General features: G+C 41.5%; 1 protein-coding gene and 1 long non-coding RNA gene across 2 annotated transcripts; both read right to left on the reverse strand.

The window, feature by feature from the left end:
• Positions 1-13522: 13522 nt before the first annotated feature.
• Positions 13523-40527, reverse strand: DPT (dermatopontin). The gene is made up of 4 exons (XM_041464087.1): positions 40211-40527; positions 30682-30807; positions 20402-20509; positions 13523-14915 (listed from the first exon to the last, which is right to left on the reverse strand). Exons 1-4 carry the CDS (start codon positions 40507-40509, stop codon positions 14849-14851), a joined length of 600 nt encoding a protein of 199 aa, XP_041320021.1. The 5' UTR covers positions 40510-40527; the 3' UTR covers positions 13523-14848.
• Positions 40528-50524: 9997 nt separating this feature from the next.
• Positions 50525-62984, reverse strand: LOC121351622. The gene is made up of 3 exons (XR_005954805.1): positions 62873-62984; positions 56527-56631; positions 50525-51305 (listed from the first exon to the last, which is right to left on the reverse strand). It is a non-coding gene; the product is annotated as an uncharacterized LOC121351622 (long non-coding RNA).
• Positions 62985-72089: the final 9105 nt, after the last annotated feature.

Below are 72089 nucleotides of genomic sequence, written 5' to 3' on the forward strand. Positions count from 1 at the left end.
CTTGGGCGAAATATGTATGCATGGCAATAGACATTGCTTGAGTCCAGATGAGTGTGTTTTAGCAAAGTTTCATAAGCTGTTTATTTTTTTTTAATGTGTGTTTTCTCTGACACAGTTAAAGAGAAGCACACAGTTAAAGGCGGTGTTTTGCATATTTCATGTTACCTAATAAATATTTTATCAGCCTTATTAACCAGGTTGGAGGGAAAGAATAGAAAATTAATCATTTATGTTAAGATGATGTTAGAAGGCATATAACTCTTACAGCTAATATATTTGCTACATTTCTCAGTTGGCAACCAAATAGTTTTGTATCTGCAGCACTTCACCACTGCGCTGGGCCATTTCCCTCTTTGCACATAATATTTATCATTATTGTGTTCATTAAATCAGCATCCTTTGACAGATTTTCTTCTTGCTTGGGTTCTCCCTGTGTAATGAGTGTCTCATTTATTGTCTACCTGGGTGTTATCTATTAGAGGAGGACAGACAAAGTGAAAGAAGCAATGGTGCTCTGATGCTGAAGTCACAGTGAACAGGAGGTCTTGCTCTCTATGAGTGTCTGCAAGTGCATCATCCCACTGCCTCTCCAAGTCAAGCAGGAACTCATCTTATGCTCCATGCATGTGTCACAATCATGGCAACTCCCTTAAATTATCAGCTTCATATTCTGTCCCCATGTGGACACAGATCTAAAGCCTGCTGGATTCCTTGAGAGTTGGTTTGTCAAGCTGGAATAGCCTTTATTATCCAGGAAAGAGTCAGGAGAAGAGCATGTCAGAAGCATGTAGATATGCAGGAGGAGTGTCTCCCTGCTAGCCACAAGCAGGGAGTACACACCAGGATCAAGGCAGAGAGAGAGAAAAGTATTTTTGACATCCTTAAGAGATCCAGGGGCAGATGTTTTTTATGCAGCAATGACTGAAAATATCCACAGAAGTAGAGAAATTTCAAGAGGCACACTCCACTGAGAATCACTGGCAAACAAAGAATTGTGAAGGTTTTCTCTTGTTTGGTCTTATTTGAAACAGCCCATATACAGGCCTTCAGCACTTAAGCAATCAAAACATCTAAGCTGTTTGCAGAAGCTATCCTTATGTTTTACTGCCAGGCAACTGAGATTGTGGTTTTTTGCTTCCTTTAGTCTGTGCCTAACCCACCTTTACTGGAAACACAGTGGTGAGAGAGTGGAAACAATTTAACAGGATTCACAAAGAAAGGAATGGTGCTATACTAAACCTGACTCATGGTAAACCCACTAAGCCCTGTGGAAAGCCTTAGTTATGGTTTTAGGACCTTAGATTTGGTATTGAAAAATATGCCAAGAATAGCTCAAAAATGAGGCAATTTCTGCCTTACTGAGGATTTTCCATTGATAATTCCTGTGCAAGGTCTGCCAGTATCTGATATTCTTAGCCTACTGTATGAATGCTATCTGGAGCACTACCTTCTGTCCTGTGCTTTTCATTCGCTCACTTCTGGACACAGTCCAGTGTCCCTGATGCCCCTCCATTGATTTAAACTTGAACTGGATTAAGCCCAGCAGTTGCCTAAGCATATTAATTTCATGGTTGTTTGTGGTTATGTTTTGGACATTATAAGGGTACTGACTGTTATAAATATCTTTATAGTTTAGCCTTATAAAAATGCAGTGCCTTTATCATGTTCTCATATTTTTATTACTATCATTACTGAGTTACCCTTCTAACTTTTAAACCACTCTGTGGTTTAAAAGTAGAAAAACCTCCTTAGTAAAACATAGCAGCCTCCTCCATAGTAGAGTATGATTTAATGAGAAATCTTTAGCTATGGAGCACTATGACTTGGCTTGTGAGCATTTAGCCAAATCCACTAGCCAGTGCCAGTCCTAGCACGTGGGTCCTAGGTCACAGTACTCCCCACTCAGAAGTTTCTCTAAGCTCTGTGAGAAGCTGTGCTAACAGGGAGCTAAAAAAGGTTAATATTTTCTTGGCTACCATATCAAGCAGCTTTACATCAACATCTTCAAGTTACATCTAGCCTTGACCTTCAGCATCTGAATTGGGACTTTCCAGACTGATGTTCTTTAAATGAACAGTATCAAGAGTTTAGAGCCAAGAGTCTGGTCTCTTTTGTTTGGGCTACTATAGAAAATGCACATAGAATTGCACTGTGTGTTAAAAGAACCACACAGTCCAAGTGCCCAGTTAAGTGTCTTGGCACATCCCTTCAACCTCCACCAAGCAGCTGTTTCAGTCAGACATATCTGATTTCTGTATGTGTAGGAACTTTCCATGAAAATCCAGACTAATTTTTGCTTGCTGGACATAAACTCACATGTTCAGTTGCTGTTGGCTCCAACCTTAAAATTCAACAAGGTTCTCAGGCCTTGGTTTTACAGGTATTCCCAGGGCTAGTGGTCTGGTTCAGGCTGTGCACCAGACAGCAGTGGTTAGGATTAAGAACCAGTTTCCAGCCTTCCACAGCCTGATTTAATAAGAATTTGCCTTCCCCTTTTCCACTTCCAGTCTGCATTGCTCATTTTGTTGAAGCCCATCTCCTCCACATGAAAAACTTGATCTTTGTCAAAGCAAATTACTTTTTACTGCTGAAAATATGAATTGTCAAGCTGCTTTCTCTGTCTTTGGGGTCTTAGTGCTGTTGTTAATCTGGTCATGGGTGATATGTCTGGCAGCTCCCTAGATCAGTGTCTATAAAGCATTTTAATCCAAGTCACACTTTGATCCTTCAAGAACATTTTCCCTCCTTGCAGTAGTGGAGGGATGCAGTGGTAGCTGGGGAAGGTGTCCTTTGTACTGTGTGTGTTCCTTGCAGTACTTTAGCTGTTGCTATTCCGTGGATGCAAAGTGCAGCCCTAGTAACTTAGGGACAGCAGAGTAGCTCCACCCCTCTGTCCTGAAAGATCCTAGCCACTCTAGAAAATTTGTACCTGGAATGACTGAAAAAGATGATGCTTGCCTAGACCACCAGTGCAGCTTATCTCTTCAGCACGTGTCCAGAAGACTGTAGAAAACCAAGTCCTTTTTCCAGCTGGCTCATTGACACCATCTGCATCTGGTACCTGACCTGGCAACAAAAGTCATGGTGGGTGTGCTGGCCACATGAGATGTAATGTGCTTTGACTCCCAGAAGACAAATCCATCTTTGATAGGTAAGAAATGGTCACCTGAACAGGGAACTTAGTGCTGTTTGGTGCTTTGTGGTGTCTGTGCTAATTGTGAAAACGCCATGCTGCTGAGTTGGCTCTGGAGGGACTCAGTGCAGAGCCCTGAGGAGCCAGGCAGGATGCTCTTGGTATCACTACTTTGGGCAAACACAAAATGCCAGAATGTGGAGCCAGCACACTCACACTGAGATTCATCTGATCTGATTCATATTTATAGAGGTCTCCCAGCCTTCTCCTTGTCCTAGTATCTTAGAGCCTCGCTGTTGTCATTACATTTATTTGTGCATGATGCCACTGATGATTTCTATCCCTGACTAATGGAAAGAGAGATGAGATTCAGAGAGACACAGTGCATGTTTCACATGTCCAAAATACACGTGAAACAAAGCACAGTCTTAGTGTTGACTGAGCTATCCTGAAATCAGGCAAGCTGTGTTAGCTGAAGTATGTGCTTGGATTAATTAGCAGCCTGGGCACAATGAAAGTATTGCTTTGAAAATAATGTTAGCATCTCTGTGTGTGGCTTTTAAGCACATCATCCTGCTTAAAGTTCCTAGAATTGACCTTCAGTCCTATTCTGCAATGTGTCACGAGAGCATAAGTGACATAAGTGACCCTCCTATCCCCACATAAAAGGTGGATGGATGATCAGGAACTGCTCAATTCCTGGGTAGCACTTGAACCACCGGGCATTCTGTCCATAAAGACTATTCATAGGGGTACTGTTCATGGTGACTTATAAAAGGGTTTTTTGTGGGGCTAATTACATGTCAGTCCTGCTGTGGATGCTTATTTCCCCAGATTCCTTTATTTTGTGAAGGTTTCTTTCTTACACCCACTCTTTCCCCTCTTTCTTTTTGCTGTGAAACATTATGTGGCATGACTCAGACTTTTTTTCTTTTGCCTTGCATAGCATCCAAGATGCAAATTGCAGCTTGAACAGCTTGTTGGAGCATAATGCTCTAAACAGAATAATGGATTTGTTCCCTCAGTTGAAGGAGTAAGCAAGAATCAGTTAAAAGCTTCTGCCGAGGTGAAGCCTAGTAGATGACATGGATGTTTCTGCACTGTACTTTCAGCCCAACAGCTCCCTAAGGAAAAGGTCATTGGATTATTTTCTGGAATTATCTTCAGGTTTTTTATCCTGTACCCACACATGCACTCTAGTTTTTAAGATTTCAAACAATTAATTGTTTCTCTAGCAAAGCCTCATGATGAATATTCCCTCTTGATTTGTTTCTAATTGGAGTGTTCCTACATCATCAGTATGCTCATACATAATTTAAAGAAAACATCAGCTCTCTTCCTACTGTCAGTTGGCTGCACATGGGTTTAGAGCACATACCTCACCTGTCCTTCTTCCTGTGAGGGTTTATTCTATTTCAGACTGGCTCTGGCTTTCAAATATAAGGACCATGGGACCACGGCCATTGCACTAAGCTGATGCTTATAATGAGGCAAATGTCACCTTCTAATCCTCTCCCATCCTCTATCAATCTCAATTTCTAACAGGTTTTTTCACTGTCTATGCAGAAATCAAGAAAGTACAGTATCACATGAGGGGTGAGGATTGAAGAACAGTGGAGGTTTTTCTGCATTTTATCATGCATGGTGCACCATAGAGCAGCACCTTTCAACACGCAAGTAAATGCTGAGCAAGCTAGCTGGGATACAGAAATGTACCTGATCATGGTAGAACGGGCTTATTCCTTCTCCTCTAAAAGAGTGTCAAACAGCATTAGGCTTTCTATCAGGAAGATCTAGGTCTCAGCAGCAAGGGAGACCCATTAGTAGAAAATAGTCTGTTTTCTGGTTACAGCTTTTTCTGAAGCACTAGGTGGTTTTTAATTAAGTTAACAGGAGAATTGTAATCAAATCCTTGGTATTATGCTCTGGCCAACTGGAACTAGACTACTCTCAAGTTCATTTTGAGATATTCTAGTGTGTCAGCACCGCACTGCAGTCTACTCTCTGTTATGGCTAAGACCCTTGCTGACAAAAGGAGACAAAGGAAAATTCCAGCATGGGAATTCAGGTGTGTCTTGCATAGCTCGTCTTTTTTACCCAGGATGTTTGGCTCTATGGATGCATTTATATTTTGAAATTTAATTCTGTTCATCCCACACTGCTTTATTACTCTCTTTGTTTATTTGGTAAGTTCTTCCAAGAAACAGATCGAAGACTGAATCAATTTTTTAATACAACAAGCAGGAGAATAATACATATCAGTTTCTTGCTCTTTCTTTCTGCTTGATCAAAAGGCTTAATTCATTAATACATCCATGCTGTAAACTTTCAGCTCACAAACATGTAACAACAGCTCATTATCTTTTCAGGTATTCATACAGCACATTATGGAAATATGTTATTAACTTTATTGAATATGTAGATAGAATTTGAGTGTTGTGGTACAAGTGACTATATCTGACTTTGCATAGTTGTTTAAATCTAACTCAAATAATGAGATCAATAGGCACAACAAATGGAGAACAAGTGCACACATATACTGTTTAAGTAGGCTGATATCCTCCTATGAAAAGTCACCTGCATGGTAGGTGAAGGGAAGGTGGTAGGTGTATTTTTCTCCACTTTAATAAGGCTTTTGGCTCTGCCCTCCACAACTTCCTTTTGGGCAAGTTGCCCATCTGTGAGATGAATGGATTCATGGTGTGCTGGGTGGTGAACTGGCTGAAAAGAAAAGCTCAGGTGGTTGTAGTGAATGGGGTTACATCTGGCTGGAGACCAGGCACCAGCAGTGTTCCTCAGGGTTCAGTCCTAGGGTCAGTGCTGTTCAATATATTTATCAATGGTCTGGATACAGGAGTTAAATGTACAATTAGCATGTTCTCCAACAATACCAAACTGGGAGGTGCTGTTCACTCTCTTCAGGGACAAGAGACTTGCAGAGCGATCTAAATAGACTGGAGCATTGGACTGTGATTAATTGGATGAAATTTAAGAAGCTGAAATGCTGGATTCTGCATGCTGGGATGGAGGGATAAATTAGGAGATTTCACTGTTGATGCTAATGCTTTTACATTAGTAATGTTTCATCTTTTTAGTTGTTACCGTGGTGTGAGGGGAAAGCGGATAAAATGACATCTTGGGGGGCTTGACAGGAGCCTGGTAAAACTCATTCCCTTGGGTTTAGGCAGAGCACAGAGGCTGGATGGAACAGTGGCAGTGACATACCTAGGTCCTGAGCAAGCAGTGTGGCCAGTGGGGAGGTGCCCTCCTGTTGCTGAGGAACTCTGTCCATTTGTACCAGACAGGGCACCAGGGGCTGGTTGTGTTTAACAGAGAAAAGTAATGACCTGAACCCATGATATGCATTTCTTGCTGGTGATCCTGAGACTGTGCTGTATGTGTATGAAGTGGGTGCAAAGCACCAAAGCACTCTCAGTCACCATTTAAAATTAATGTCATGGAGATCTACATATTTACTGTGCCTGCCAAACAGCACTTAATTACTCAGAGCCCTTTTCCTCTTGTCTGCTTTGTTAAATAATGCAGAAGGTAACTGCAAATGATGGCTCAGGTTATTGGGCTGTGGAGTGCAATGTTTGCTGTGCTGCAGTGTTAAGTGCAGAGTCTGTGACGTGTGCGCTGTAGTTCCCATCTGCATCAAAGGCAGATGTCAGAGGCACCTGGAAAGAAGGTAATGTTAAACCAGCCAAAGAGCAAACTGCAAGTTTTGATGCTATAAAGGTTCAGATTTAACATTTCCAAGCAGTACGGAAGGACGTTTACATCAGTCTTGTCTCATGTAATTCTCTTTCTGAATTGTAATTAAATATGTTGGAGTAGGTGACTTTTCCCAAACCAGTGTGGCACAATTAGCAAATAATATCCTTGGGGAAAAAATTATTCCTGATGATGCTACACTTCAGTGTAAGAACTACAAGTCTGTTACAATTCAGTGACTATTTCATTGCTGATTTTAAATTAGTTTTATGGTCATAAGTCAGTTTTTAGAAGAGAAGTGGCAGCAGCTAGAGTTACTTATGCCCTTTATTGCTTGCCTCAGCAATACAGCTGTTGTTGAATAAGCCACAGACACTCAGCAGTTCTCCTAGACACCAAGGAGGTCCCCTAGGACCTAGGGGAAGCCAGACATATGAGACAGAAAAGTGCTTTCTTATACAGATAATAGTTTCTTCAAGGCCACTGCAAATTCTCCATCAGTGTCAAATTCACTCTGAATAAGTAAATAAAGATAAATAAAGAAGGAATTATTATTACATCTAACTTTCCAGGTAAGATCATGGTCTGAATTTATTTATTTATTCTAGCAGGATCTTCTTTTGGTGATGAATATATCTGTTTCCAAGGCAAAGCTTGTTCACTTTAACAGGGGTCTGAACCCAAGCCAGAGTCTGAAGTAACTTCAATCTTTCAAGTAATTTGAGCAATATGTTTATATTAACTGACGCAAAACCTTGTATGCAGCCTCACACAACCATGGAAAAATAGAATTTCAGTTTAGAGGCCATAGGTTGTGCCAAAGGCCCATTTTCATTAGTTTGTTGAGATTTTATTTGCTTTTGTTCTTTTCTTGCCACTTTCTTAATCTGTGATCACATCTCCTCCTTCCACTTATGCTTCATTGTTAACTTATTTCTTCAGTTCTCATTTCTCTGTTTTCTTTGGTCAAGGGTTAAGAGCTCTAAACACAGATTAAAATATTTATATCAACATTATCAGTTGGTTCTGCTTCAATTGCCAACTCCTCTGCTTTTCAAGGATGATATTTGATGTACTGTGCTGGCTTTTTTCTTTTCAAAGTTATTTGGGGAGCTTTCTCCAAACTCTTTGCTGGTATTAAATTATCTTAGTCATCTCATCTCTTATCATAGAGGAGCATGCACTTATTTTAAGAAATTACATAATGGCATATTCTTCAGGTGGCTTTATATCTCTTTCACTGTTTTCACACTGGTTCTTGTCATTTCCCTCATTTTTCTCTGAGATAGAACCATCTCTTGTGCACTTTCATGTATTCTTCATGATTTGGGATGATCTCTTTGGGATCAGGTTATTCAGTGTGATGACTTGTTCAGGCAAGACTTGGAAAATTTGACCCTGCAGATAGACTAAAACTCTCACTCTACAAAAATGTAGTGTGACCTTTTTTGGTATACTGAGATTTATCTATGACAAGGCTTTAATGCTAAGCTTAGCAAAACTTTTTTTACTTTTCTTAAATGATTGAAAGATAACCTAAGGCAAAGTGAGTCATGGTCTTCATGAGGTTAAGTCAGATTTTTCAAGCAGGATAGAAGGGAATATACTGTTTCAATTGGAAGTGACCTACAATGACCATCCAGTGCAATGACCTGACCAATTCCCGGCTTTTATGTCTTAAGAATGTATGTACAGAATATGTGCTGCCTTGGTCATTCATGTGTCTGTTGGCACACTCTTTTGATTGATTCCCTCTAACTTGAGTTCCATTTTATCCAGTATTCCTTGCAGAGATATATCAGAAATCCTGAGATCCTGAAAAGTATTTACATGCATGACTCTTAAGGCTGAATTCAGTTGAATTTGGCCAAGCTTCACAAGCTGGTGAGACTGAAATGGTTGTTGTTCAGGTATGGAGCTCAGAAAGACAAAGACAAGCCTGTTGTCTCTGATCTGCAGGCACTTTTTTTAGACTTTTATTTTCAGCATGTGGGCAGTCCGTGCCTTTTCTAAACTTCTCAATCATAGGTCCAGCTTACTATTCAGGACATTAGCTGAACACATACCAGAACCCTGAAATCTGAGAAAAAAAGTAGCTGTTCCCCATGTAACTACTCTGTCTTGAAAAGCAAATCTAAGCACAAGCACTGTTTTATGTTTGATAATGTGTTATTAGCAGAACTCCTCCTGCCTACAGTTCACGCCAACAACTCTGGCACAAAGTGCCACTACTAGTGATGTTCATACTCTCTGATTGCAAACACTACTGTAGCCTTAAAGATGCAGGCCAGCACAGTAACCTGTTGCTAATGCCATAAATATGTACTTGAAATCAAGTTTTAAAATAGAAAAAAATCAGTGTCCGTGCATTAAGGGTCAAACCTAAGTAAGTTTTCCAAAGAGCTGTCTAGTCTTCTGCCATATCTTCGGTTCACCCACAGACTGGTTTCCCTTCGGCTTTGTTGACATTTCTCTGCTTAGGTAATGCCATGACTCTCTGCCAGGTTATCTCATATGACAAAATCCTTATTACTGGACTGGAAGAGGCTAAAAGGTCTCTCTTGATCTTACACGAAAGAAGCCTTATTTCAACATGGCTACAGGTTTGTTATTTCTGTTTTCATCAGTGCTATGTTGCCAAGGTGTATTTATCATGAGTTTCATAGTATTTGATGTCCTGAAAAACAGGACCTAAAATATAAAAACAAAGTGCTGATGTCCCAGCTCTCATTTTCAGGTGGTTATACAAGAATCTCAGCCTTCACTTAAGAAACAAGGCTCAGCATTGTTGAGAAGTAATTGGAAACACTGTTTGAACACTTGAAAATTACTGAAAGTGAAAAATACTGGAAGGGCTTATATACTCTTCAAATTGAGAAATCAGAATATCTTTAAAAACAGAGCTCATTCTTTTTATTTTTTAACAGAAGTCCCATGGCTTTTAAGTTACTCTTGAGATTTAGGAACAAGAGCAGTCAAGTCCTTCTCTTTGTCTGTTTTCCCTAATCACTTACGCTGTTCCGTTATTCAAACCTGTCCTCAAGCTGAGTGGATTGAATGGAGGATGTGGGTTTGTCTTAGCACCTGCCTTTGCTGAGTTTCAAGTTAAAGGAGACGCACAAAGGGAGTCTGGTGCCTGTTGGTGTTTCTCTTCCACAGCCAAGCCACCTTACTTCACCTTTTATATTTCCATTTAGAAAAGCTCAAAAGGTTCTATCTGTTTCTTGAAGTTTGCTGTGTTTCCCTGTGTGAATGAAAAGATTTTCCTGCCCTAGTTTATTAAAAAAAAATTGCTGACAAGTGTGCCATCTGCAGCCCTTGTAGCATGGCTAGGGCAATGCTCAGTATTTACAAGGGAATGTTTTTCTCTCAGATATTTGAATTCAATCCATACTGTTGTTATTTATTAAATAAATAAAACTTTATTTCCTGATGTCTTATTTATTAAAGACTGAGGATTTATTTAAAATGTTAAGCTTTGTGTTTACTCTCAGGTTAGGGATGACTTTTACTCCATATAGTACAAGTGCAGGTGTGATGCTTCTGTGCCTTGGAGCACAGGAGAATGAAGAGGTGCAGTGGGCTCCCTGCACTCAGCATCTGTGCTGGGCTGTACTTGGTCTGGCTGGGCACAACTCTTCATTTCCCTGCAATGGCATCTGATTTGTGCCAGCAGGAGTGAAAGGTGGCTTAGGTTTGGTGTCCTGAGGTGTCCTAAGCAGGTTGAAAGGCTCACTTTCCCAGAATGGCTTTAGGAAAGTTAAAGCAAACTTGATGAGGTTTTGAAGCAGGCAAGCTTTTGTGGGACAGGCTCATCATCACCTCACTCTGTGCTAAGGAATTTGGGCTGGAATCTTAACAGCTTTGGAGCAGTGTTTTCCCATACAGAAGGGTTAAGTCAACATTAAAAGTGGATACTGCAACTTAAATAAAAACTTATATAAGGGCTCAGTTTAGTTCCTAGTTTTGCTAACTAGTTGTCTTAGGACTTCATGGGAACCACTCTTTCTCTGCCTCTGTTCTGTTTTCGGGTTTTTTCTGGTCCATATCCCATTTCTGCCTTCCCCCAAGATACATTCCATTTCCCACCCACGCCTTTCCTCATCTGAGAATTACTTAACTTTCTGAAGAGGAGTCCTGTGAAATGTATCCTACACAGATGCACTGCTAGGGTGGAGCTGGGAATAGACCATGGGTGGAAACAAGGGACTGTGGGGAGATAGAATATAAGAAAATAAAGATAGTGCAGAAAGTAATCTCACCCCTAAGGAGTTGCAGCTGGGCTAATTACTAAAGATTAGGAACAGGCCAGACTTTAACAGGCCACAGCTGTAACCAATGAGAAGAAGAGTGCTATAAAAGAGTGGGTTGGCTGGTTGAGAGGGCAACTGGAGTTAGTTGGCTACTGTGAGGAAGAAAGAGACAGTGCTCTGAAGAGCTGCCCACAAAACCACACCAAGAAGGTATGAAACTTATTTAATAAGGAGACAACAATATGGAACTTTTGCAATAATATGACAGCAATTGGTGACCCTGACATGATGCGGGGGGAAAAAGGACTAAACACTAAACTATATGACTCCATGGATTCAGGAAAATACTAAACTATATGACCTGTGGATTTGGGAAAAAGGACTCAAATACTCAACTATATGACCCCGTGAATTTGGGAAAAGGGACCTAAATACTAAATTATATTACCCTGTGGTGATTTGGAAAAAGGACTTAAGTATCAACCAACATAATCCTGTGGTGATTCAAGAAAGAAGACTTAAATATTAAGCAACGTGATCCCATGGCTAGTTGAGAAAGAACTGCATGAGGAAAAGCAACAAAACTGAAAGAAGGATGGGAGAATTTACTTTAGTAACTGTGAGAACTGGAAAAAGAAAAGTTCTATTATTCAGTACATTGAGTTTGAGTAGTGAAGCATATTAATTGCAGCTATTATTGTTTGTTAAGCATGAGTATAAAAGATTTTTAAAATAAGGACTTTGTAAACTGAAAAGCTGCAAAACTGAACCAACACTTAGAAATATATATTCTTACTGTAATATGTTGTTTGAACATTTGTATAACTATTAGTTCTAAATGAAATATATGAATGTGTCATAATGTTAATTTACTTGAACATGTCTTTCTAGAAATGCTGTAACTCTGTAATTAAAAGAAAAAGGGGGAATTGTGGGGGGATAGAATGTAAGAAAATAAATGTAGATGTGAGATTACTTTCTGCACTAAGGAGTTGCAGCTGAGCCAGTTACTAAAGATTTGGAACAGGCCACAGCTGTAACCAATGAGAAGAAGTGTGTTATAATCAATGAGAAGAAGAGTGCTATAAAAGAGGGCAACTGGAGTCAGTTGGCTACTGTAAGGAAGAAAGAGTCAGTGCTCTGAAGAGCTGCCCACGAAACCACACCAAGAAGGTATGAAACTTATTAAATAAGGAGACAACAATATGGAACTTTTGCGATAATGTGACAAGGGACAGGGATGAAGGAGAACAGAAGCATGAGCCAGCAGTGTGCCCAGGTGACCAAAAAGACCAATGGCGTCCTGGTCTGTATAAACAACATTGTTTCAAGCAGTACTAAGGAAGTGACTGTCCCTCAGTACTTGACACCAGTGAAGTTGCACCTCAGATTCCATGTCCAGTTCTGGGCCCCTCATGAGAAGAAATATGTTGAGATCCTGGAGTCAGTCCAGAGAAGGGCAATGGAGCTGGTGATGGGTCTGGAGTACAAGTTCTATGAGAAGCGGCTGAGAGAATTGGAGTTGTTTAACCTGGGAGAAGGGGAGGCACAAGGGAGACCTTATCCCTCTCTACAACTACCTGAAAGGAGCGTGTAGCAAGGTGAAGGTCAGGCTCCTCTTCCATGCAACCAGAGACAAGGACAAGAGGAAATGCCCTTGAGCTGTGCCAGCGGAGGTTTAGGCTGGATATCAGCAAGACTCTTTCACAAAAAGGGTGATTAGACATTGGAGTGGGCGGTCCAGTGAGGTGATGGAGGCATCCTCCCTGGACATGTTCACAAAACCACTGGACACTGCACTTAGTGCTATGGTGTTGTTCTCATGACAGCATTCCATCACATGTTGGTCTCAATGGTCTTGGAGATCTTTTCCAACCTTAATGATTCTATGATATAGGACAATATGACACTGCAGCTCCAGGACAAGAGACCAGAACTGCTCTTTTCTGTGGCTCTGTAAATTTAAACCAGCTTAAGATGATATTTTACTGTCCCATTAGAGGCCTTTATAAGCCCTTGGTGTGCACACAGAATGAAGAGCAGCCTAAGTAGCCAAGACAAAGTTGTGTGGAAGATAGGCTTCCACTAGAGCAAGTATTATCAGGGGTGATCCTCCTATGCCTAATTTTAGTGGACAGCCTTTTCCACTGATTCCCTGGCACGAGTGCCTTCTCTTCTGGTGCTCTACTGTTTGGAGTTCTTTGGCTTCCTTTGCCTGTCTACCAGAGCCAGTGATCAAGCTTCTCCAGTTTCCCTAAGCTTATCAAAGTCTCTTTCTCACTGTTACCTACATATCTCAGCAACTGGCTCTCACAGAATTCCCTAATTACCTTCATGGTCTCTCAGAGTGATGGAGGGTTTGTGTGCAAACTAATATATTGGTGTAAGGCAAATCAATAAAGAACAAGGCTACAGCAAAGCAAATCCTAGCATTGCTTTATTGGACAAAAGGGTATGCTTCTAAACATGCTAAAAATGCTTGGAATATGGAAACTCACTGGCAGACACCACTGTTTCCTATGAAGCTTTGCAGCCTTAATTTGGCACATGGAGTCATCATGGCGGAGTCGTCATGGCCCTTGAGCCAGCAGCACCAAAGCCACTGCTAAGTTCACCATTGAATTCATCAACTAAGAAACTGAACCCTGAATTCTGACTTGTTCAAGAGTGAAAATCCTACCTCAGATTTTTCTGAAACAGAGAAATATTCTTTCTTGTTGGACTGCAGCTGCACAAGTGTTGTGCAGTTTTGAAACATGGTCAGTTTATACTTTATAGGCAATAGGACCTGCAAACTGGAGGAACTAAGGTCACCGAAGTCACTAACTTTATTTGTCTATTTTAAGCCAAGGTTGTATTACCAAGGGAAGATGGCTGTTGTACAGGCATTCACAGTGGAAACCAAATCCACCTGAAATTCAGACTCCTGAAGAATGTCATATCCATGTTTACTGAGCGTGAATGGCGTGACCTACTGGGTTTGCCCAGACCAGGCTTCTTGGTTAGTTTTGTTATCAGAGATTTTTAAGACAATATAAAAGAGACTCTCAGTAAAGCTGGGTTAGTCTTCTGTTTTTATTGATGGCTCTACTTTCATTTTTTATCAGATACTGATGTCTTCCAGTTGTAAATACCTGGAATTCTCCTGTGTGGGCAGATCTTTGTTGCAGTGGAGTTGTGCTGAGGACTGTAACAGGTAGTGCCAGGTGCAGCCCATCAGACACCTCCCAATGATATTTTCTGCACACTTCCAGCTCTGAGAAGCTGGTTGGGGTCACTGGATTGGTTCCAAGTACAAAATAGAAGACAGGAAAGTCTAGTGTGTGTTGGCAAGCATATAGTATGTTTCCACCTCATTTGGAGGGGCTATGGCACTGGGAAGCCATTTCTATAGAGCTGCTATGTGAAAGGAAGTTGTATGTGTTGAGAATGGCTACATGTATATATAAGAAAGGTAACTGCATACGCCATAGATTTGTGTATCATAAAAATGTATGTCATAAGCAAATTTAATTGTGGGATACAACTGTCAGTGCAGCTTGAAAGAATCCTCTGAATTCACTGTTGCAAGCATGTGGGTTGGCAATTTATGTATTAGCTCCAGAGGGAAAGAATCATGTCTTCAGCAGACAGCTGATGAGTCTTGGTACATTTTTGTGAGCCTAATTGATTTTCTCCTGTAATCACTAATTTTATCCCACCCTGTCTGTCCCCAAGATTTCCAGGTGGAGTACACTCAATCTTTTTAAACATTTTGAAATGGGCAGTCATAGTCTGTCATCCTGCAGACAATAAATTTCCACTGACGATCCCTGCATGAAAGAGAGACAAGAGAGGTGTTAGTGAGCCAGAACTGCAGAAGATGCTATACAATTAAGAGTAACTTTATACCAGGCAAGAAAAACATCTGTCTGCCATTAACTGACTTTCATCTGAGTGCTCTGTGTTTTCAAGAGCCAAAAGATCATAAAATATGTGTGATAGTTACAATTCCCTTACACTCCTTTACAAGATAAGAAAATCAGCTCTCTGAATCAGTAGGTCTCTGAAGACAATGAATGCTGATGGTGATCAGTCCTGAACTGACTTTTAATCAGTGACCAAGAGGAAAAGGATAATTCTGTCAAAAGTTATTGTCATAACATATATTGTTCAGTAATGTGTAAAAAATCACAAATCACTTGGGTGATTTGTAGGCTATGTCTAAGAGGGGAGTTATCCAAACAGCAAATATTGATTTCTCATCCTTGATTAAATCACATGTGAAGAAAAGTAACGTTTATGAATGTAAGGAGCGTTTATGCTCTTCTCAGTTTGTGATTAGTATTATCTCTCAAGAGAGCAGTAGGAAACCTAATTGTTAGTAGGAAGCCTGACTGAAGCAGTGGGATTCAACAGTGGAGGCCAGCGATTTAGTGTCCAATAGCCGCAACAGGCTACAAATTTAATTTTCTCTGTAGCATATTGTGCATTAAATTTTCCTTTGACAAATAGGCATGAGATCAGATGATCAAATACTGTCCTGCTGTGAAGAGAATGTTGAATTTAGGCTGCTTGATACTGGCTAACTTGAATTTAAATACAAACTGCAGTCCTTGCAGATGGCAGTTGTCAATTATATTGGTAATGGCTAGTCCTCCAAGAGGTTTCTGAAAGCTTGAATTCTGCTAATAATGATGTCTAAAGCTGAGGCATAGGATGGGTAATGCTGGTAATGGGTGATTTAATAGGAGTTTGCATTTAAGGACCCCTGCTCTAAACTGGTGCCAGACTGCTGCCTCTTGGGAATCTACTGAGAACCCTGAGCCCAGATTTTGGTATTAACTGTGCTTAAATGGTGTCATTGACTGGGTGACTCTGTCCTGAAATAAGACTAATTTGACTCTTAAACCCTGTAGGTATACATTTTGTACCTACCTTATAGGTATAAAATATCTCATTGCAGCTTTCATTAACTGAGGTTTTGTAATTGGAAATTTACTGTGCTGTTAAGCTACAAGTTTATCTTGAGTGTCATTTGGAACTGGTCTGTGTCATGCTCATCAGCAAGTATGATGTAACAGTTATGTATTTTGGCTTTGATTTTCTTTAGATATTTCCTAGATGTTTTAAATTATAATTTCCTTATAAAACTGTTCCCAAAGGTTAATGACATGCAAAATTCATTTTTAGGTTTATTTTAAGAATCCCTTATTTGGTCTATGTGCACGATTCTCAGAGACAGTTATTACTCTTTTGGTCACTAAGTTACCAAGAGAGATAAAAAATAAAGAGGATCTCTTTGTGGAAAACAGGATTTGATTGGCCAAAGTTAAGGTCTGCTAAGATAGCACTCATTATCAGAGAGACTTTTAGCTCAAAATCTTAGATCAAGTAGGTTTTCTAAAATAGGACATTGTGAAATTAAAAGTCAAGCTCCTTAAAAGAAATGTATTTTAGTCACCTGAATTAATAACATGCTTTAAAATACTGGGACAGAATTATTTCTGAAGCTGTCATTTCAGCTTGGACTTGCAGACACTAGCATATATGTACATGCTTGACACACTTATGGAATATTATCTTTTTTTTTTCTCCTGTTACTTTTGTTTGAACTCCATCATACATGCCTAGCTTCCCAGGATACAGGCAATTACTTTGTACTATTGCTATTGTGTGCTTAATTCAGTAGTTATCAGCCTGTTTCAATCTGTAGATCTCTTACAAGTTTGCTAGTGGGGATGCAGATGCCATCAGGAATTGCCTTGTGAGGCGTACACTAGAACATATCTGAACTTGCCTTTGCAGATCTTAACACCAGTTTGTAGGTGTCATCCCCTCCCAGTTGCTAAATTAATGCATTTTTCTCCAAATATTGTTGAATAATCTGTTTCCAGTTCAGTTAAAAAATTCCATGAATTCCTATTCATATTGAGTTTGACAAAATCCTCTTTCATCAGTCATATGAAACATATTAGGGACCTTAAATACCCTATAATTTAGCTCAGCTGAGCTTGGTGGATGTCCAGCTTGTCTGGGCATTTCAAACATACTTTACTGTTGGGGTGTCTGGCTGTCGATTTATTTTTCAGTGATGATGTCTGAGCAGTTAAAAAGGAACTGGCTATCCAGATGACCCAAACAAATGGAGCAGAGAAGAGTTTTGTAAAAGAAACGAGATTATGACAGTCTGCATGTGCTATTTTTATACTACATAGCAAAGGACAAGCTGTGGCTCTTACCAAGAACACCTGGTAATTCCCACCTCCCTGTCCAAGGTACTTGCTACATGTTGGGTTGTGAGTGTTCCAGTGGTGCTCTCTGGACTCAGGAGACTGTTCCAACCAGATCACAGCTACCTTACAATGCTCCACCAGAAAGTCATACCATCATCACTTGGCATGTTTCAGAGCTCAGGCTGAAGGTATTATGTTGTTTGGTTTGTGGGTTTAATTTTGCAAGCTCTTTTGCCAAGGGTTTGCAATGTGCAAACTGCAGTGTGCAGTTTCAGTTGTTTACAGCCTGCTTCAGCTAGCCCATGTCCTTCTCTGAAATTTGACTGTATCAGTCTGTCTGACACAGATACTGCCCTTCCCTGCAAATGTTCCCTTATTTATGTCCTTAGGTCACCCTGTCTGCATCAGTGTTATCACCACACTCCTGAATGGGCTCCTGGAGTTACTTCAGGCCTTTTCTAATTCTTTCCAGCTGCTTTTGTCTTGCTTTATAGACAGTTGTTTTCTCCTTTTGACCTATTTAAAATGAGACTGGAAAATATAAATAGTAACCAATTCTGAAGTCTGTTCTTCCCAAAAAAGCAGTCTGATGATCACGTTTGGTGATCAGCAATAACTCTTTCATTCATTCCTTACACAGGCACGGAAATTCACAGATAGAGATTACAGACGTGTTGGTGGGAATAGCATAATTCTAAATTTTCTATGTCCTTTGCCACAAGCATTACATGCTGTCTCAAATATCCTTGTATCAACAGTGGCCTCACTGATGCAGCGTCTTAGGGAGAAGGAAGGGAAAATAGGATTTCTGCAAGTTTATTGAAGAAGTCTAAAAATACCTACCTGTTTGAAGTGATTGGGAAAGTTTTAACTGAAATACCTTCAGAGGCTTTTTCTTGCCTCTTGTTAGCTCGAGAACATTGTCCATGTGAACTAAATAGTAGGGACACAAGTTTAACGTGCTTGAAAATGAAGAGGAATTAAAAAATGTTCACAAAAACAAATGGAAATGTGCATGTTCCAGTCAGGCTGAGACTCAGAAGACCTTTTCCTGCTCCTATTCTACCTCATGAGCTGCAAAGAATCATTAAAGATGACAAATTTGCTGACTTCTGTGATTCATCCTGCTCAGGAGGAGTGCTACAGCCCGAATCTGAATTCAGAACTGGTGTAGCAAGATTTTTTTTCACTTCATTCTCTTGGCAACACAAATTGTTTCTGGTTGTTCTGAAAGCTGAGGACCAGAAAGTTCATTGATGCAGAAAACTTTTCTAGTTTGCAATTTGTAAAATATTTTCTCTATAGTTTCAACCTGCTACTATTGCAGGTGTATGACTGCCACCAGAGCAGAGATAGGACAAAGGTGTGCTGGTGGCAGATTCCTCTTCCAGGCACTGTGGTCCTGTGAGGACCTGTACTCCCAATGTACATTCCCATGACACTGCCTTTGCTCCTGACCACTCGCCCCACTGCCATCCTATTCTGAAGGCTGCCCTCAGCAGCCAGGGACAGCAATCTGCTCAGAGGCATAGGCTACCATGGCTGCTTTGTTTTCCAGGCCTGTCCTTGTGATTCCAGACTTTACCCTGGTCCACATGCGATGGAGTCTGGAATCCAGCTGCAGGGGAATGCACTGTCTGCATTATTCCCCTACTCTCTGCTGCAACCATGAGGAACAAGGATTAAGGATAGCACTGGGAAATATTTAAGATGAAAAGCCCAGAACAGGGCTGTCCCTTATGACCTTGTGATTCCTTTATCTAAAGCAATAAATAGATACCCTTGAGTCAAGTATCTATGAAAGATATTCTTCCACTTGTAGGAAGAATTTGGAGACACGGCTTCCATTTGGTCATAAACAGGATGATGTATTTTAGCCAGGAAATTATAGTTATGGACCTGCAGCGGTCTTACAATGTGCTGTCAATCTGGAAAAGCCTCCTTGTTTTAGTTGAAGGATCCCTATGGTGAACTTTGGCAAGCTGAGAGCATTACAGTGACAAAAGCACTTTGGCTGCTTTGAGCGCTATTAGAGACAGCTTGAAATATTGATGTCTTTAAACTCCCACTTCTTGCTTCTCTTCCCCTTCTCACGTAGCCCATCTTGGCAGAGCAGTGCAGCACACCTTGCCTTGCTGTCTGTATTTTGCTTGATAACAAATGCTTTAATATAGTGGACTGAGGTGCCTAGCAAAAGACATCAGCGAAGAAATAGCTCACAATCGATGTATTAGAGGGCAGCTTAAAAGAATCAAGATCCCTTTCCCAATCAGGTTTCAGTGACTGCTTATACTCTTCTTAAACCTGCTCTGTTAGGATCTCTGTAGCCATAGGCAGACAACAGTGTGGGATTTATGTTAAACCCAAAGTTTAAAACTTTGCAGTTGTGCACAGTAAAAAGGGAGAAACATTTCTTTTTAACTGAATGGAAAAATTGTGAATCCATTTGCATGACTACAACTTCACTAGCCATAGGGCCTCTCCCAAGAGGACTAGCAAATGCCAAGAAATGACCAGGACTGATCAATAAAATGTAGTTAACTAATTTTCTGGAAAGGGATCAAGGTACACTGTCTGAATTCCTGGAGTGGCTTGAATCTGTGAATTGTGCTGAAATAGATTGGGCAGTTTAAAGCATTCACACCACAGTTTGTACGGTATTAGCTTTGCATGCTGGCAGATTCTCTGCTTCTCTGCAAAGAAAATTGAACCAAAATAGGTCCCTCATTCCCTGAAGGCACAGGGTGTTTTTACTGATGTCAATGAAATATGCTCCAACTTGAGGTAGATGAGAAAGCATACAGAAGATCCGTTGCATGGTTAGTGAAGGTCAGATTCAGCCCAACCTACCACTGCTGTATTTTTCACTGCTCAGTTGGACATGAAAAATTATCCCCATTAGCATGCTCTGCTCCTGATACACCATTCTGGACAATGAATCATATGTACTGTGAACTTCGGTCCTCAGAATTCCTAGTGTGATGCTGAGTACTACAGCAGATGGTGTGCAGCCATGCACTGTTGGGGGGAAATAGAAAAGACAGGCATTTAAAAATTTCTAATGAAACAGGTGAAAAGCAAACCTGTGCACAGCAGAGAAAGTTGTGGTTGCCCCACGGATGTAATAGTCATAAGTGTACATCATCATGTCCATATCTTCTCCATAGTGTCCTGGATATTCTGTTGTTAACCTTTACATTAAAGAAAAAGAAGATAATATCATTTGCTGTCTTATAGAAGAGTCCAGTTGAATGACTACAACTCAATTAGTAGAGTTCTCCTGCCTCTTTGAAAGTTCTTGTTTCTTAACAGCACTACAAGATACAGTCTCACAAGACTGCCTTTCTCCTCTGTGCAACTAATTCAGGTAGCTATTTGAATAAAATTCAGCCACTCTAGAACAGTTAAGAGCAAACTGCTGTATTGGAATATATATATATACATCTGCAGCTCTGGGATAAAAGCAATCTGAAGAGGAAGATAAAACTCGTCTACTACTTAATGTCTTTATTGCAGAGATTTGCTCCAGCAAATTTTCCTCTTGTGAATCTTTTTGGTTTGCAGCTGTAGACTGCAGTAAATGTTGCCAAATAAAACGATTCTACACATTTATCCATGTTGTGACTGTAGCAATTAATCCATTGCTCTTTGTTCTTTCCTCTCTCTGCCTAATTTATAATGCAAAAATATGGGTCTGGACAGTATTTGTGCAGTGTATTTGATCAGAGGACCTCAAAGTGCTTCTTCAATTATTAACCAAATTATGATTGCTGCTTCCCTGGGAAATAGGCAAGTAATACTGTAATTGACTTTACAGATAATGAGCAGATTCAGGAAGGGGGTGGAAGCTGGACCAGTACTTTCTGTCAACATTGTATTTGAAGTCTGAATGGAAGCCTGGCACTCCTTGTATTACACCATTTTACATGGGTGTTCCTACTGGAGTTGTCAACCTCACTATGAAACAGCAAAGAGAAGCATCAGGTCCCACATGAGGGAGATGCTGAACCTTTGGAAATAAACAGCCCGGCTCTTGTTGAGACTAACAGGGTTAAGACACATTTAAAGAAATCCTGGCAATCTTTTCCTGACTTAATCCAGCCCAGCAGCAGTACTTGAATGATGCTTGAAGGTGATTGAAGCACATTGCAGCCAGTACTCATGCGTGTTTATATTTTGTTAAATCAGTGGAGTCTAAGCACAGGCTTAAATATTTTACTCACTAGGAATATAATTTTTGGGATGGGTTTGAGTTTTTATGACGTGCTTTGGTTGTATTTGGAGCCCAAACCTAAAACTGTTGGAGAACTCAGAAGCGAAAAGTTTACCTGAAAACTGAGGTACTCTGGGCTATTAGGTTGCTTTCCAGGTCATACTCAGCTTTTGAATGTGAATGATCATTCAGTTAGAACACTGTTCCTAACAAATCATTTTTCCTTGACAAATGAAAATTGTGTCTACAAATGAAACTCAAGCATGACCTTATAAGAACCTCAAGTCTAAACAGTCAACTTCTTTGAAAATATCTTGTTCTCATGCTTCCTTTCCTTTGGCCATGAAAATCATCACACAGATTCTGACTTACAGTACAAGGACACCCTTCCCAGAGTGTGTTTGGAAAGTAGAAAGTCAGGCCTGGTCACAGTGTCTATTCTCTGAGTTCTGATCAAGGACTCACGGATATGCAAAGCCCTTGCGGTGCTCTGCCATTGGTAAGAAATAACAGCAGTATTTCACAGGTCATGCAGACAGATGCTGCAAACTAGGAGAAAGAGAAGAAACCATGAACACTGCCCACTCAGCCAGAGGAGAGTCCCCATATTTAGTTTAAATATTTAGTTTACTAATTTGAAGCCTGAGTGTCTGATAGTGCATCTTCAGGGTTATAGAAGGTTTTAAAAATGAAGACCAGCTACGGACCAGCATTTAATTTTGCATTCTCCCATCAGCTCCAGGTTTTGACACTTTTTATTTAGCTATTATTATGAGAAACAACTAAGAGATGTGTTTCTATGTGTTCTACCAAATATGTCTCAGAACATCTGTTTGGCACTCAGCAGGGAAATTGTTCTATAATCTTGACCAGTAGTATGTGCTGGGCAGATGAGACTGTGCACCACACAAGGTTAAAAAGCTGCTTTTTCCTCTACTCAGAAACAACTGAGAGTCAATTCTTTGAACTTCTTTCATGGGCCTCTCAGTTGAAAAATAAATCTGGTGACAAACTTCTGAATTGCTGTGGTCTCACAGACCTTTTGCAGAGGCATGCAGTATTATTCTGATGTGCAGTGGGAGTCTTCATTTAGCTGCTCTCTCTTTTCTTTCTGACTGCTGTCATCTTCCCCTCCCTCTGTATTAACTTCTCCACATTACCATGCAGCCTCTTAAGGCTCCTCCACTAAGAAATGTTCAAAAAGCAAATCTATGCAATCACCAAAAAGAAATTATTTGGGGACTTGAGCTGCTCTGAAGTGTGTCTTGTTTCATAGGCAGATGCCTAGTGGCTCCTTTTGTTCTGGAGAGAAGAATTATAAATGGTGCTATGGCTGCAATGTTCAAGTTCACAAGTCTGTGTGGTCTGTCTAATTAATTTCTCTTTGATGATTGCTGTACTCATTTCTGAAACTGTTCCCCTAAGCCCCTGCATTTCAAGGCTGTCTGTGTCCTTTAGAAGGAAATGCAATTGATCGTCCATGTAGCAGGGCTCTGTGGTATGTCCCATTCCTTTTCTATTATCTCCATTTTTGGAATCCTGAGGGTAATTTACACAAAATGTGTCTGCAGTTAGAGATGCCCTTGTGTTTAATACATAGGGATAGTCTGTATGTGGTTTTCTCATCATGAAGAGGAGAAAGGTCATTTAAGATAGATATTGAGGGTCTTCCCAAAGTGGTCTGCATGGCACAGGACAGTGGTTCCCTCAGGTTTTGTTGTAGCTTGGTCTGTACTCTTATTATCAAGTACTTAACTGAAAATGTTAAATGCTTTAGTCACTAATGAATACAAAGTGTATATCAACTTGTAAATCGCCTACCATGGCCCTACAGACACATAATTTATTTACAAACATTGTAGCATTTGTGAGCCATTTTGTGTGCCGCATTTGTGCGGCAAAGTATGGTTTGTACCCAAGTGGAGTCACAAAATGAGTGTGAGGCACTTTTTGCCTTAGTTAGTGAGGATTTGCCTGCCCATGGGCTTTTCAGGTGGGAATAGCCATCCACAGTAACCTTCACAGTGCTCTGTAAGTGCTCTGTAAGCACTTCTGGCACTGAACTCACTGCAAACAGAATTGGGCTAGGGGGAACAGTGAGAAGCCTGGGAATTGCCAAGTGCCCAAGGTTGGCTGCTGTTTGGAGTGTTGTATGACCAAGCCAGGGTGCCTGTGGTACCTGAGAGGACAGGTGACAGGGGGGGCCTAGGAAAGAGGCTGGCAAAGCAGCTGTGAAAAGATGTGTGTTATAGCAATTCTGGGCTCTAGGCACTGACTAATTTCTAACACTGAGGGATAGGGGCCAGCAGGGTGCATTTAATGAAATTGTTTGTTAAACCCAGATACACACACTGGTGTTAAGTTTGTGGAAAGACTTGTAGGGGAGAAAAGAGTAATGTGAGACCTTTAACAAGTGGTAGTCTTTCAGTCTGTATGATCTGTTTGCAAGAAAATACAGAAAATGGGAACGCTGGTTCAGCTTTTCAAATCTGCTTCTGGATAATACTGGGTGTATGATGTCTGGGAGACTTGAAGCACCAGTGGCATTGTCGAGAGAGGAGAAAGAAGATAATTCTGTGTTCAGGACTGGGAAGGGAAATCTTGTGATGAGGGCTGTAAGTAGTTTGGCCTGTGTGTGTGCTGGAAAAGTTGACAGAAAAAGGTATTTTCATAACGGCATTTTTAGCTAGAATAGGGTTGATGTGGAATGGTTTATCTTTTCAGTGGTTTACATTGCTCCAGCCATTCACACATTTTTCTAAGGTATTTCACTATAATCCTATAAATCTTGCTCAGGATAGGATATGTAAACATAAAAGGCTTTAAATCTTTCCCAGGGTTACTGTTGTTTTTATTTTAATCTGAAAACAGCTGTGTTGTTTATTTTCCATGGTGAAGAATTGCTATGGTAGAGATTAATAGAAAACACAGAGTTACTCATTTAGCACTGAGAAGAATGTTTTGTACTAATCTGCAGTGATCTGTGGCACTCTTTTAACAATTGACTTCAGAAATAGTTATCATGGGTCCATTATTTACCAATAAGAAGATCAAGTCACACCGGTGGCCTTAATATGTACAGCCTGCTGATTAAAGAAATAAATGAGAACTGTGGGTATGCCTTGCTTTCAGATGCCAAGCAAACAAAAGAAATGAGTCTTTTAAGATATGAGAGATAGTCAATGGTAGAACAGTTTCTGGCTCCAGTTGTGGAATATACTTATTCCCTGATCATAAGTACATGGTTTTGGAATATCTTACGCTATTCACTTCTTGTGTAACTATAGTGCTAACAAGATGAATGGCTTCTCTTTAACCTTCATTTCCCTCATTGTGGCTGAACTCTTCCTCTAACAATACCACAGCCAAAAGAAAGAGCTGTTTCATTTTAAGAGGAAGACATAAGCTTTAACATTAACTTTCTGACATTTGAGGACAAGGAATGTCTCCTGACACTCCTTACTTTATGGGCTTACCTTCAGATGTTGTTTACAGGTGCTTCAAGAGTATGTCTTTCCTAAAGCAGAAATTTTGTTCAAGAGCCACAAGCCTGCAAGTTACATTCAAAGAACACGGGAATTATATGACTCTTTAATCAATTTCAACTCTTCCTCCAGCTGGAAGACAGAGGTCATCTGCTTTAAAAAATGCATCCTCTGGCTGTTGAAAAGCCAAAGAAGGTCTTAGCAAGCTGTCTACAGAAATTCCAGCAACTGCTCTGAGTATAGATCCCAGACTGCCAAACTGCCAGAGAACTAGAGGTGTCCTGGAGCTCCTCTAGAGACGAGATGCTCTCTTGTGTGGCCATGTCGTGTGTTTTGTGATTGAGCTCAGGCTCCAGGTTCAGAGCCCACAGATTCACACAGACACATCACTGCTGCTGTGTTCCCACTGTGTTGCACTGAAAGCCACAAGCCCTTCCAGGGCTGAGGAGCCACAAGGCTGGAGGCTGGCACAATGGGAGCAAAGTACTTCCAGGCCTGCATGAGCTCGTGCATTGCAGGTACAAGCAGCAGCAGAGCTCAAGGCAACTTGTGCCTGCTTCTCAAGAAAGATATGTCCAAAACAAGTTGGCCAGATTTCCAATACCAGATCAAATGTGTTTCTCCTAAAATGTATCTGGAAGATTGTTCTGCGGATTGAACTGCAAGGTTGTATTTGATGGGTAATATTTAAGAAAAAAAAAAAAATAAACTTCCCCCAACAGTTAAATACCTTTTAAAAAATGGGAAAAGAGGGGAGGGGAATTGGGTTGTCCAGAACTGCATGTTTCCATGACATCTATTTTGAGTTCACCTCTTGGATTTGTACCTCTGCTACTGGTCATCTCTGAGAAATCTGCATAGGATCACATAATTTTCCATATGTCTTGTGTGGTAGGTTGCGTCAGGAAAACAAATAAGTGCTTTAAACCCCATAACTCTTGGAAAATGTAATCGTTGCCTGGAGAGTGTCACCCTGACAGAGAGCAGCCACAGCTCCAGACACACCTTCTGGCACCTAAACTGCTCATTGTTTCTAGAAGGGAAACAGTCATACACAGTCTGCAGACTTGGGGCTGCTCTGTGACATGTGTTTGCTTTTCAGAGTATGGAGTCAAGCTTTCATTTCCCGGCAAAGAGAAAAATCGGAGCTCTAATGGGACCACTTAGTGACACTGCTTCTGCATTTGTGATAGATTTGCTTCCTTTATGGTGCAAATCAGCACACAGTTTATTTTATTGTGGTAGCATTCCCTAGCCAGGTAAAGTAAAGGGAGCTTTTCTGCCTCCTGTGAGGAATGTTAATTATTTTCAGTATGTTAAAAATGTGCAGAATCCATGACAAGTCTTGGCATGATGAAGAAGGAAGCTAAGTACTTGTAAAAAAAAAATTACAAAGCAAGTGCAAAACTATGAGACTGGAAAAGATTAGTAAATTTATTTTCAATATGAGCTTACTGCAGAGGAAAGCTGGGAATTAATGGTGAGAGGATGAGCTGTGAAACAGAACTACTGGGTTCAAAGAATAAGAATATAAATGCTAACAAATAAAGTCATTCTGCATGTATTTGACTTCATTCATTCTATTAAGCAAAGTGAAAGCAAAGCGTTGGTTTCACTCAGCATGATGGTGTTATAAATTAGTATCCCAACAAATACTAGCAGTTTTCAAAAAACACAGGGATATTCTAGGTGTAAAAGCCAGGGCAAATTCTAACAAATCTGTTGCATGACTCATGCACATAAGAAAAACCTGTCATTATTCTTTGTAGGATCATCTCATTTCAGGAAGAATGTAGTCCTGAAGCAGAAGAGACAAGAGCAACCATACGTAAGGATCAGCTGGTTTACTGTTTTTATATGTACCAGAGAGGCCTGTATGGAGACAACTGGAAGAGGATGGAATCAAATACCCAAGGTGAGAGCTAATTTGAAACAGTTTTGTCACACTTCAATATTGTCAGTTTTCTTAAAAATGCATTTCTGCCCACATCTGGTTTCATACTTAAGGATACATTGCACATTAAAAGTCAAGGCTGCTGAGAAATTGTGCAGTGTGGATTCTCTTTGAATATAGATTTTCCTGTGTAATGTGTGATCCACAAAGTACCACCATCATTGCATACTTTCCTGGTATTACTTTTCCACATAGTCATATACTAATGAAATAGTATATTTCATGCTTTTGCATTAAAATAAGCCTCTCCAACCAAAAAATAGGAGTCAGCAGCATGTTGATTGCCAATTCTCCACAGTTACTGTATTTACAACGAGTTCCTGGAACAGAACAAATACTATTATTTTATGGGGCAGAAACTGCAATAAATAATGATACACTATACACACACATTTTTGTTGTGTCTCACATGCATATACAATGTGAGGTCTTACTCATGGTAGCCCAGAACTACTTTGCAGTTTGTTTGGAAAACGTATTCTTCCTGTCAAGTGCCTGTTAACTAGTGCAAGATACAGACCAGAAGCATGATGTGTGAACAAAGTCTTGTGACAATAATTTGGAAATGCTAATGAAAGTTATGTTGTGAGTGAGATCTCCTGAGCTTAGGAGACAGGAAGTTTGGTTTCAGTACACTGAAATTTAATAACTCAGACAAGTCACATCTGTGACTTCATGAGTAAAAGCGAGTCCAAAGCATGGGGTTTCACACTACCCTGGTGAAGTTAATGTTGGCTATATGTTGCCATAACAACCACTACTTGCCCAGAGTACTACTACACCATCTAAGCAGGGAGAATGAACCAGAAAAGAAACCATTCCTAGCAGATGATAGAAAAGAGACCGCTGTTTTGGAGGAGAGACTTTATCTGCGTGGTGTGAGTCCTCCAGTAAAAAAGTCCTCCTGTGTGGGACCCCAGGATAGCTCTGGTGGAAAAGGACTTCAAAAAGTCTCTGCAACAGCCCTCTGCTCCAGACAGGGTCAACCACAGGGTCAGACGAGGCTGCTCAGCTTTTATTTGGTTCAGTCTTGAAAGCCTCCAAGGAGCCTCAATGGGAAATCTGTCCTCATAGAAGAAGCAGTTTTCTTTACATCCCACTGAACTGGCAGTCCTGCCCTCAAGCATGTCAGCTGCACCCCCAAGTTTGGTGTCAAATGCAAACTTGGCCAGCATGTGCTCTGTTGCCTCCTCAAGGTCATTGATAGAGATATTAAGCAGGACAGGCACCCAGGAAGGATATCACCTTTTAACCACTGCCTCTGAGCCTGTTAAACTGTTATATTTTAACTCATCTAGTTGTCTGTCCATCCAGACCCTAATTTAGATAACTGCATGTGGAAAGAGCTGATATACATACACCTTGCTAACTATAGAGGCAGAATTTTTTTTTAATGAACCCATAACAAACTATGCACCAGAAGCTTTTCACAAGCCCGGTGACACAGCTTCCTACCTGTTTTACAGCTCTCCCCTCCTAGAAGAATATGAGTACATGGGCTTTCTACCCTGCTAAGAGGGAAAAACGCTTCACCAGCTTTTGAAATTCTGCCTTTTCTGCACGGAACTGCAGGTGAACTACATAAGGCTTTCTTTCTAAGCACAAAAATGGAGTGTTGTCACTGCTGAAAATAGAAGGGCAGTATAGGAGTCTGTATGCAGCTGAGATTAAAACTAAAGACTCCAGTAACCCCAAACATTTACATCAGGATTTGCCTTACTCTGAATGCCAGCTTGTAAAGCAGACACAAAGCTGTTCCCAGTTGTCAAGACAACATCTGAGGGAAGTAGAACTGCCAACAATAACAAAAAAAGTCAGAGATTTCTGTTGTCTCTCTGAAAATTTATGCAATATTAAAGTAGTACAAGAGATTGGAAGAACTGATTTAAAGTCTGAATGACTTTCCCTCAGAGGGAAGAGCCTGGGCAGGTATGTAAATAAACCATCAGGTAGGGAACATACATAGGCAACGTCTGCTGGAAAGGAGGCAAAAGAATGTTCAGAAGAATGTTCAAAGACTTTGTTACAGAGATCCTGTAATTTAAAGGCATTAAAAATAATAATAACAAAAACATTTATTTGCCTCCTGGCTGCAAGGAGACTGAAGGATGAAAAGCAAGGCAGTGCTGTTGTGTTTGGCCAGTAGCCAGTGAGCCAAGTAAGACCAACAGGCACATAAACAGTTTGTATGCATCTCAGTGGGAAGCCTCCTTCAAAGCTGAGGTCTGGAAAAAAAGGTTCAAGCACAGGTTTACTTTTTTCTTCCTCTACTTTCTTTTCTTTTTTTCTTAAATGTAGGCAGGTTAGTCTTTGTATCACTGAAAATAGCTAAATTTAAGCTGAATGTAACACCGGAGCATAAAATGAAGACTTCTCTTGAACAGAATGGACAGAAGAAATACAAGCTGCCTCTACAAAATCTGCTCCTGTCTTTGGTTTTAATTTAGAGAAACCACACCTGTGGTGTGTTTTAGAGAAACTGGGAAGCTTGGGACGTGCGGCTCATTTTTTCACGGTCTCCATTAAGTTGCCAGCACTAGTTGTGATACTCTGTTGAGACCATGTGTTTCTTCTGAGTTTATGATCAGTAGCTCATTTTGACTTGGATCTTTAAACAGTTTTGAGAGAGAAAGCATAGTCATATGCAGTACTGTTATGAATAAAGTGGTAATTCGTGCTGGACATGGAAGATTATTAATGTAATATAAAATAAAGCTTTAAGCTTTTTTTTAAAGCTTGCTCCTCCAGCAAGGAGGAGAGGGAGATTGCCACACAGGATGGTGAAAGCCACAACTCGCAGCCGAGGAGGAGGTGCATCATTAACAGACGAAGAAAACCTAGCCTGCACAGGAGATGGGCACTCCCCGCTGGCCTGAACTAGAAAACTCCCAGTGATGGTGGTCCATGTAGATGTCCACCTCAGACAGACAGGACCATCAAGGACATACATCTGAATGCAGGATTCTGGGAACTGGAGGTCAGCTACACATCAATTCCTGGACAAGGCTTTGTCCAGTGCAAGACAGAGAACAGACACAACATGAATATGGAGGACTCCAGGAGGGGACAAAGGGACTCCACCGCAGGCAAGAAAAAGAGTATAAAAATCAAACTCTGCCAGGCCTCGGTGGTGAACAGGGGGATTTGGTGTGATAGAGGCTGGATCATAGTTCACCTGCTCCGATCCTGGGATCGGCTCTACTTTTTGGTTGTTGGTGGTCGGAACTGTATATCGGTCACAAATAAATTTAATTTTTATTTTTTATCTAATTGGCTGGATCAATTTTTACTTAGTACTAATGTTTTTTCTGAGGTAAGTGCTAAAAGTTAAGTCTTGTAAGTCATTGTTGCACAAATATGTAGCACAGAGATGCTTCTGTAAATGTGCGGGATTTATAGCAGGAAAATGTCACTCCACTTTGGAGACTTCTGTCATGGTTTCCAGCACAGCCAGGCTGATGCTGATCCCCAGACCTGTTAATTGAGGGCCAGCTACTGTGTTGTGCTGTTCAGTGTAACTGCACCCTTATTCTTTCCCTTAGCCTCGGATCCTTAGCAATCCTGTGGCAGACTGGAAATAACAGGCTTAGCTCCATAAAGCACAATTAACTCTTTTTCAGACAAGGTGTCTGACAGGTCAAGCAGCCAAAGGCATTTATAGGGACTGTTGGGAGAAAGAAGATCACAGGTTTGGTGTCTGCTTGAACTCACCAGCAGGAATATGGGCACCTCTGGCTATAGCGGCAGCAGTAAAATTGCCATTCACGGTCCAGCACTGATGGAAAATACTGACTCTGGAAACCAGCCACCAGCCCATTGTTTGAGCAGGTTTGATACCTAATAATGAGGGGAAAGAGGAGAACACACAAGGAAAACATGGTATTAGGTTCCTTCCTAGATAGTTTCAAACATTTCTCAAAACAGCATTAACATTTTTGATATAGAGTGCATGTTGAGGGCTTGACTTTGTGCTGAGAAGCACGGTTTGCACTTGCTGTGTATAGAGTAACAATTTTCTATAAGAAAGCAGCAGTAGTTAACCAATGTCTTAACATTTATAATGCACTTAAAACTATTTAATCAGGCTAAAGTATTTAATCATTCTAGTATGCTAACCAGGAAAGAAGATTGTTCTGGTGTTGATGTTATTTGATATTATTCTCAACTGTTTACAAATTATAAGGCTGACTTCAAAATAGTCCATAAAATAGTCCATTAATATTTTTGTTTATGACTGTTGGTATTTGAGGATTTGGGCTTTATTGAACTAACCTCTTCAACTACTTCTCTACCACAAAAAAAAAACCCAAAAAACAAAAACAAAACAAAACAAAAACAAAAACAAAAAAAAAAGCTTGAGAATCTATGTCATAAAGGAAGTTCATTGACTTTTTTAATTGCATGCTTTCACAACTATGTGTCTCTAAGAGACGAGATTTTTTATTAAAAACATTTAGGCTTATGATGAAATAATTATTTGATAGCAGTCACATAAGGAAAACCGTGATTCAGATGTTATGTAATTTTAAGAGTCACAGAAATTACTGGATTTTCAAAAGAAAAATCTGCTGCTTCATGCTTTCTGTGTGCTCAATAATTCTATCATATGTGTGAATCACTGCCTCCAGGTAGAATAGACTTGGTCTCAAAGCATGCATGCCTCTGTCTGCACACCCTATAACACCTTAACACTGATACCCAAAGTAATTCAAGTGGTAATCAGTTTGAATAGCTTGCTTCTTGGAGACTAAAGACAAGGAGCTCATGAAAACAGACAGGTCATTGGTTCAGCTATCAAGTGCTCATTCTCTCAAGCACCCTCCTGGCCTCACTGTTTCCCTACCATGAAAATTATAGAAATGCTGTTTCTTCCATCACTTTTCCTTTTCTTTCTTTTCCTTTCATCAAGGAAAACCTGTAGCAAACTTTCTCTGCGATTTCATAAAATCAATTACAATGATCTATCTGAAAGACACTTTCAGAAGTAACTGTATGTATAACAGATAGCAAAAATCTCCCTTAGTTTTGTGACTCATTATGACCTCATTATTTATCCTAAAGACCTTAAGTTCCTAGAAAGGAAAACACATCATCTAGTGGAGTTTGGTGTTTGGAAAGTCATTCACTTGTGCACAGGGGTGTTAGTGCTTGTAAAGACAGCATGAGGCTGAAGTATGCAAAAGCTGAAAAACAGATCAATTTTGACCAATACAGTGATGAATTTCCCTGCCTAGTTTTCAGCATCCATTTTTGAACCCAAGGGTCTTTTCTCTGTCTCTTTCCCTGTGTTCTGTTGTTCAGACAAGAATATTTACATTTGTTTGTGTCCCTATATCTCCCACGCTGATGGGGCCACAGTACTTGTGTTTTGTGAGACTCTTTCAAGGACCTTCAGAGTTCAGTCATGATGGGGACTCTGAGTTGCTGTGGTATCACACCAAGTATGGCAGTCTGACTTTCACTCAGTGGATTTCAGCAGGGCTTTGATAGGAAGTTGTTCTGGTTTTGGTTCATAGGCCATAGGAACATATGGCCAAGACTGAGTAAATATATTGGATAGCTGTAGATGATTGGTGTTATCCTGATGGAAGAATGATTGATACACAGTAGTATAGAGACTGGTTCTATCTGTTGCAAGATGAGCATTAAACTGTGTAAAATAGCAACAAACTTGTGCCTCATCTTCCATCTCTCACCCTTTCTATCTGCATTTGTACTGCTCAAGTCCTCGTGCCCCTGGGAGATTTTCTAGGTCTTTTGCATAGGTCCAATGTTGGGAGCACTTTGTTTCTCCATTTCCTTGGCATTTCCTCTCAGAAGCTCAACACTGCCCTGCAACTTCCCATCCCCACTGATCAGATCAGTGTCTGATATTCCTGTTCACTTGTCTTTGTGGAAGGTTCTTCTTCTTTTCTCTTCCCACTTCCTCACATTCAGTCTGGGAAGTCTTGTCCTCTTTGCCTTTGTCCTACAACAGTTTTTTTATCTTCCTGATGCATTATTTTCTACTAATATAGTCTGGTTGTGATGGAAAGATTCATTTTGAAAGAGACGTCACTCATGGAAACTTCTCTCTATAGTGAATTAAGAAACAAACCTAGCTAGCATAACACTCATATGTTTACATGTTATATTTGGGTACCAGATTTTAGGAAGGTGTGGTTGTTTTTTATTCTGATTCTGTCTTCTCATGATAAGTTTGATTAAAAAATATAATTGGTGTTGCCTTAAAAATTAGTTTCTGAGATGGAAAGTGTACCTGGACATAAGTACAGTTTTATAATTAAATTGCAGTTTTAAAAAGTAAAATTTGAAATACATATTAAAGGTCATGTTCAATTCTCTCTCTTTGCTTCTGTCTCAAGGACCTGTAATCATTTATTCAAGCTCAGTATTTGGTTTAACAAAAAAAAGGTAATAGTGATGTTGAAGTACTTTTCTTTAGCTTTGAGATAATGCAAGATTATTTGCCTTAATCTTTCTAGTTTTTAAGTAAAATCCAGACACTCCTTCAAAAATGAAGAGATGCTCTCAGAACTTGAAGTGCTTATTTGTGAGGTCATATGAAATATTTCCTTCCCTTTCCTTTTCCCAGGTGGCCACTTTCCTACAAGCAGAAAGTAATTCTTCAAGGGAAACAAACAACCCTCCCCACACACCTTTTCAGCTCTATGAACTAATCTGAAAACAACACTTAATATATCAGAATTTTTTCCTTATCTGTTGAATTCACTATTCTTGTCACAGCAAATCCTGAAGCAAGTAGGGTGAATAAAAATGAGTGATTCAGGAACTTGGATTTATAGCCAAGTCAAAACAATATTTTTTCACACGACCCACTCTTTAGCACTTTTACTACAAAGGGTAGTTCAGTACTCAGAGTTAATGTGACCGGGTTCTCCTCACTCCTGAAATCCTGATATTGCTAAGAAGAGAGGAAAATGCCTCTTACAAGGTGAATGCAGAAGAATGTGAGAAACTGACTGGAACTGTGTGGGATTAAACTTGGCAGTGGGTAGGTTTTCTTTTTCTAGTTGGCTCAAGTTGCCAAGTGTGAAGAGTTGCCTTTTGGATCTGGTACTGGGAGAAGAGGAAGGCGAGCTCGTTGGTAGGGCGGGAGTGAGAAGATTGCTGGTGAAGATAGCTGCTCTTGGATGGGAAGTTGCCCTTGCCTTGGGTACAGGTGTGGGAAATGACTGCAGTGTTCCATAGAAAGCCTTATTCTGGGAGGAGTTCTGTGTAGTAACAGGGATATGGTATCTGAGACTTTCCTGCCAAATATTCTTCTGAACTCGTTAATGAGTGTTGTACAGCTGAGCTCTGTCATGGCAAGCAGTCAAAGCATGCGTCCATGTTACAGATTTAGTTCAGGCCAGAACTGCTTTTGTTCTTCACTGGAGCTTTCATCTGAGACCAAACAAGAGCTGGTGTGAAACAAACCCACCCAAAATGCATATGTGAATTTTGGATCTGTGCATTACTTGTTTCACCCTATAGATCCTCTTAAATTGTGCCACATTATTTGTGAACATCAGTAACAGCCTCAGCAGCCAAGCGTGTTCCTCATTGGCTCAACAGATGTCTGCCAGACTGAATACAAACATTGCTTACAACAATAGAATTGTTTTGAGCAACGGAATCAGCTTTGGTGACACTTCGGACTTATGCCTGCACCTTAATTTTGCTCTTTCCAAAGCAGAACCCCAGAATGTTGTGCCCCACCTAATGCTGGTGCTGTGTGGGAAGTCTCCCTCTGAGGCCCCCTGTTCCTCAGCTACATCAGCACCATGTTATCCTGAGGATGAGAACCCCAAGAGGAAACCTGTTCATTACAAATCTGCTCAGGGAAGCCCAAGTTAAGCTGCAGGAAGTAGTGCTGTTAGAGAATGCACTGAATTCCTGCTGCACTGACTGGGATTATGCTCCCTGAAGCCCTCTAGAGCCATGCAGAGGCTGACACACAGCTCAGTAGGCACCAGGTCATGCTGCATTGAGGGTGATTTGTTCCTAACAGGGTAACATAAGAGTGTCATTCCATGTCCCTGTGGAGGAGAGGCCCTATACTGCTCTCCTGAGTTATCTTTGTGGAGTGCCCTCCCTCTGAGTAATTGGATTAATTGTGTGATGAGAGCTAAATCAATGGTCATCTTGTTACAGGTGAATGGGCAGACATAGAGGCTGAGGGCAGGCTCGGAACACTTGCAACTCCTGCCCCCAGACAGAGGGAACAACTTTTATGTGTTTAATTAGGCCACATCAGTCTCCAAAAGCCAATTCTTCAAGGAGTGTTCCCTATCTGTTGCGGGGTGCTGAGACATGTTGTTATGCCACATGCCAAAGGCAACCTCTGTAATATCTTCAACAATATTTTCTTTCATTCAGGGGGCATTTATGACTTTTTTTCTCCCTGACCAAGGGAAGGCAAGGCCCTTTTCATCCTAGTGATTTCTTCTTGACAGTAGCTGATGAGGCCTCCTTTTCTACAGAAACATTCTTCTTTTCCTCAGATGCTCCCTCTGGACTCAGTCCATTGCAGCTGTGCTAAATGGACTTGTAGCACTAATCCTTTAACATAAACTTGGGGCTCTGGAGAAAATTAACTTGTTTGTGTAGATAGCACAAATGGAAACATTTTCAAAGAGCAGCTGGATTGTTGGGTTTGGGTAATACAGCCTCAGATCTGAAATTTGGGATTGGTCAGAGATTAGGAACAAAAATAGTTCCTACTGATGTGCCAAGGTGTGCTGCCAGAGCCTGAACAGGAGGATCCTTTGCTCAGCAGTCTGCCTTTGCACCTAGTTTGTGGGCAAAGGAGGGAGAGAATGGGAGTGGGGAGGGAGAATCTATACATCTGTTTTTTCCAAGTCCCATCTAAACACTTTCTCAGATGTCTAAACAAGGAAAAGAGGCAATAAACATGGAGTAAATTACTTTTGTCTGGAAATGCTTCTCCTTTTTGCTTTACAGCTAACGGGGATTATAATGAGGATATGGCATGGTTTCGTCTGTATCATGTGGTGTAAACCAAACTTATTTTACTGGAGGGAAGAGTTGCTTGTCTTCACTTGCAAGATTTTGTTCCTTTGTTTGTGTGAACCCTGTCTTTTGATATGATAATTTTTGGCAGGAAAAATAGCTTTTCTTAAAACCGTTGTTCAGAGACTGGTCTGTAGAGGCAACTTTGTAGTATTCAACAAAGCAGTGAAGAACAGTCTCACCCTCAATCATTCAGACCTTAGGTGATGAAATATTTAAACAAGGTCAACATTTCTACAGTACAAATGGAGACAAGAACATAAAATTTGTGCTTCCTGAAAAGATAGGATTCTTTGAAAAGCTGCAGCATAATTAGAAGGAGTAGAAGGACTCGAGGACTTCTGCAGTGGAAAGACTGCAGAATCAGGACATGCTCTGGAGACTTTTCCCTACTCCAGACATGAGTATTTCCAAATTATCCAGGAACTGATTCTTGCTCCCAGTTGCTCTCTCTCTTTTGGATATCATCTTGGTTAGCAGATAGTTAACCTTACTCTGAAGGAGTAAGGTGTTGAAACAGATTCAACAAAGTCTTAGTACACATACTTAACTTTAAAAATATTCACAGATTAATGAGGCTGAGAAGGCATTCCTTATCATCTGATCCAATCTATTGCCACAATTTCTCCTTTGAGTCTTCTAACAGGTTCACAAACTTCTTATGTCCTTTCAGCAAAGCACAAATGCACATAATCTCTTCAGAAGTGCTTGAACATATATGATTAACTTCAGGGATGCATTTTTGCAGTGAAGCACCATAGTTAGATATATTCTGAAATGCCACTAGGTAATTCTAGGTAGTGGTCAGAAGGGATTGGTCTTCATGAGTCTGCTTGTGAAAGAGATGGGGTGTGCCAGAGAGCAGTTTTTATAGCACCTGTTCTCTCCATTGACACTGGAAGGAGGCAAAGGTCATAAACTAAGCATTATTAGGCATTAGATGCCTAATGTGGATCCATGTCATTGTCCTCTTTCTGTTGGATAGTTTTTTTCGTATCTGAAAGATTCTAAGTTTTATGGTTTGATTGTCTAAGTCTGCATAATCCCTAGTGTTAGTGAAGGAAGCAAACTTACCAGGAAGCTCTGCCAGTGGTTCTCTCTTGCTCCCAACTCTCCTATCCCTATGGTCCACCCATCCATTTCTGTCATTTTGTCCCAAATACTGAAGGCCAAAGAAAACAATGAGTTGGAGACTCTTTCTTCTCTCTTTTATAATTCCTCTTCATTTTCTCTCCTAAGCTTTTCTTTGTTTATTGTCTTTTCTAAATAAACCTCTCTTGAGTTTGTTTCTAATGTGCAGCTGTGCAGCAGTCAGGAATGGTCATTTGAAAATCACCATTTGAAATTTGAAATGCCATAAGCATAATATGTCAAAGGTTATTTTTTTTGTGTGTTTCTGCCAGACTAGATTTTCTGACAAGGGTTCTGGCTGAGAAACCAGAGGGAATTCAGAGAAGAGCTGTAGGTATGATTAGTGCTTGCTTAGGACTGTTGGAATATAAAACCTCCAGAGGAGAACTAGAAGAATGGAGACATGTTCAGCCTGAAAGCAAAAGCATGGATGAAGGTGTGTGAGTGAGGGAAAGGATAGCTGCTACCTTTACAAAATATTCAGCAAGCTTGTTCTCATTGCTTAGTGAAGGAAGGGAAAAGAATAAAAAGCTTCAATTGCAGCAGAATAGCAGCTTTTGACACTGGGTCCCACAACATACTCCTGGAAAAGCTGGCAGCCCACAGCCTGGACAGGTGGTGGAGCTCACCATCCCTGGAAGTGTGTAAGGACAGACCAGATGTGACACTCAGTTGACCTGGTAGTGTTCGGTCGCAGGTTGGACTCAATGATTTCAAGTCTTTTCAGAGCTAATTGATTCTGCAAAATTTTAGCAAAAACTTGGCAAACTTGTAGTTACTGGTGGTACAAGCAATTGAGTATCACGGGATGTGGTGTGCAAGGTGAGACAAAATACTCTGTGAGACAGAGCTGAAGAAGGAATATTTTAGTCCATCCTACAAGGATGGGAAAATGTACTAGCAAGTCCAGCAGAGTGCTGTGTCAGCTGACATGAGAATGACATATTGCTCACCAACAGATTGGTTTGTTAGGAGATCAGCAGGGAAGAGAGCTGGCCAAACAGGAGCCATTTGTACAGATGGTGACTCGTATTTGTGGTCCCACTTGATTATTGAGTGAATCTTTTTAGAACTGGGGATGGCTCCAAATAGCACTGAGGTGGATGGGGAAGAGAGAGAGAAGAGGGACACCTCTGAGAAGTAAGAATGCCAAGAGAGAAGGCAGGATTCTCAAAGGTTCCCCAGGATATATCTGTGCCATCACATTAATTTGAGGCTACACTGGCCTCCACTTTCACTCCAGTCACTGGGCTCTTGGGCGGCAGTGTTGGCATAACCAGGGATGTGCTTGCCTGCTGCAAGCCTCTCTCCATGAGGCACTGTAGATACAGCTAGCTCAGCCCTGGGGGTGGAAAACTGAAAAGTGCAGAATCCAACCAGGCACAGCTAGCTAGGATTCATGGAAATGGCCCAAGTAACTAGGAGCGCAAGTTCCTAGTTACTTGGGGGGGGAGGGAGGGAGGGAGGGAGGGAAAGGAAGGAAGGAAGGAAGGAAGGAAGGAAGGAAGGAGTTGATCCATGCAGAGTAGGCAGAGAGATGTAAGAATTTTGGACTGAAAAGATAAGCTAGTGAAGAATTACTAAAATAACTCCAAAAACTAGTAAAGGAAGAGGAACTGAGATAAACAATGGTTGAAGAAGAAATACATTTGGAGAAAATAAAGGGTTTGCTATAGGAAAAAAGTAGGCAACAAAGAGGACAAAGTGAGAAGATTTTTTTAAGAGGTGAAGGAAACAAGATTCAGATAATACACTGTGGATGTAGTCATGCTAAGCAAACAGAGCACAGTGATGAATGGTTACAGCAGAAAAAAATGTTCTGTATAGACTTATACACTATCCTGTTTGTGAGAAGTGAACTTGACAATTGCTGCCAGGGATTTTTAGAAAGCAGAAAAATAAGTTTATTTTGAACAAAAAGAAATGTCTAATTCAAAATTATTATGCAATACATACAAATTGCATCAGTATATAAAAAATTAAGAAGTCATCCAGGATTATCACAATGTGTTCTTTCTGCCTGTTTTGCAGCTCTCCCCCTTTTTTCCAATTCTTATTCCAAAATTAAACATGGGGTCAATAATTTTTTCCCTTAGCAATTGCATCAGCCATAGGCATGTATCACATGGTAAATGAAAGAATATGAATAATTCAGAACAAAATTTTCAATCATTTAAAAAGCAGAAACTTCACATTTCATTGCTAACCTATTCCCATATAACAAAATTCAAAAAATCACATTGTAATTTCTGTGACAAAACCATTTCAAGTATTTGAAAATACTCATTCCTGTGTGCATTTCATTCTGTCTGAAGAATATTGCAAACCCAGAGTTGTCCAAAACTCTGTTTCCCATTTCATTAAAAAACCCAGAAAATAATTAAATACTGGGTATTCTGCCCAAATATGAAATGCTATAAATATTTCCAGAAATTATTGTCTCCACATAATGTGATCACTTTTGCCTCCAAGGTTGATGGGAAATGCAATATTTAATTAAGCAAACTGATGATATTAAGGAATTAACATGATCTTCTGCTATCATCATGCAAATATATATGCCACCATCATCGCTTGTTAGTGTGGATTTTTGGCTCCTGTAATAACAGCACAACTAGAAAACAGCATTTGTTTATGCTTAAGCCAAAAAGCTTAGCAACAAAAACACAAAGCAAAGAGCCAGTGCAATACAGAGATTATTTTTTCTAGTGATAAGAGTGTAAGGATGGAGTGAGGAGTTTTGCAATTTGTTTCCCAGTTTAGTCACTGATTCAATGTGACTTTTCAAAAGGGACTTTGTGCTCTGGTCACATCATCGAAACAATAGCAACACCAAACTACTTCAGAGCTGAGGTTGTGAGTGACCCTTCCAGCAAGAAATTGCTACAGAGAAGACAAATGTGATGCTGATCAGCTCCAATGCATTGTGAATAAAGAGTCTTAAGGCAATGAAACCTGCTGGTTATCATGGCATTCATATGCATTTGCATTTCTCTGACCACAGTATTAGAAGCCACATTCCACAGGGGTTATCAGGGCTGTGCCCTCCAGGGGTGGTTGGGGATTATCCTACCATTCAGTTCCTGCCCTGTTGATCTCTTCCCACCAGCACTCTGTCGGCTCACCGAGGCTCTGGGATGCTGGCATGCAGGCATAGTTCCACAGTCTGTCAGAGCCTTCCTTCTTGCTGAAGACACTTCTGACGGCCACGATCACCTGCCCATGTGGGCACTGAAAGTTGAAACCTTGCCGGTACACATTGACCCATTCATCATTATCTCCATAGTTATAGGGACCATAGTAATAGTCACTGTACTGGCCCCATGCCACAGTCACCAGAGGCAGGAACACACAGAGAAGGAAAATGTCCATCCTGAAGATGTTCCTGGTTTAGAAGTGCTCCTCTGGTTTGTTGGGCTGGCCCTTTTATATTGCCTCTAACATTTGGCTTCCAGATGTTATGTTTTCAGATCCAAGTGCAGTGTGTCATTGCTTAGCAAACCTTCTCTGAGCTGGAGAGACGTCCAATTACTTTTAAGGTGGAATTCTGCAAGTACCGTAAGACTGCAGTCCCTAAGAGCAGGGTCTTCCCACCACTGCAAACCATCTGTGATCCTTCGCTGCAGAGCTACTGTGCACAGCAAGCTACATCTCACAGTACAGCTGTCACAGACATCCCACTTTCATCTTCCAGACAGCGGTTAAGTTTGAAAACTACTTTATTTGAAATTAAAGCTCTATTTGAAGTTGCCATTTTCCATCACTAGTAACATTCAATCAAATGTGATCCTCTGTGTGTGTGTAGCCATCCTCTTTTTCCTAAATGTGTATGTCATGATTCTGCCAATGCCTAGAAAGAAGAGAATTGGGCAAGGTGAGGGAATTCACTGCTCCTGTTGAAAAAACTCCTTTAGAAATCTTAAGCTGGTTTGGTTGGAGGGAAGGTGGAGTCCAAATTACTGAGACTCTGTCTTGGCATGAGAACAGCCCACCCTGAGAAGTAGGGCACTTGTTTCCTCCAAGCAGAAGTGATTTTGCTATGACTGTCTGTGAGCTCTGTGAAACGGTGGACTCAGCAGATATTATAATTTGAGGATAAAGCACATAAGCAAGTTACAATGAGAAAAGCTTCATGCGTGACCAGAGCCTACTGATATCTTTGAGTGAGGGCCATGAAGCTACCTTGATTTTATCAGGGGCTAGGAATACAAGGTTGCTGCTGAGGAACTGCTGTGTTGCAAATTCAAAACCTGACTTGCCACTTGGAAAGTGTTTATATGCAACACCCTTAGGCAATTTCTTTATCAGGAACCCACTCTTTTCAGGAAAGTCTGGAATGGTGTGCTTTACTTAACTGTGTACTTGACCCATAGAAAACTCTGGGACTTGAGCATGTTTTAATAAGTAAGACAGTCCAAAGTCAATCTAACATAATCTGCATATGCCTATGTTGCCTCTGCTGTGTTACTAATAAAATGTGTAACCCTTGGAGCAGTTCCAGGTTCAGATTCTGTCTCTTTTAGTGAAATCTAAAGACTGTTTCTTGCTGCAAGGTTCTTCTCAAATCTTTTTATGACCTCTCTTCCACATTTGGACCATGGACAGGAAAAAGGAAAAGAAAAGAAACTAGTTTATGAGCATTTATTCTGTTGCTGGTACTGACAGAAAGACCTGTGATAGTAACTGGACTTGTTCCTCTCTAGGGATCTCCAAATCCATCCTGTCTGGTCATTTTTTTGCAGGACCACAAGCATCCCAGGAGGAAGGTGCATTTACTAACAAACCTAAAGTCTCAAAACTGCCTCCAGCCTCATCAGCCAGATGCTTTTGTGCCTTTAGCTAATAGCTTTTCTTGCAGCAGAGCCTTGTTCACCAAAACTGTAGGTGATGGTTGGCTCTTTTCCTGAGCAATGCAGCAACATCTCAGTTGTCTGTGCTCACGGCCAGTGCAGATCCACATGCACCAGATGTGGTGAGAGCTGCTGCTGTGGCTCAGTGCCTCATCTCCAGCTGCAGCAGCCCCAGAAGCCTGGGGAAGGGGACTATGGAGACAGCAGAGAAGACCCCTTTCCTTCAGCTGCCCTCCACCTTAGGTACGAGTGGGGGAGACGGGTACCCAATGTCTTAAGAGAGTGAAAATGTAAGATTAAAATCCCTCGTAGTTATCTGATGAGCACCAGAGTTCATGAGCTGTGCAATCTCACACGAGTTTTTCAGATAACTCAATAGTGTATTTTTTCCCTCTCTTACTTCCTTAAACACACAGTCACATCAGGGAGTGCTGCACACTGCTGTAGATGCCTAAGAGGCATTCTGGAAGAAGTTTTAGCAGGAGGAACCACATTCTCATGCACATATGATCCTCACCTCACATAACCCTTTATAAGCACCATTGCTTGTAACAAAGTTCTTACACAATCCACATTATTACAGGCAAGAGGGAAGGAGAAGGTGGAAGGAAGGCTCTATGGAGACTAGGCAGTCTTTGCCTACCTTTGACATACGTGTGAAGATTTGAGGTGTCTGTTTTCCCTTCTAACATACAGTCTGCCCTGCCTGATCCCAGTCAGTGGGTAGAGGGGCACTTCCGTGCTGGGCTGTGATCAAGAAGTGGCTTGGCTGCTATGCAGGGAAGACAGTGAGCACAGCAGATGTGGAACAACAACTCCCTGTAGCAGTTGTGGCAGTTTAGATGTGTCCTGGCCAGTCTTATTCTGTTCTGGCCACTGAATCAAGAACAACAGTTCAAGAGCCAGAGCTTTTGAGCTGCAAACTAACCTGCAGCTTGGTGTCTTTGGTTGTCTTCTGCTACAGTTTGCACTGCTAGAAAAACCTGATATTTAAAAATCAGTGCCTCTCTGAAATTACCTGCCTTTTAATTTGACTTGAAAAATATCAGCCTTGCATATCCAGTCTTTGGAAAAGCAGAAAGTGTCAATGAAGTAGTAAATATGAGGTGCTAAAATAAATCTTTCATTATTAGTTCCTTGGTGTGGAATCTATATTGTATGGTAATTGCTTTTCCCATCAGCTCTAAGGAACGTTGCATTTAAACCACATTAAAAAATTAATTTCTGTCCTGCCCAGTGGTGACAGATAAAAGTGATTATTCTTGATACCCTGCCTCCCTGACCTGACTTTGGAGTTAACTCAGTTTTTAACATAGTTTTGACTAAAGAGGAATCTTCTTTCCAACTTGAATTATTCTGTGTTTCTCTCCTGCTGAAGGTACTAGATGCACCATTACTTAGTGATGCAGGTTTTATTAGTGCTTTGGAGCATTAGAAGAAATGCTGCAGTATTCTTTTGCCATGCTGTGACACAGGCATGAAATGCAGAAAGATTTTGGTGCTTTGAACTAAAATCACAGACGCAGAAGTATTATTTGAATGAATAACAGTAGCCAGCCCAAGCTCTATACTAAAATAGGAGAAAGAATGGTAAAGCTTTATTTATTATTTGGCAAACACAAAGGTGCTAGAGCTACAATGAGAAAAGTGAGGGTTCAGGCTTGGTCAGTGACAGGTACAACTAGATCTGTTTCTACAAAACTGAGTTGCATGAAAGTAATGTCATGTGGTTTTATTGGAGTATCTGTGCTGTTTAAATTCCCATGTCTGCAAAGGACTGGCTCATGGGCAGCCAGTTTTTACCCCACTTTGAGGGCAGAAGGAGCATGTGAGGGTTTTATCTCACAGCACTTCACCATTTAGATGCATAGGAGAGATTCCATCCCATATTACTCAGGACTATGGCCAGAAGTAAAGCTTTGCGTTTTTTGGGGCTGGTGAAGGAGGCTGAGTGTGTAATACTGAGCCCTGAAATCCTCCATACACAAAGCAGGTATGGCAGTAGCAGTACCACTAGCAGCAGCAATATATGTCTGCTTCCAAGCTAATGAACTGCATCGTGGCATTTCACCATGATAAGTGTTTTTCATGACAGCTCATATCATCCCTGAGGTCACACACTGTGAACATATTTACCATATTTTATTGCACACTGTCTCAGTGTGATGCTGGCAGTTCTGATAAAGCAGAGTGGCTTGGATGAGTCAGGGAGGCTGCATGATCTGGGAGCTGTAAATTGAATTCAATTGCAGATTACTTTTCCTTTCATCTTTGCAGCATCATGGGTTATATATATATATATATATATATATATATATTCAGAAACATAATAAAGGCCTCCCAAATCTTCAAACTTTGAAATGCAGGAAATTTTATACATATATATATATATATATATATACTTACTTTTTTACTTGCTATATATAAACTTACTTTTATGTATGTGTGTATATATATATATATACATACATAAAAGTAAGTTTCCTACATTGTCAGTTATCGTAAAAGTTTGAGGGTGTGAGGTGCTTTTATTATATTTTTATATTTATTTATATTATATTTTTATATTATATTTACAGAGACCTTGGTATTGTGGAGGACAAAGCTGCTGAAAGACTGCTTCATAAGGGGCAAAGATATATCCTAGTCAACTTTTTAGCTCAGAGATACTATCTTCTTTCAGAATAATGTCTATGGTGAAGGCTGGAGTTGATTTGTCAAGTTTTCCTGCTATTAATGATATTTTGTGTAGCTCCATTCCCTTGATGTTCTCAAAGTGTTTTGATTAAGCCTTTTGAACTACCTTTCTGAAAAAACAGGAAAGGTTAAAACCCTTTCCACAGTGGGTCCAGTGATCTGCTCAATGTTCACCAGTACTTCAGGGCTAGAAAGAGATTTTAAACTTCAGCATCTAGACTGGAATTCAAAATCCTACTCCAGTCCTGGGAAAGTATACATTTTCCCAACCTTTTCTTCCTGCTCCTTCCCTACAGAGATGTTGGTTCAGCTTCTACTTTGTGTAGCTCCTTTCATGTGAAAGGGAAGCTACTAATCAAGACACTGTGATACTGGAGGATATTGCAGAGCAGTTTTCACTTGGAAGTAGTTGTAGAAAATTCTGATATGATACCACCTGGAATATTGCCATGGAGGAAAAAAGTTCTCGCTGTAGTGCTATTTTTCCAAGTTAACATCAGCCTTTGAATTGCTTTTGTAATAACTTCCTTCCAGCATATGTATTATTAAATTTTGGATTAAATAATAGAAGCAAACAGGAAAAGCAAAACTTAACATCACAAAGTCTCTGAGGAAAGGGTAAGAAAGCTGCACTGAAACATTAGTAAAGAAACAACTGAAACAAGTTTTCTCAGTTTGGGAAACCATCTAAATGCCATGATGGCTATTTTCATTCAGTGAGTCTGAGATCTGTTATTTTGAAAACTTAATTTTCAGATAATCAGCAAACAACTGCGTTGTAGATTAATCATCATTGCTAGATCAAATAGCCCCCCAAAACTGCTCAAAAGCAACAGTCACAAACCTTTGTGACAAACCTTCCCCAAATTCCCTTTGAGTAGGGAGAAGTTGGATACTGGAAAAGAGTTGAGTTTGCAAGAGGAGGCATCTTCATCAACAGCAGAGTTTGTACAAACATCCTGGAATGGCTACCCAGAATATTCTGCTGTTAAATAACCCAAGAACCAATTGCCATCATTGCAGACTTCCACAGATCTCTCCACAGATGTAATTTCAAATAGATTTACTGAGGGTCATTTAACCAGTTCTGATACAGCCATTCATCAAATACAGGCATAAGGAACCTGGTAACCTGACTATTACATACATATTGTAAGAAGTCATGCACTATTTATGAACACAAATTGATGCTTTTTTTATTGTTGTTCTTCAAACCCACTAAAATTGAGCAACCTCTTCTATGGTTTAATTCTAATCGAATTCAGGCTTTCGTCAGAGCAGATGTATAACTGCTCCTCCCCAGCCTGCTCCATGTACTATAAAAGCTGCCCTGTTGTAGTAACTCTTACCTTTTATGTTAAAATACTCAATACCTTAAGTTGTGATTACAGTGACCCTTCCAGGATCCTTACAATAAGGAAAAGCCAAGTTGGAAATGTTTGCCATTACAGTTTCACATGTCAGGACAGGGCATGGTACCTTTCCAATCACGTTACTGCTAAAAGCAAGGTGGTTTTTCTGAGTACTTTCTGCTAACAAAGTCTGTTCTTATTGCTGATGGTGCTGTTACCACTATCTCTTTTAGCAGATAAGCTTGAGATCCATACCAAATCTTTAGCTCCAGTCCTGTATTAAGCCTAGACGCTCAGGCTACAGTATCTGAAGGTGAAGCTGCCAAAAGAAATTAAAAAAGCCTTGAGGATACAGGAAATTCAGGGGGCACTGATTCAGGAAAGAGCCAGATGCTTCAGGCTGAGTCAGTGCTGAACCTCCTCACAGATTTGTAGGCAGCATTTTGCCATGACCTTTTTATAAGTTGAGCTGAGTAATCCCCTTTTCATCACTCATCCTTCTTGCACACTCACATGTGTGTGTGGGCTTTAATATAAAATTTTATATTAAATAATACCATAATAGTTATATTTAGTCTTTGAGCTAAATTCACACCTTTCTATCTCTGTGCTTTTGTTGTTTCCCACCTGATACAGCAGGAGACCTTTCTTGGAAAAGCAGTCATCACCAGATCATCACAGACAGAAATGTTCTAAACCTTTGTGACTCCTCCAGAAAAAAACTTTTTCTCCAGTGGTCTCATTAAACATTTGAGTGCAATTGCTACTAATCTTAATACATAAGGAATTTTGTATATGATAAATTACCCTTTCTGTCTTTCAACTTGTTTTAAGTTTGGCCTCAAAATGTGTAGCTTCAGCTGATTCTTGAAGCATTGAGAAAGTCTGCTGAAATAAAACAGGGAGGAAAAAAGTAGAAGTTACAAAAAGCAATCAAAGTATTATTGAGTTTCTTTTCGTAATCTGAGAAGAGATACAACAGAGGCCTCAGCCCCATTTGTTTAATTTTGAAAGTCCAACACAAAGCTTGTTTCCATGTAAGGACTGGTTACTTTTGTTTCAGTTTAATTCATGGGATACCTTTTAGAACCGGCCACAGCCGACAGATGTAGCATTTTTAAAATCCATGGACTACTGACCTGGGGCTTAATATGGGTGACAGGTTCCAGGGGTGTGACTGTAAGTGTCTGACTGAGCCATGTTAAGGGATCAGCTGTGATGCTTGTCATGCGGACTATGTGTTGTGGATGGAGAGTGGGTTTCACTTTCAGAGAATTTTGGTATCATTGGAAAGTCCTCACATGGCTTTCTTCAGCCATAGTCTGTGACCAACAGCTCATAGCATCACTGTGAAATGCTGGAGGGGAAAATCTGAGCTAATCACTCATAATAACTCTGCACAGACCCATGGGGTAAGTTTGAGGTCAGGGCTGAACTGATCTTTTGTGCGAGAATGGCAGTAGCTGTAATTCACTTGCTGGTCATGGGAATGGGTTGAACCAAAGCCTTTTTTTTTTTTTTTCTGAGGTAGATAAGGGGAAAAAGAGCTGACAATGTGACTTAGAAGTATCTCAGTTTTACATGCAAAGGACCCTATCTATGCATGACCTTTCAGGCCTATGCAAGTGAATGCTGAGTAGGAACACTCAGAGCTCATGGTGTTTTATTCCAGTTTTGTGCTTTATTTTGTGTAGGCTTCTTTGTGTCAAAATAAAATCTAAAGAGTTCATAATGATTTTGCTACAACAGTCACTGAAGTCAGATGCTGTCTGGCAGCCCATGTTATGTGGGAAATGAAATGAGATGCCTACTTGATCCTTTTTGGCCATGTGCTTTTTGAATTTGGATAGTTGGAGTGACACTGAAACCCAGCTCCCAGCACCAGCCATCCATTTTACATTCTAGTCATGAGAATTATTTCTCTATACTGTTTTTCTGTTGAGATGCTGCAGATTGTGGGGGGAAGAAGTGGGGAGAGAGGAAGAGAAAATCTGGGGAAGGGGCTTCTGCACCCTGCCACTATAATTCATTGCCATCTGACTTTCTGGATTTTCAGCCCCGCTCAGCCATCCATCACTCTTCATGTGACTGTCACCTTATATCATTGTAATTAGCCAGTCCCAGAGATTTGGCAGTGGAAGTGAAAAAGTCCCAGAAGCTCTCTGCCAATTTAAAATTAACCCCGTCATTACAGGACAGATTGTCCTGCTCCAGAAGTAGCTCCTTGGCACTTGCACTGAGATAATAGCATGGTCCTGCAGTGGTATCCAGCTCCTTGACTCCCTCTACTTTGTGTTATGAGTAGAAAAGTTGTCCATTTTTTTTAAGTTGCAGAGTTAACAAGTCAAACCAATTGCTGCTAAGTTGGAGTTTCAACTATTTGTTGTTGACAACTTCATGTTGTAATCACCTGTTGTTAATAGTTTTTCTTTAATTACCTGTTGTTGATGGTTAGAAATCCCTCTTCGTCGGGTATCCCTCTGCTGCTTCCTGGAAAATGACACCTGGGACTGTGAGGGGGAGGTGACATTGAAGCTGGTATGCAAATGAGGAAGCCCCTCACCAAATCCAGCAAGAAAAACCCCTAAAACAATGAGCCACCATGGAATTAAGATACCTAAGTGATGGCTAGAGGTGAGGAACTGAATCCAGTATATGCTAAGATCCTTTTTACTTTTCACCCTAACCTAAAGGATGTCGGCTAGAAAGAGGACCTCGAATGTCAAACTGAAGAACTGGAATCTCCTGGTGCTCTCATGATGACAGAAGCCCCAGCTCTGCCTGCAGACCAGCGGACACAGCTGCACTCATCCTCCTCCTCCTCCGTGCCACTCCTGGGAGCAGCAACGGCGTGTGCGTGACCCGTCGGTTCTCCCCACCTGAGCTGATTTTTAATAAAGGCATTAAAAAAGGAGAAAGATCTCCTGCCCTATTTATTTCAGTTTGTTGTCCTTGTGTCCTCCCAGCTCTCATGCTGCTTCACCCGTCTTCCTCCCTCCATGCCACCCCTCTTTGCTGCCTATGAGAACTGAAGCTACTAATGAGGGTGCTCAAGCCAGCAGTCCCAGTCCGTGGGTGGATGATAAATTCAGCTTTCTGTGGTTGTGCCAATTGAGGGCTGACTGCTCAGCCTCAGAAAAGACCTTGCTGTTCTGTCTCTGTTCTTCCCATCCTTCTGGGACTTATCCCCCTGTGCCAGCACTGCAGAGTAGAGAGCCACCAGGGTCCCTGCCCGTTTGTGTGGCCATTGGTTCAATCTGCTGTCTAAGACTCCCTGTCTTTGTTGCTGGCAGTGTCTCAGCCAGGTGGACGAAAGCTAGGTCAGATCTGCCTTCTCATGCTACAAGCTCCTCACCTTTGCTTATAAACTTTCTCCAAGTGTGATTGGCAGATGCTGTTGTCAGGCGCCTCTTTACATGGCATTTACAGATCTTGCTTCATTGTCTTTTAAGCAGGGGGTGGCTGGAGGTCATCCTTGTTGCTTTCTTCAGCTAATTAGGTGCAACTCCTGCTCTGCTGCTGTACAGGGGTGACAGCACTGACAGCTCACTGGAAGATTGCCTTCCCCTGGGAAATAGCTCGGGTTGCAGACAAAAAATTGAGATATGGAGATTGTGACAATATCTGATGCCCAGTCTCTGTGGTCATTCTATCTGTTCAAACAAATAGAACACAGTCAGGTAATGAAGGTCCTGATGGTCGTGCAGTTCAGCTGGGTAATGAACTGTTTCAGTGAGTGTGACAGGCAGGTTTGACATGGCCTGGGCTCAGATACCATTCTGACAGAGTTTGCATATAATCAAACATGTATTTGCTTAACCCATTCTGCACCATTCTGTCAAGGCACAGCTTTTTTCACTCTGACGTTCACAAAAGCTGGCCCCCTAGTCCTTAAGGACAAGGTGATGCCTATTTTTTTTGCAGTAGTTCTGCACTGCCATGATCAGTTCTCATCCACGGTGTGCTTTTCTCCATCGCCTTGCTCTTGCAAGCAGTTATAAAGACCTGTTTTGCTACAAACTGTCTACTATTAATTTAACCTCTCTGGGAGGCTGGGCCAGAACAGCTTCTGCTCATCGCCACAAGAAGCGTAACTGAGAGCCCCTGAAACATGATTTTGCTATCTAGTCTATATTTGCTTAAGCCATGAAGTTTCTGAGCCTGCTCTCAACCTTCAAACATTTGCCTTTGCACCACACAATTTACTGAGCCTTATACCAACCCACATGGCAGGGCATGTTTATGTGAGCGCTCCTGTGTTTTGTTGGTGTGCCTGACACCACGCTAGATACCAGCAGTAACTGTGCTCACTGAGAAGCAGGTAAGTGCCCACAAAGCTGTTACTGCCTTAAGCTTTTCTAATCACATCAAATTCCCATGGTTTGCCAACTACATCCACAGAATAATGTATCCTTTTCTTTGTGCTACATTCTAGCTTATTTTATTGCATGGAGAGCTCCAACAACTTTATTAGGGCCGTATGTTCTCTGTGTCTCTTCTCAGCTTTAGTACATTTACAACCGCTGCTCATCGTGAGAAAAGGTTGCATGGAGGAGTAGACTTGAGGGTGCATAACTTTGGTGTTATGTGGTTTATGTGCATAAATGAAGAGAAAATACTTGCCAGTAAATGGAAAGATAGACATGGAAAGAACAAAAAAGAATTAGCAGAACTCTAAAAAATCTCTGGAAGCAAAGTTGTGTATTTGGGGTATTCATAAGGTGAGGCATGACAGGCACTAGGGAATAGTCTGTGTTGCACCTCATGACTGCCATCAAGGGAATATGACAAGATTAGGAGGAATTTCTGCTCATCACTTAAATGCCCAGCTACATTTTATGTCCACACAGTGCAATGCGAAGTGTCAGCACTCATTGGTTTAGGAGCTCACGATTTAAGCTAACTGGAAATGTTTGTGGATAAGTCTTGCATTATGGGATTGAGCTGCTTCTGTAACCATACCCAATGACTCTTCCTGGTGAAGCATGATAAATGGAAGAGTTTTCTTCAGCAGAGATCAGGTACTTGACTCTGGCCAGGAAATAAAGGCCAGAAGTTGCTATTCTGCTAAGCATGGGAGGCAACATCACACCATCCTTAAGTTGCAACAGGTACAGCATAGTTCAGGTTGGAAGACACCTCTGGAAGTTTCCAGATCAACATCTTGTTCAAATCAGGGTTGGCTGAAGATCTGACCAGATTGCTCACAGCTTTATCCAGTCTTGAATATCTCCAGGGATGGAGAACGCACGCCTTGTCATTTTTCCACCTGCAGACAGAAAGCATGAGTTATACAAGTGCAATGTAATATCTTTGTGACCAGAGGAACTTGGTAACAGAATCAGAGCTGCTGTTACTCTGCTACTTGAGCACTCCTTGCTCTGTAGCTCTCTTTATCACTCTACCCTTCAAAGCATGATGTTGTAAATAGTGTATTTTTCACTTTAGGAGGCGTGTCCTGTCTCTGTGCCATTAGAATGCTTAGCAACATGGATGCAGATGCATGCCACACATGCAATGAAAGTCAGACTGTCTCTCAGCCTATATTAGGCACATTTCCCAGCTCTCACATCATAATTTTTATGATGAATTCAAAACCCAGCAATTAAAAGGAGTGCACCAGTGTTCTTTTATGTCAGCAATGGGTTAGACTAATTGCCTTTGAAACTATCAGTGTCCCTAGCCCAGTAGTGCTGCAGCTCTCCAGATGGCAACCTTGCACCCAGTAAAAGAACTGTGTGTATTGCCTAAAACCCTTTTTATATCATCCTTCCAACAATATAATTGTATATTTAAACCATCTTCAGAATATCAACAGTTCAGCAGGAGTTGCTGGTTTAGTAAATCCTGGAATCCCTGGTTAATAAATCTTGACACACCGGGTTTAGTCATAGCTCAAGATAACTCTGCCACTCTACTGTTCTGAATCCTTAAACAAATTGCTTTGTCTCTTCATATTCCTGTTTGGCCTTCTGCTCATTTTTGGTATTTCTGGCCTAATGCTGTAAACTCAGTTGTTAAGTTACTGTCTTATTATGGATTTGACAATTGACATCTTGCAACCCCAAGCAAATACCCATGTTCTCCAGCTATTAACTATTATTGCTTGCTTCTTGCTCTCTGTCTTTTCACAGGTGAACTCACAGTTTTGTGCTGTTGTGGGAGAAAATAGGGAAAAAAACTACCAACCATTCAGCAGAAAACAAAAAGTAGTTTCTTAGCCAGTGGCTATTAATAACTGCTATGAACCCATCTCTCTTAATATACAATTTCCTGACAGTAACTGAATTTGGCATTTGCATTTGCTTTTATTTCTTCCAAAAGCCCTGTGTCATTTTTTCCCAATTTAAAGTGCTTTTGTACTCTGAAAATTGTTTTTAATATTGGCACTATGGGGCTCTTTATTTATTCTGTCAAGTTTACTCAGAGCAAAAACATGTGGCTTGACAGCAAGAAACTCTCTCTCTGGCTTTTGTGATCTTTGGATTATGGTGGAAAAGACCTTTGCTAACTCATAACACTGCGGATGTCAGGATCTTCATGAACTGTGCAGAAGTGATGGAGAGTGATGAAGGAGAGCGTGACGCACAGCGCTGAGAATAGACAGCGCAGGAAAAGCAGAGACAGCAGGCTTCTCTCCCTTCTCCCTCTCTCCCTGCTTCAGAGGATTTATGACGTAACAAGCTTTGCCGTGAGTTGAATACGAAAAGAATTTCTCCTAGACTGTAGTACAATCAGCATTTTTGCTGCATTGGCTTCATTGCTTCGCTTCAGTACTCTAGTGAGCTGACTGGCAAAATCCCAAGCTGCATGCTAAGATTCCTGCAGCACTGCAGGCAAAAGAGTGCCCAAGCTGCAGAAATAATGAATTTATGTAACTCATAAGTGCCCTTCACTTAGTCAGAAGATTCCCTGAGGAACAGCAAAATCCTAGAGAGGATGTTGCCAACATTCCTTTGCTGTCATCCACTGCAGAGGCAATAATTTGCATATAGTTACTGCTCAACGAATTCCCTGATACAGTCTCTGCTGTCCACACCAGAGCACTGCTGGCTGCTTTCATACACAACACACAGATCCAGATGCCTATAAACATGAGGCCAGGATGATGGGATCATTTATCTTTTCACTAAAATGAAACCCAATCAGAAAAAGCAATTTCATTGCTGTATCTACATCTCTTACCAGCTTACTCTATCCTTTACTGTCTTTTCCTTGCAGTCTGAATACGAGGCTCTCGAGTAAGGTTATTAGATGTTCACAGTGCTGAAGACAATGAGAGCATCAAGGATCTTGGTCTTCCTTCATCAATCACTATCAAAATCACATCAGCATTTATTTGTTTACACTGTGTTCTTTCTGTAGGAAGGTCTGCTGAGACCTCAGTGGTAGTAAGAAGAGAGTGCTGTTTTCTCAGCCATGCTTCCTTTTAAGAATATAAATGGCATAGCTCTTTATGGCACCCAAAATGACATTTTTCCACAGATACCAGTGAATATTTTTTGAGTTGGCTTTTTCCTTTTATGCCTAATTGATACTTTTTTTACACTGTATATTTAATAGCTTTCTGGCACTTTCCATGTAAGAACCTCAAAGTACAAAATTATTGTATCTATTTTACAGATATGGGAATCTGAGGAAAAGCATGGAAAGGTTCACCTGTCATCAAGGTCATACACTGAGTTTATAACAAAACTGGCATTTTTAAAAATCCTAGCTGTTCATCACCATTTCTTTCCCTCTTTTTAGCCATTCCCATTCTCTGTACCTTCTCTCCTTCCTGTCTTCCTTTTCTGCTACCATTTTGCCAATGTCATGTCCTCTCTTTCAGCAGGTCTTATCCCTGAAAGTGGGATTTGTTTTCCATATTTCTGAATGTGGATCTGATACTGAAACATTTCATATGCCATGCAGACTCGTTTGCTGCCAGTCCTGCTTCTCTTTCAGATGCTAACAGCTAGGAAATTCCATAGCAAACTCCCAGCTATTACAGGGACCTTGGACACTGCCAGTAATTCTCCTTTCTCCTGTTATTTTTTCTGTGGCCCATTGTAGTGTTGGATTTTAACTTTTTTATGGGTCATTAGTATTTTTCTTTAGAAATAGGCCATTCTGAAATGTTGTGGAGCATGCAGTGTGTACAGACTCGAGAACAGTTTTCCATGGGACTTTCTGGACTCAGTATCATTTGTATGACTGTGTGCAGCAGTATGTGGTGATGCAGCCCCTCTTTTCTCAGCCTCTATTTCAAACAAAATATTTCTCCACGTGGTTATTTTAAAAACTTCTGGACAATATACTCTGTGAAGTCAGAATAGCCAATTCAAAATTCTGATTTGTATTGATGTGGGCCCTCTTTATGTTTTAGACACTGTGTAAATGTCTTTTCTGGATAGATTTATTATCTTGTTTTTAATACATTGAAACAAGGGGCAGCTGTTAAGGAGGAGGGGAGGCGCTCTGCCAATGTGAGGACACCAGGGGAGCTGTCTGCCCATTTCAATAAGAAACGAACAATTTTTCTTTTGCTTTCCACTCCTCCCTCCTTCCTAGTGCTCCTGCTCCCTTACATTCACTCCTGGAGAGAAGTAGGAGTTCAGTCTCCAAACTGAATCAATTCTTGCTGCCTTTGCTGAGACTGTCATCAGAGCAAGGTTAAGTGTCACAACAATGTTTTTGTGTTGTGAATAGCTTCTCCTATCTGCACTTGCTTGATATAAGCAGGCTTGTAACCCCTTTCCTCTTTTTCCTGCTCAATGCTACATACACACTGCAGATCACTAAAGCTGGAATTACTTGGCTTTACAAAGCTTCCCTAAAATGACTTGTCTCTCCGTGTCTCTCTCCTAAAAGCACCACAAGATCTCTGAAACCCTGTTGTTTGTCTGAGTGTGCTCAGAGGAAAAAAATCTTTATTTTAAAGACCTATTTTTCTTCTCACTTGTTTTACATCTACTACCAGTTATCTGTATGAACAAGGCATGGCAAAACAGCAATAAGAAAGAGTAACTCCATACTGATAAGATGGCTACTAGTTGATCTGCCTTTACAGCATGTTCCAACTAGCTCTACGCAAGAAAACCATCAGTGACTGGAGTAACAACATGGCTGGGAGAGTCCCAAGGGATTTAGCCAATTCCAAGTGGATCAGCAGCCTCATATAAGATGGTCTGGTACTGGTGGAAATTACAGTTTTCAGCTGGGACAAGAAATGCACTCCTTACTGAGCTATTTTCCACAAGAGTAGAGACTGTCACAGTGTCTGTGCTACTTCTTGCAAGATGCTAGTAACATTCTGTCCTTCTCAGAATTTCCCAAGTACTCTTCATTTGTAGAAGCAATCCTCTCTTCTTTCTGTCCTGAGCTCCTGCTAAGTAAATAGTAGTTACTCTCCTGGTGGGAAATTTACCCTGTGTGTGGAACAGAGAGTATACTGGAAATAGCAAGTGTCAGCCATGATGTTTGATGGGATGATAAAACTTGCTCCTGTTGCTTAAATGGCATCATTCCTATGAAGAAAATTATAGCCTAATGGTGGAGTATTAATCTGATGAGAGGAACTTCTCATCAGCTTGGAAATCCATGTATGGTTGACAAAACATCATCTAAAGTTGGCCCCTTGTTCCCCCTTAAAGTTTTAAGTGCACTTCAACTTTTGAAGCTAACCCATTCTGCTGGAGGACTGCCCAGTCTTGCTTTGGCTTGGCTCTTTCTCTGGATTCCTGCCACATAAGAGACGTTAGCTACTTTGGTTGTGTTTTAGAAACATGGAAAATGTGGCTCATATAAGCTTATGATAATGGATTGCTGGACTTTTCAGGCTGATGTTGTGTTTTGTGTTCTGCATTTCATGCTCAAGAATTTCCCTTGTGTAAACTTCACCCCTGTTGTTTCTTTGCAAAAAGAAGTCTTTTGGAGAGGGGAGAGGATTTACCAAGAATAGGGAGGGAAAGTGGTTTGCCATGAAATGTGTGACATATTCTGTACTTCACTGGAGCTTTGCAGCAGAATCCTGTTTTGCTGCTCTCTGATATCCTCTTTTGCTCTACATTTGACTGATGTTTGTTAATGCTTAATTACCAGTCTGCACTGCTGTTTGAACCATCTCATGACTTGTTGAGGTTCACTGACCATCACATTGCCATCCACAACCACCTTGGTTTTGTATCATCAGAGAGAAGAAAGCTGTCTGACAGAAGCACTTCTTACTGGAGCTTCCAAACAGACAGCCACCACAACTCTTATCTCATTGTAGCTAAAGATATGCTCATGAGGTAAAAGGTGAGAAAAAGGCTATTTAGTTAGTAAAATAACATATGTATTTATATATCCTACTGCCTATTTAGATTTAGGTATCCCTTCAAAAATTAGAGACCATCAAGGATTATGAGCAGATATTAAAGTGCATGATTTTATTGTGAGGCCCTTGGGCACAGGGCAAGTTTCTCTCCACGTCTCAAGAAGGGGCTCCCCACCACCCCAGCACTCACCTGCATGAGTGTGGTTGTGCTAAGGCAATGTATGGCTTCACACTTTCACTTCTCCTTTCTTCAGGTGTCTGCCAAAGGTATGGCAACATCTTGGCATCAGACTGGCTGCAGGGAAGGAGGGTTGCTTAAGAGCTGCAGAGCTGACTTGTGAGACAGTTCATTTTTTGTTTGGCCTTTGCTTCATTCAAATGCTTTGGCCATTTTTTGTTAGTTGAGCAATGTCAAACTTCTCAAGAGGACATTAAGATATGAGCACAGGCAAGAGAGGTGAAATGCACAGCTCCTGTCCCATGATGGGCTCTAATTGCTCTAAAGAATTACACACTTTGTCAAGTCCTGTTTGTAAGTCCTCTCTTGGTTCAGCCTATTTTTCAGAAGGGGAAAGTGAAGATGAACTGCTTAATTTGCATAGCACTTGGAGACAAAAATTTTCAGAAAAATTAAGGCCTTGACATGGTGATTTTTATATGCATGTGGATGTCTTGTCAGCCCATGGTTGTCCTACAGAGACAGCATTTCCCTGAATGGCTAGGTTATGCCCATGTGCACAGAGTGTATAAAGTGCTTTTCATTTCTGATAAGATGAAATGCCCTTAAAATAAGCCCTGTCCCCACAAAAATCAAGAGCAAAGCTTCCAGTGACATCTGAGGGTGCAAAGTATTACAAAACCTAACCTTCTAAAAATGACTGAAGTCTGGACAGGCCAGATTTTTCTAAGGTGCTAGTAATCTGCTGTACAGAAGAATCTCATTTCTTAGCCTTGTTTGCTGTACAAACACCTTTTGTTTTAGGAGCAGGCTTCCCATGCTGATCAGATCAAGAACTGATCATTTGACAATTTGAAAATTGAGAATTTACAGCTCAATGGAATGAGACCATAATGCTCCTGTTTAGGTACTGGAGAGTGTCACAGAAAAATCCTGAAGCATCTGTCTGAAAAGATTAGGGAGAATCCCAATTCCAGGTCTGGAATTCAACTACCCTGCTAGTTTTTCATTGTTCATATTCCAAGCCTAAACTGGAATCCAGACAGAGGCATATGGTCATTCTGCCTCTGAAGAAGATCTGAAACTGCAGGCTGGCATTTCCCTGGCCTCAGTCAGAGCTGTTCCTACTGCTGTGTTTTGTGGCACCAGCCCATTTCAGCAGCAGCATTAGGTTAAAGGATACCCAGAGGCCTCCTTGTCAATCACAAAGGAGTTCAGCTTTACTCCCAGACACATCATTCCTGCCCACAGCCAAGGTCTGAAATAAAGCTGGCCGAGGAGAATTGCTCAGACATGCAGGTCATGGGCAGGCCAGGGTTTGTGCTTGGAATGAGTCAGCCCCAGAACCTCTATGAGAGTGACATTTGAAGATGAGGGCAGAGGAAGACGGGCCATGAGTGCATCAGTAACCCTTGTGTGTGTGCACATCTAAGCTAGTCTGTGATTGAAATCCTTGCAGCTGGGTAAAAATTTTGCTTGGCAGACAATGGGGGTAGCTAGACTGGCCCTGAGGGTGGGAGGAAAGGGTAAAGGCAACTTCCCACCTGAGAAGTGCCATGACAGACACTGGACTAGATTTCATGCCCTTCCATTGATTTCTGTGCCAGGCAGCCATGGTGACTGTAGCCATACTAAAACCAAGGTTTTCCTCTCCCTCCAGGGGAAAAGAGAGGCCAGAAAAGAACCACATACACGACCTGCCTTTGGAGCTGTGCAAAGGCTGCTGCTCAGCTGAGGACCTCTGGACTGAGTTTTTCTCTGCAATGTGACCAGGTGTCTTTTGATACCTGCTGCACATGGCTGTGTGGGATTTGCTTGTGGGAATGAGAGGAAATGGCTCACTCTGTGCCAGGCAGGGTATTGCAGGAAAACTTGTGCATAAGGAGGCAGGACCAAAAAGTGCATTTCTTAGGAAATACGTTAGTCGCAGTTAACAGGATCAAGATGAGTCATGTGGACAAGAGGCAGTAATGGGACTGTTTCTGCTACTGTTTCAAATTTCCCTGTAGCTGCTTCACATATCAAGAGATCTGTGAAGGATTCGTTCCTGGGAGCAATAATGTGGAGTCCTCCTCTTGATTGTAGCAGTGTAAATCAGGAACAAGTCTTTGGAAGTGAGTGTGCATGACATAGTAAAACAGAGGTTGAAGGCATATAAATCCAAGAGCTAGGAAAGGGAAGACTAGAACATAAACTGAAATGATTGACACAAGAGGCAGTAAGAGTGCAATTCCTTCCTACAGTACTATTAACCTGACCTTAAACTTTAGGAAGAATTATTATGTAAGGACTGCTCTGCCCTGTATCCATTTTGGCTTCTGGCTGCTCTGCACCATCAGCCAGCAGGAGAACTGCTGTGAGGTGCCTGGAATCAGGGTATCCAGCAAGGCACGCTGCCCTTGTGCCAGCATATATCAAAGGATACTTATGGCAGCATGAACAGCTCTGAAGGAGCAGGCAGCAGCAGGGATTGGCGAAACCCTTTCCTTACTAACCGCACCCCGAGGACAGGCAAGCACTTGCAGGGATGTGTACTGTTTAGTCTCAATTGCTAGTTCCTATTTCTCTCAGTTCTGGATAACTGGCTGCTGAAGTAAAGGCTATTTCTAACCTCTTGGAAAAAAATTTACTTTAGCTTTCTACCTGATCATATTGGTACTGATTTTTTCCACTGTTGTGGAAAAAGGCTGGCTGGACAGTGCAGCCCAGAGCAGAGCTACATGTTCACAGAGCACCTAGGAGCAAGCCCAGAACAGCTAAGCCAGCTGGTTCTGCTTCTGTGTGCAACATATGCCATTACAAAGAGAGGGTTTGGGATGTTTGTAAGCTCTTTTTGATGAGGCAATATCTTCTTTTCCACCAAATATATGCTGTCCTAGTCTGTAGCTTTGCCTAATTTCCTATCAACAGCTTCAAGGAGACTTGGATATAAGGTGTTCACTTTTAATCCTCCGCCTGCAGGAGCTGGAGATGGGGCTTGAAGGACAGGCAAAGATATAAAACTTGTTCAAAATACGTGTTCTCCATTTCCAGTTTCCACTTCCTTCTCTTACCATATCAGGAGACGTCTATGTTTCATTTCCAGTTCTAATGGAGAACGTCTGCTAGTATTTTCTCATTGACTGCATTAATTTTAGAGAGCAATCTAGTAATTTTGTCATTCATTGTGAGCTTCTGTTCCCTCTAGTGGTGGCTGGGCTCTGTGTAAGCCATAATATATAGGGAGTTTGTTTTAGGTCTGAACCTATATTCAAGATCTGATTTACCCTCAGTCTTCATTGTTCTTCACAGATATTCACTAATAGGAAACATTTAATCCAAGCTTTGGAGTTTGGAAATAGTCTTTGTGTGGGCCTGAACTTCCCAGGACCTTTTGTGTCAAGCACCAGTCCACCAGCAGGTGTCCCAGAAGCCCAATGGTTTTCGGCACAGCAGGCACAGGATCTCTCCTACCTGGTCCTGGATCTTCTGAAGACCAGTACAGATGCTCTGCCACAAGCAGGATGCAGCGCTAAATCAAAAGCACAACGTACAAATTAAAAGTGTGTGGCTTGCAGGACTGGGTGTGCTGGAGCCAGGATCTTCACCTCACCACGTGGATATGCTCCAAGTAGCCTGCTGTTGCCTTGGTGGCTGGAGTCGGCTCTATCAGCACAGCCAGGAGAGCTTAATCCAGTATAGTCCAGAGGATTAAGAACGAGTTTCTGCAGCACAGCACAAGAAGGGGTGAGTTCAGGGATGATGTCAGGCAGATATCATATTTTGTGTCATGTTTAGCCAACATGGGACTACTGGGTTGAGATGGCTGCTTATCATTTCCCAGTGCTGCAAAGAGAGAATTGTCATTCTCATACTCCAAAAGCCCTTCATCTTTGACACGAATAAGAGCTCCATTGGGGACTTCCAGTTCTCTGTTAGCAATACCATCAACAGACAGTAGTTTCTCCAGCTCTTGCAATGGAAATGAAACCTCTGTCTAAAGGAAAAGCAGCAATAATGTTGTACTAGTTCATGATAAAAGCACAGGAGCATGTGCTAGCACCATCTAGCCAACATCCCCATCATTACAGCACCAGCTACTCTCCTCTTTTTTCCATTTTTGAGCTCGATGCAAGTAGTTGTCCTCTCTTTTCAACTACAGCTCTTACTGTCTTGTATCCTTTGTCCTCTGGCATTACGGCACATCTTCCCCCACTTCTCATTGTCTTTCAGGGAGAGGATGAGAACTTGCAGGAAACCTATTGATTATGCTGCAGTATGCGGGAGAGAGGATGTGATGTTCTGGTGGTATCCCAAACCTGAGATCCTCTGACAAGGGTGAAGCCATTCCTGCATTCTGCTTCCAATATGGGCCTGAAATAATGTGGAAATGGCTACAGTGCATGCACTGGAGAAGCTCTGCCTCAACCCAAGGCGGAAAGCAGGGAGCGGTGAAGTCACCTCTGCTGCCTGCTGTCTCCTGTTGTAGCAGCCCCAGGTACGGGTCAGCTGGACCCACCTGTCTCATTTCAAATCCATGTGACCAAAGCAGCAGGGGAGGAGCCAGATGAGCAGTAATTAATTACCTGAGGAGAGTAATCCCTGTGGACTAGGCAGTGCTGTGGGGCCAGACATCCTTGCACACTATGGAGAGCAGTACCCTGTTTCATGCCGTGGAGCCTGTCCTGGCAGCCCACCCTGTCTTGGAGCTGATCTCCTGGTCTGCTTTTCCAGGCTGTGCTCTGCCTGGGTAGTGACATGGAGGTAGTGCAGCAGTGTGTGAGCGAGGGCAGGATTTCCCTACAAGCCTCGTCCCCAGCGTGTGAAGGTCGCTGGCTCCCGGGTAAATTTCCATCAGATGCGGCACTCTCCGGCTGCGACTCAGCATTTCTGACACCCGACTGCAGCTCCTCTTTCTCATTTGATCATTTTCTTTGTAAGGGGAGCTAACAGCCGTTACTAGAGTGATTTGGCCACCATCCAACAGTGTGTATATTACTCACACATTTCCCTGCTAGCAAAAGGGGTTTTTTTTCCACTGTCTGGTTACAGCCTCTTCCTATCTTCATCATTAGATAGCTCAGAAGGTCAGTGCTAAAAGAGAAATCTTGGAGGCTTTCTTTACAACCCAGAGTAAGGGAGGGCCAGTGCTGAGGGAGAGGAAAGGGGTAAGAAGGAATGGAGGGTATGCCTGACTGAATTAATTCTTCTCTAGGATTGCCTCTGGTACAGCTGAAAACACGATCCTGGAAAATGTAATATTTATAGAAACTGTACTGCCCTGGTTGGGTAAATCTCAAGGTCATTTGATGATCACTGCAAAAGGACTGGCCAGACACTGCTGCTGTTGCCCTGGCATCATGAGACCGTGAGACCTTCAATTCAGCACTGAAATCTGCATACAAAATGGGATCGTACTACCTCTCCCTAACAACCATCTCTCCTGTAACTGCCTTAAGAAGGAAATGCACAGCCCAGCAGTGAGGAGGTTCAAAATGCCTGCACAGCTTCTTTTTTTTTTTTTTTTTTTTTCCCTCCTTTTCGTTGAGAACATTAAGAAATTAACTCTAATTCCCTCAGAGGCAGAGGTCTGCAATTCATTTCACATATAGGGCATCTCAGGAGTTTGCCTGAAGGACCAAGTGTTGGCCTGAAGCCAGTTCTTTCATTTCTGAGCCCTTTCCATTCCTTGAGGGAATTCTGCATGGACAAGCTGGATGCCAAAGTCCCCAGAGAGAAAAGAGGAGCAGAGGATTTGTGTTTTTCGCTATATCTGCTATATTCCTGCACAAAGACTAGTCCTGGCCTTATCATCAGGTGGGCACAATCCTTCCACTGCCCCCAAAATTACTAACTGTCAAAGAAATTGGTGATCATGGGGAAAGGTGAGAGCAAGGTCATGATTGCAGCTATTTCACTCTGGTCCAAACAGCTGTGCAGATCTAAAGAGTGAGGGGTCTCCACTGGAGAAAACAGAGTCAAGGAGGCACTGTCCTGAGGCACGTACAGGAGGAGGCACCTTCTTAAGCACAGAGCAACATCTTCCCTAATATTTTGTTTCTGAAGTATTTTCTCCAGTGGGGGTGCTTGCAAGTCTTTAAATTTTGTGTGTGCAGTTAATAGAGTAAATTAGGGTAATTATTTGTGTCTTCAAACATTTATTCAGCTGTTAACCAAAATTCTTGATTGCAGTAGCAGTATTTTAACCAATGCAGCAATGCAAAGCAGTAATAAAAAAAAAAAAAAAAAAAACAGAAAAAAGTCAGACTGTGACACAATGGTCTGTAATAATAATAATCTTGTTGCAACTGAAACAAGGAGCATGCAAAAACATACAGGAAAGGTGAAATCTCAGAAGAGTAACAGGCACGAGAGATACCTTTCTGCTGTTCATGACCTTGGGTCAGATTCAGCTAGGCCACACAGATGCGTGTGCCTAGCTGTACTGGAGCATGTCCTTTGGTGCTCGCTCAGCTGAGGCTGGAGGGCTTCTGTGAGCACCTCCCTGCTTCTCAGCCCTGCAGCACTCCAGAGAGCCATTCCCTTCTGGGTAACTGGAACCTGCTCTGCTTGTCTCCATGGAAATACTACAAATATCGCCTGTCTGTCAAGCTGCTCTGAGGTGGATTCAAGCCTGGTATGTACTGTCTTGGTGAGGAGTCAGTTCTGATGCAGAGTTCGTGAGTAGGCAGCTGGCCAATAATACACAGCTCAAGGGAAGTTGGGGAAAACACTGGAAGACTAACAATTCTGAACACAGTGTCTAACCTGAACCTAAGCCAAGTTCAATGGCTCATTAAACTCAGGTGACAGGATTCTGTGGGTCAAGGGGAAATGGATGAGGAAAAATGCTGTGGAAAAGCATTAACTTAATGATGCAGGTGAAGGTGAAGACTGTATGTGAACAAGCAGTGCTGTACATAAACATGTTCAAACACGAAAGGGAGGTATAGGGTAAGACAGTTTAAAGCATTTGACCTCCAAATTCCCAGATCGAACCTCCCTGCTCTAGGAAGGAAAAATTATGTATAGATTTGAAGGTGGGTGCTATAGGGAGAGCAGTAGTTTCTGGTCTCTCTGAAGATTAAAGGCTGTGAAGGGTATGAATTCCTAGCCTAGGATGGTCTGTCTTGCTAGGGCTTGTGTGAAATTGAATCCACTCTGGAGAATTCATACCAGAAAGGCTGCAGCTCATACTCATGACATTCTCAGGGATTAGAAAGATGAATTTTCATGGGCCAAATTACTTTAGAGATTCTGGCACTGTCATATCAAGGTGAATCCTATTATCCATCCGGGGTATGCAGGACAATATGAAAGCACCACTGGGGTATGGAATGGAGAGGCAGCTAACTTGCATGGGAAGAGATGGTTGAATGCATCAGTGGGAGAGAGGCCTGTGTGTACACTGTCTTGATAAACTTCAAAATTTAGGGCAGAGAACACAGGCTGAGCACAGTCTCTTCTTGTGTTCAGTGTTGTCCTAGCCATATTCGGGAGAATATAAGGCTGGCTTTTAATCAGTGAGGTCCGGCTCAAAGGGGCAACATTTGCATGATGCATCCAAAATAAGCCTCCATTAGGAACCCTACGCTGTTCCTCAACAAACTTTTTAACTTTTCTTTGAATCCTTTCAAAAGGAAAATACATTGCCCGGATTTGCCAGCTACCTTGATGATTAATGGAATGCTGAGGCATCAGGTGTCATCAGATGGCCTCACACAGGGGTCTGGTAAACAAGAAAGACAAAGCTGTAGCTCAAACATTGTGGAGGCCTTTGTCTGCTTGGTTTTTTTTTCTCTTATTTTTTAATGCTTCTTGTTGAAAAACTGTAGTGTAATAATTATTATGCTTATGTACCAACACATGTAAAGGAGGCATGAGTAAAATTCTCTTCTTAGGCCTTGTTCTTTGGCTATAGCACCAACTCCACAGTCATTTTCTCCTTCTGGATGTGGGATCAATAATAAGTATATACATTTTTAACACTAGAGCAACCATGCCAAACAGTGCCAAAGAGGCCCTACAGAGAGTGCACAGGTTAGGGGTATGTCAGGTAAGAGGAACATAATCTATTCATTCACTCCCTCTAACACTGTTTCATGCCTTTTAAATTATGAAGAAGTCACAAGAGTCTCCGCCTCCTTGCACATTTTTGAAAGAACTCCAAGCAGAATGACCTCCTTCTCTGTTCTCTTGGTGAGAGGACACCCTTCTGCCTACAGTGAAAGGAAGAAAATACAAGCATCTGCTAGTCCAGCAGACATATTTCAGCAGTGGAAGTTTACAGGTCTTGCCTGGTATTTTCCCTCTTCCTAAAGCACATGTTAACAATTTTGACCTTTCTAGTAATTTGATTCCAAAAACAGTGTTGCAGCAGCTGAGCCCTACGATGCCATTTGGAAGATTATTATCACTCTGAAATCAAAGCAAGCAGCTGCTCGTTCGAGCCTGTATGGAGATCCCCTCACTCATGCAGATCCTCCTCTCTCATCTCTCCGTGTCCTCAGCCCTGGGCCTGCTGTCAAGAACTTCCAGTCTTCTTAGCCAATGTAAAGGACAAATATGCTGCCAATTCTCTGCATTTGTGTAGTACAAAAAAGCTGTAGGAGAGCCAAGCTGGTTGAATATACTAAAGGCATCCTTGCACCCAGGTACCTCGGATAGAGGGGGCAGGGTCTGTAAAAACTTTTGTTCATGGTGTGCAATTAGTTGAAAGGACACCTAGGCTATTTGCAGATAGATCAGAAAGCGTTCTCTTCTTGCCTTAAGCAGAAGCTGGCTCATGCAAAAGTTCTTGTTCCAGATCTGCATTTCCTTGGCTCCTCCCACAGTGTGAATAATCCCTAACGTTTCCGTGACTCAGTGGATTTGCTATGGAAATCATGGCAATATTTTCAGAGTCATAGTCTAATACCTGAGCCCCGACAGGATCCGTGCCCCCACATCTCTGGCATTTTGCATAGTTATGTAACGCCTCTTACTCATGGCACTGAAGTCAGGAGAATGTCCAAGTTGTGAGGAGCAAGTGAAATTTGGAGTAAAAATCCAAACCTCCCTTTCCCTCACTCCTGAAAACCTTATCATTCATGTTTGAGTATGCAACATTTTTTAAAATGTGATTTGCATCTATCTTGCTCTGTTGGTGAGAACAAAAGGGTTACAACTTTATTTTAAATTTCTTCCTTTTGCATGGCAAAATTCAAGTTACTGTGTGGAAAAAAAGTCTGATCAGCTACTTCACGAGACTAACATGAGCATCTGCCTTCATCTTTGCCATTTCATCCCCTTTTCTCCTGGTCCCCTCCCTGCTTTTCCCTAAATGCTTAATAAGAACAGTAGCTGGGAGACCAGGTGTGTAAAAAAAGAGAAAGTAATCTCATCCGTATAACCCCCTAAGCCCACAGCTGTGTTTCTTATATCAACTGAATATAAAACTGTTCTCAGAAAACTGATAATAAAAATAATTTTAGAGGCTCACTGTTCCGTGCAGAGCAGTAGCTGTCCTCAATGCAGTTTCTGGTTGCTCCTTTATGCAAAGTATCCTTTCTGCTGTGTGTGACAGAGGTTGTTCTCCCAGGTTAGATGGAGCACTCACAATGAGTGCAGAGGCCACAGAGCCTTGTCAGGGGGTGGCTACACTGGGGAGTGGTCACAAAAGAACTGTTCAGATATTTTTATGGGATATTCAGAGAGGGTCTTTTACCTGGCTAACTGAAAGGTAGGAGTAAATCACCTTGCAGTGAGTTCACATTTATGAATATAAATAGGATTTGAAAGTGGTAGGTGTGCATGGCTTCCATATCAGCCACAGCTGCCTTCTCTAGGCCATAATCATATTTTCTGAGAAGCTGTATAAGCCACTACTGCTGTCTGTAATAACAACAGTAGCACTGACTGCTCTGCTCATATACTCATATAGCCATGGTCTCTTACAGCAAGAGCTGCCTCCCTTGAGGCTACAGAGAGCAGATCCACCTGCAGACTGCCATGCCGCAGCTGTTGAGCAGGTGGGGAAGACAGAGCCAGAAAAGCAGTCATACATTGCAAAGCCACTCTCAGGTTCTGTTTCACAGGTCAAGAAACTGAGACAGATGGAGGGCAAGTCATTTTCTCAAAGTGATATGAGTAATACCACTGGCAGTGCCAGGTCTCGAAACTAATCCTGGCTTAGGCCATGTTCTTGGAAGCGTACAGTAAACTGCACAGCAACATCCCTGGGCTTCTTGCTCTTGCCCCAGGGAGACTCACTGCAGACATGTGGCACAGCTGGCACTGAGGGTGCACCACTGTGTTGGCTCTAGTCCAGCAGTACTGCTGTGGGACCTTCCCCTTTCTTTCTTCTGTGGTGAGCAAGTAGTGATTATTTACATAGTAGGCGCTCTTTCCTAAATTAAAATGATCTCTTCTGGGTTTTGGTCCTGTTCAGCTTGGTCTTCCCTTTTTTGGCACATGATGTAGTTGGGTGACAGGATTATCTATAGATAACATCTGGCACGGGCACAAACACTGACATTTAACAAACCAGTAGGGAAGAAACAAAGGAATTGTTGATTGCTGGTGCTCCAAGAATAGGCTGCACTGAGAGCAAGCACACCTTCTATTTCCCCTCTGCTCCTTGTCCCTTCAGTATCCTTTCCCAGTGCACTCTGAGCTGTAGTTCCCACTTCTTTTCCCCCCTCCGTCACTCCCTACAATTGGCTGCCCTGGGAGCACGTTAAACTCGGGTGCTCCATGCCCTGATTGCACCAAAGTCTCAGCAGACCATGGGCAAAAGTTGAAACTGTCACCTTTTTTTTCAGTCACAGGTATTGCAGTGTGAAGGATCATGACTCTCACCAACTTCTCTAACTGTGAGCCTGGGGTGCACCAATCTGCCCCATTCCTAGATTCCTAGATCTTTTTTCTGCCATTCTGCCAAAATTCCATCTTTTTATTTGCCGAGTTCTAAGGTTCTGCTAGACCCTTGTCTCTGACTAAAGAGCTTGCTCACCCATGAGCCCTGTTTTGGACTTTGATCTTCCTCCTGGTCCTCCAGCTTGGCCAAGTCCTGGGCTAGAGCAGATAGTCAGGTACGCAGTACAGTCTGCAGGGAGAGTGAGGGCTGTAAAGGAGAAACACAAAGGAAATCATCCCAAACAATGCTTTTGGCAGCAGTTTGATTGCACATGATGTGATATCGCAGAATCACAGAATCACTAGTTTGGAAGATACTTTCAAGACCATCAAGTCCAGCCCAGCCTTAACACCTCAACTAAACCATGGCACTGAGTGCCACATCCAGTCATTTTTAAACACATCCAGGGATGGTGACTCCACCACATCCCCAGGCAGACCATTCCAGCACTTTATCACTCTTTCAGTAAATAACTTTTTCCTGACATCCAACCTAAATTTCCCTTGGTGAAGCTTATGTATCCATCCTGGGCCACATCTAATCTTGTCTTCTTGTCTTTTCTTGTCTTGTTATTCTTGTCTTTCAGGAAAAGTGATGAGGCAGGAAAACAGCCGAACAGACCAGCTTGTCTTAGGGCTAGGAGTTCTATGACTTGTATGGCTTGTATGAGTCTTTGATGGCACCCATGGATTCCAGGCTAACCCAGGATTCATTGTCTTTTCTAGTTATTCAGACTTTCCCTAGCAGTCCATCATCCCAGGAACCAGCTAGTTTCCTGAAAACTAACACTGTCATTTCAACCCAGTATCTTTGGCAGTCCCAGGACACTTCTCTTACTCTTTGGTATGCTTGGATCTGGCCTAGATAACTCAGACAACTTTCCCATTGTTCTTTGAACAGCACAACCCTCTTTGCACTAGTTAGTTGTTAGGCCAAAGTATAGGAATGCTCTAGGTGATATGCTTCACTTTTAAAAGAGAATATATGCACATAGAAACTACCAAATTATGAAAAACAAGTGGTTTCTTAAGTTCTCTTTTCAGGTGGCTGGCTTGCAATCCAGTGTTAATTATCTATTGCTCATGTCTCCTGAAAAGATATTTAGAAGGGAGAGGGAGTAGCACATTTCCAGAGCTAGATATTGGAAAGGATCAGTAGCTCCATCTCGTAGTAACACTCGTCAGTCAGGCGTGTGCTGTGTGTCACTCAGTGGAGGAGTGCCTGCTCCACTGTGCAGCATCTCTGCTGTCACTGGCAGCTTCAGTCCTGTATTCCTCACTTAACTTCCCACTGTGACTCTCCTCTGCACCTTCCATCCTCTAGTATCAGACTGCTCCTTGATTCTGGATCATCCCCTTTCTTGACTGTGCCATGGGTTTTGTACCTCTGTGCCTTTGGTAGTGTTTCATGCTGACTGCTTTTCACACTTTCAATCTCTTTTATTTCTCCTATTTACCCCTCCCTTCCTGGTGTTTTCAGCATTACAATAGTATTTGGCATGTCTTTGAAAAAAATTTTAAGCCAGAATCATATTTTCTTCAGGTTTTTATAGTTTTAGCCATCTCACAATGCAAGAGGGAAAAGTGAAACTAAGCACACTTAGTGATCACCCTACAAAATATTCATGTCAGAAGCTGACTTCAAGGTATCAGTCTCAGTACATGGTTCTCTGGCAGGGCATGAGCACTGCACTTTGCTCAACACCACTTAAAACGTGGGAATTCCTGCCATCACAGATCAGCCAGTGGGATGGCCTGTGCCAGCCCCTTTGGAATCTGCTCTGGTGCAAAGTCAGCCAGAAAGGCAAGCTGGTAAGTTGTGTACAGGTGGGAGTCACTTGCAGGATTCCAGCACCAGTTTTGGGCATAGCAGCTGGAATATTGCAATGTAAATCTTTTCCGGATGCTTGAAATGTGCCCGAGAGTCATGGATTTGGCAAGAGGGGAGGATGTGAGAAAGTGGATAGATCTTTTCTTTGTCCTTTCTGATCTCTAGGATACTATTGTTCTCTGATGCTGTGCTTTCAGAGCAGGAGCACACTCAGTGTCAGCATCAACACAGGGCTGAGTGTAACTTGTCTACCTGGAAATATACACATGCTTTAATTTATTGTGGGGAGTGTAATAGAAGGAAATAAACCAAAGCATTTCCCCCATTTATGAGGGCAGTCTGTGTGTCTGCCGTGTATTGCTCCCCCTTGGACAGAGCTGTTGGATGGCTGTCAGCACACTGAAGGCTTTTACATGCAAGAGAAGGCCAACCTAAACTCCCCTCATCTGGTCTGGATAATCTGACTGATCTCACCCTTTCTGCCGAACAATGGAAAATTGCCTGAATATTTAAACATGTATTGTTCTTAGAGAAACAAAATGTTCAGCTAGTTTGGTTGCCTTAGCAACATTCACTTCTAAAAATACAAAAGGCACAATCTACAAAGTAAGTGAACATGTGGAACAGGCAAGGAAAGAAAAATGCTTCTTTCTTCCTGACCCAGAGCAACTGGGTCCTTGGCAGAAATGCCTTCATTTAAATCTCAATGAAGGATTTAGGGCGTATCTTCACACACTTGTTGAATACATTTAATTCTTAATTGTTTATAACATGGCTGATGTTCTAAAGGCAAGTCCCTGTGGCATCTCTTTTGCAATGGCTCCAAACCAATTCTGTCAGTGGCCCTTTAGAGTGATGTAGCTCAGAAAGCACAGGTTGCACCAGAAGAAAATAGCAGGTCACTGCAAGGGTTGCTGTGTGCTGTGGAGCAGGAGGGTTAAAACAGTAAAAGTTGATCAAGAATGATTAAAGGCCAGACAAGACACATCTTGCAAAGGCAAGTAAAAGAAATAACAGATGATTCCTTTGTGACATGATGTGGAAAGGACCTGTGCATGCTTGGGGAAAAAAATGAGGGATCCTAGGTGTGACCTAAGGACAACAAAAATTAAGCAAGTAAAACTCCAATTTTCAGTAATTCTGACAAAGGACAATATGGAGCAAACACTGTGCGTACAGAAAAGGAAATTACTGTATTTGAGATGAAACAGGAACGTAAGCATCTTGATCAGCTCCAGTCACAGGGACCAGAATATCTCAGAATATTGAGATAACTGGCATATGAAATGGCAAATCTTACAGGGCGGATTTTTAATTAATCTGTCAAGTTGGTGGTGGCACTGTCTGACTGCAGAATAACAGATGCAGAGCTTCTGTCATCTCTAAGAAAAGGAAAAGAGTGTAATCTAGGGAAATGCAGACCCATTCTTCTGACCGCCACAGTGCCTACAGGTTTAGAGCCAGTCTGTAGGAGGGAATAATTAAAAAAAAACACAGAGGCAAATGAACAGTGAGGAACAATGCAATATTAGTTTGTCAAAGGCAGAGCATGCCAGAAGAGTTTGATATTTCTCTTTGATAAAACAACTCTTTTGGATTGGGGAAATGATAGAGATCTTACCTGTCCAGACTACAATAAAGAACTTGACATAGTGCCATAAGTGAAATTAATATCTAAAGTAGAAGTTATGAAAAAGTTAGAAGGTAGATAAAGACCTGGCTCATGGGGAAACAAAGTCAGGTTGTACAGAAAGGGAAGGCATCAGTTTGGAAGAGTGGAATTCAGTTGCTGGCTTTCCTAGTGCCTTAGCTTTAATATGCAGAAATGTATCAGCATCTGTAGCACAACACTGTTATGGCTCAACGGCTGGAAATGCCAGAGAATGACAAAAACTTGCTCTTAATAATATACCACACTGTCATTGCACAGTGGCTGCAAGCCCCAAAATGTTGCAAGTGTGTAAAGACAAATAATACACTACAACATATCCAGAAAGAGAAGGAAGAGTGATTATTGGTATGCAGGACTCAGGAGAGATCTCATCTGAAAACTGGAGTACAGTTCTTGTTGCCCACTTCCTAGAAAGATGAGTTTCAATGGGGGCTGGTGAAGAGAAGAGTGAGCACATGTGACCGGGGAGAGGGAGGCTCATAGCCTGTGTAGAGAGATTAAGGGAGACTGGTTTTTATAGCCAGGAAAGTGAAGGATGAGAGTGGCTAGATTTCTTCTCTATAAATCTATTGGAGTGTAAAAATCAGATATTACAGCTGAAGGACATCCCAAGAACAACTGAGTCTGAACTGACCATAAAGGAATTTACTCTAGAAATTAAAAGAAAGCTTCTAGTCATCAGAGCAATCAGGTTTAGAAACAGTCTCTGATGGGAGAGGCAAGGAAAGAGGCCAGATGCTTTAAAAAGATTTCACTCAAATGAAAGACATTTTGTTCTTTGGCATCCTGTGATAGCACTCAGTGACTGAGAGGCTTCCAGGGCTATATTTGCCTAATCACAAATCAGTTTGTCACCATCCATATCAAAGAGGTCTTTTCCACTTTACCTAAATTAAAGTCTGTGCTTTCAGTCACATCAGTAGAACTTAGGGTGCAAAGCAATGATTCACAGAAAACACCTGGTGGGAGGAGAATGACGGCAGGGAAAGGAAAACACAATTTCAGCAGAAAGCTGCTGTCCTTCCCTGATGCTGAGGGACATGCAATAACACCACGTTTGCCAACTGGGGACAAGCCCTGCAATGCTGATGCCAACAAATGAGCTAAAAGAGCTTCCTGAAAGAAGAGTAACTGCTTATATTGGGTATAGATCCATCATGGAGACAAGCAGAAATGGATTCAACTTTCTCACTGTCT

This window comes from Pyrgilauda ruficollis, unplaced genomic scaffold, assembly GCF_017590135.1.
Source record: "Pyrgilauda ruficollis isolate IOZ18807 unplaced genomic scaffold, ASM1759013v1 scaffold17, whole genome shotgun sequence".
In the NCBI taxonomy this organism is placed as follows: domain Eukaryota; kingdom Metazoa; phylum Chordata; class Aves; order Passeriformes; family Passeridae; genus Pyrgilauda; species Pyrgilauda ruficollis.

Bases quoted from the DNA above. Each gene is read 5' to 3' on its own strand.
- DPT (XM_041464087.1), bottom strand. From the start codon at position 40,509: ATGGACATTTTCCTTCTCTGTGTGTTCCTGCCTCTGGTGACTGTGGCA. The intron at 20,510-30,681 runs GTGAGTTCAAGC...TTTAATGTAAAG, and splicing joins AGGTGCCCATATTCCTGCTG to GTTAACAACAGAATATCCAG. The intron at 14,916-20,401 runs GTTTGCTTTTCA...TCTTTCATGCAG, and splicing joins ACTTTCTCTGCTGTGCACAG to GGATCGTCAGTGGAAATTTA.